This window comes from Neofelis nebulosa, chromosome 9, assembly GCF_028018385.1.
Source record: "Neofelis nebulosa isolate mNeoNeb1 chromosome 9, mNeoNeb1.pri, whole genome shotgun sequence".
Classification (NCBI taxonomy): domain Eukaryota; kingdom Metazoa; phylum Chordata; class Mammalia; order Carnivora; family Felidae; genus Neofelis; species Neofelis nebulosa.
In genome coordinates, this window is record NC_080790.1 from 110,012,535 (window position 1) to 110,082,697 (window position 70,163).

The 70,163-nt window shown below is 45.3% G+C and overlaps 1 protein-coding gene across 1 annotated transcript; it reads left to right on the plus strand.

Moving 5' to 3' along the window:
- Positions 1 to 39,810: 39,810 nt before the first annotated feature.
- Positions 39,811 to 52,482, plus strand: PROKR2 (prokineticin receptor 2). Its single transcript, XM_058684958.1, has 3 exons — positions 39,811 to 40,003; positions 42,180 to 42,762; positions 49,429 to 52,482. The coding sequence occupies exons 2-3, from the start codon at positions 42,305 to 42,307 to the stop codon at positions 50,123 to 50,125; spliced, it is 1,155 nt and encodes a 384-aa protein (XP_058540941.1). The 5' UTR covers positions 39,811 to 40,003; positions 42,180 to 42,304; the 3' UTR covers positions 50,126 to 52,482.
- Positions 52,483 to 70,163: the final 17,681 nt, after the last annotated feature.

Genomic DNA, 70,163 nt, shown 5'->3' on the forward strand with positions numbered 1-70,163 from the left:
TCTGTCATCCTCAGTGCTCGTGATTGATGACCAACAGGATGGTTGTTTTGTTTCTGATAATGAAATCTATCGGTACGTCAGGCATTCTAGGCATAAGAATGGGATGGGGCGCCTGGGTGGCTCTGTCGGGATGAGCTTCAGGATCTTGATTTCAGCTCAGGTCATGGTCTTACAGTTCGTGGGATCAAGCCCCACATCGGACTCTGTGCTGACAGCACGGTGTGTTTTCTCTGCCCAGACACTACATTCCTACGTATCTAACCTTTGCAATAAGATATTAGTTATCTATTGCTGCATAACAAATGACCCCAAAACTTAACAGCTCAACGCAGTCAACGTTTATTATCTCATACAGTTTCTGTGGGTCAGGAATCTGAGAATGGCGAGGTCACCATCCTCTGAAGGCTTGACTCAGATTGGAGGGTCCTCACTCACGTGCCTGGCAAGGTAGCGCTGGCTGCTGCAATGGGTGTTGCCACATGGGCTGCTTAAGTGTGGGGCTGCTTGAGGGTCCTCACATGACATCTGGCTTCCCCCAGAGCAAGAGATCCAAGAGAGAGCACACTGCCATATGGTCTATAATGCCTCATAAGTCATATTCTATCATTCCCACAACACCCTATTGGTTACACAGGTCAACTCTGTGTTCTGTAGTAGCAAGAGAATATACAAGGGCAGAAATACCAGGAGGGAAGATCATCAGGGAACATTTTGGAGTCTGGGGACCTCAGGAAAGTATGATTATCCCTATTTCATGGTAGAGCAAATTGAGGCACAGAAAGGTAAGTCAGTTTTCCCAAAAGCACACAGCTGATGTGTGGCAGAGCCGGGATTTGAACCGTGGTCTCCCCCTGAGTCCCACACCATGCAGAGGTGATGTTGCCTGAACTGTGATTAGGTGAAAAGGTGGGCGGGGTCGCTAGCTGTACTTCAGGACAGAATGCACGCTGTTAGTGTTTTATGTCTTATGGCCTAGCCATCCAGCCTCCACTTAAGACATGGAGTCAAGGGAAATTATCCTCTCAATTCCAGACACACAATCTGCACATTTTGGAATCCAACCTGCTGGTAAAATGAGAATCGCCCGTATCATCAAATTCCAGGCAGCCATCAGCAGTGAGTGATAATAATGTATACTTACTGTAGAGCAAGACTCTCACTGATTTACATCCACCAAATTACTAGGGTCACTTATGATGCTGTATTTTGGAAGAATAACCAGGCTTAGCATTCTCTTTCCGTACATCAATAATTTCTCCAGTTTCTTCCAACTCTAAGAATGTTCCTGATTCTTTGATTATAGGAAATTAAACTGTTTTATTAATTGCTGCTTCTTCATTTCCTCTAATATGCAAACCTATTCATTACCAAGAGAATTATTTGAGAAAATTAAAACTGAATGGTGAGGGGCGCCTGGGTGGCTCAGTTAAGAGTCTGACTCTTGGTTTTGGCTCAGGTCATGATCTCATGGTTTTGTGAGTTTGAGCCCAGCATCGGGCTCTGCACTGACACACACATGCTCTCTCTCCCTTAAAATGAAATGAAATGAAATTGAAATGAAATGAAACGAAATGAAATGAAGTGAAATGAAATGAAGTGAAATAAAATGAAATGAAAAATGAAATTTAAAAAACTGAATCGTGATAGCCAGGGAAAGGCCACTTTTAGTCATTGAAATTCAAAGCCTTATAAAATGCTCCTTGATTTTGGTGCAAATACTTCATGCAGTGGTTTGCATGCCTCCTGTTGCTTCTGTCAGCCTTTTCCCGTCTCTATTCTGGGTGCAAGAAAAACAAATATTGCTGCCATTCTGTTTATCTAGTTGAACATTTTCTCACACACATGGCAAGGATAATTAGCATTCGTAAGAAGGGTCCCAAGGCAAACAGAATCCTGAAGTATCTTCTGATTTGCCAAAGGAAAAGGAATTATGTGGCAATGTCAAGCATACTTAGTAACTGTTTAATTGGTCCGAATGCACCATTCCGAGCCAGGCAACTTAACAGGAACTTTACCACATAACGGGAAAGTTAAGGTTGTATTAATAAACAGTAAAACTGAAGGGACTTCCTCTTTCATCCCCAAGCCACTTCCTCGAAGAACAATTTACATGCTGCATTTATGATGCTTTCCATTGTGGGTTGTTTTGTTGTTGTCATTTTTGAGGGGTTTTTTTGTTGTTTTTTACTATATGCATCCTAACATTTGGCCTTCCCAACTGTGACTCCTTTAGTTAGAAAATAAATAAAGGGTAGATTTATAAGGACAACTGTCCACTGGTGTGATGAGTCAGCAGGTGAGAACAGCTGGGTCATCAACCAGTTTGATAAACATGGACATTACAATACACCGTGTGGTGAGTGGGGAAGGTGACCTTGTCCATCAGTCAAAAACATCCATGACGCGCTCACCATGCGCCAGTCCCTGCATGCACCCTACATGGATTCCGAAGGTCCGGAAGCCCAGGAGAGCTTGGTGGGGCCTCCTCCACCACCCCCATGCATTCTAGAATGCTTCAAGGCCAATGGTCTTCAACCTTTTTTATTGTAAACTAATGAAAGTTTCAAAAGCTCCGTCTCTCCCTCACCCAAACATTGGTAAGTTTACATTTAAATAATCTCATCATAACTTTTAATGGTCGAAAAACAAGGTAAATTGAAAAAATGGGTATTTAAATAAAAACGTTACCTCCCTTTGTAACCAATAACCAGCTGTTCTTTAATCCATCCAGAGCACCACTGGCATTTTTGCTCCCCTCTCCCTCGCCCCAGTCTGTCCTTGGATTAAAACACAACAAGCCTTCCTAAAAAGAGTTCACCTGTCTCTACTGAGATACCTCAAAAGAAATATCTAAACACAGGAATAAGTATTTGCTGATTCTTTTGTTTGTTTGTTTAGAGAGAGAGGGAGAGCACATAAGCAGGGGAGGTGCAGAGGGAGAAGGAGAGAGACAATCTCAAGCAAGCTCCACACCCAGAGCAGAACCTGGACAAAAAGATCAATTTCACGACCATGAGATCATGATCTGAGCCAAAAGCAAGAGGTGGACACTTTACTGACTGAGCCACCCAGGCGCCCCAAAAGGAAAACCTTTTTTTTTTTTTAATTTTTTTGATGTTTATTTATATTTGAGAGAGAGACAGAGACAGAGCACAAGTAGGGGAGGGTTAGAGACAGAAGGAGACAAAATCCAAAGCAGGCTCTAGATTCCAAGCCGTCAGCATAGAGCCCGACGTGGGGCTCAAACTCACGAGCTGTGAGATCATGATCTGAACCGAAGTCGGATGCCTGACCGACTGAGCCACGGAGGTGACCCAGAAAGAAAAGCTTTCTTAAGCAGGTTATATATTGAAAATTCAGACTACGTCAAATTCCAGAATATCTGTTCACCAAAAGACTATTCAAAGAGCAAAAAGGCAAGCCACAGAGTGGGAAAAGATATGTGTAAATTTATGTCTGTCAAAGAACTCATATCCAGAATACATAACAAACTTCTACAAATTGGTGAGGAAAAGTTGGACAGCCAAACAGAAAAGTGGGCTAAGAATTGAACAGGCACTTCACAAGGAGGGTGCCCAAGATGACCAATGCCAGGCGTTGTACTGGCGGTTTCGCCTATGCAGTTATGGACTAGCATCGATGTGAATACAGTTTCCACTTAGATAATATATTCCCAAGCTTTTTCCTGAATGTGAGTCAAGATCAATGTGTCAGAAGCACAAAGTCATGATCTCACGGTTTTGTGAGTTCAAGCCCCACGTCAGGCTCCATGCTGATAGTGCGAAGCCTGCTTGGGATTCTTTCTCTCCCTCTCTCTCTGAGCCTCTCCCACTTGTGCTGTCTCTGTCTCTCTCAAAATAAATAAACTTTTTTTTAAAGAAATCTTTGGGGCGCCTGGGTGGCTCAGTCGGTTGGACGTCCGACTTCGGCTCAGGTCACGATCTCGCAGTCCATGAGTTCGAGCCCCGCGTCGGGCTCTGGGCTGATGGCTCAGAGCCTGGAGCCTGCTTCCGATTCTGTGTCTCCCTCTCTCTCTGTCCCTCCCCCATTCATGTTCTGTCTCTCTCTGTCTCAAAAATAAATAAACGTTAAAAAAAATTTTTTTTAATTAAAAAAAATAAAAAAAAATAATGATCTCGCGGTTCTTGGGTTCGAGCCCCGCGTCGGGCTCTGTGCTGACAGCTCAGAGCCTGGAACCTGCTTCAGATTCTGTGTCTCCCTCTCTCTCTGACCCTCCCCCGTTCATGCTCTGTCTCTGTCTGTCTCAAAAATAAATAAAACGTTAAAAAAAAAAAAGAAATCTTTTCTTTTCTTTCTTTATTTTGGGTGAGGTGGGGGGGAGAAGAAAGGGCAGAGAGGGACAGGGAGAGAGAGAATCCAAAAAAGCTCTGCACTCAGTGTATTGCCTGACACAGGGCTCCCACCCACAAACTGCAAGATCACGACCTGGGCCAAAATCAAGAGTCAGATGCTTAAATGACAGAGCCACCCAGGGACCGCTTAAGAAAGCTCTTCTAATCCCAAAGATACAAAGATATCCTCCTTGTTTTCTTCTAACAACTGTATTGTTTTTCTTTTTTGCATTTAGATCAACAATCCGCCTGAAACCGAGTTCTGTGTAGGTTGAAATGGAATTTCCCGGCACCTGAGTGTGGTGGATATAAACACGTGCCTACTGCTACATACGATCGCTAGTGATAGCACTGGGGTGGGCACAGCCATTTGCTCCTTCCTTAATTCGGCAGGTACTTCAGAGCTAGAACAAGCCATAGAGGAATACTGAGTTTCTGTTTGCCAGTTTCTTAGAGGAAAAACTGAGTACTACGTGGACACAAGAGCCAGAAAAGGAAAACCTCTTTATAGCAGAACTCAGTCTCTCCCCAACTCATTGCCCCACTCTGTGAAATACCTCTTTGAAATTAATAAGAGCATTCCCCGTCGGAAGGTGATATGTGACCACCAGCAACTAGCGCAGCAAAAATGGCCAAGCCTCCACCCTAAGTTGCTTACCGGCTACCAGTCGAAACTCACAGGTGATCTTTTCATCTGGGAGCGCACCTAGTACCATACTCCCTCCTTCCTCACCGCTGCCCTGACATGGGCTGGAAGGATGCATATACCTCATGGCTCTTAAGAGAAACTATACACTTATACATACGACAAAATAAGGGAGTTGATGAAGGAGTAACAGGAGCTCTGGCTTGCGAATCAGGAGACCTCCTTTCTATTCCCACTATCCGGGCAACTCACTCAACTTCTCCGAGCTTTGGTTTTGTTGACTGTGACAGGAGGGGTTGGGATGGGTGGTCCCAAAGATCCCTTCAACACTGTAGGATTATGTGAGATTCAAAATGACACTGAAGTCAAGCATGATGAAAAATGTTTCTAACGTTGAAATTAGGCTTTCGGGGACACCCTGAAGTGTTGTGTGTTTTGATGATGACTGTTTCTCAAACCAGCAGTAAGCCTCCAATATACAATTAAAATAATAAAATCAGAGCACCACAAAGGAACTCTGAGTTCAGCTTTTCCTTTTGATGATGAAGAAACACAGACCCAGAGAAGTTATGAGCTAATTTTTGGTTGAATATGAGTCCTTTGACTCTTCATCTGGTGCTCTTAGAACTAACCCATCTGGCTTGATGAAGCTGCATTTTCCAAATGGGTAAACAGGATAATGAAAATGTCACATTTAAAGTTCTCTAACTGTGCTTTGGCATTTAATAAAAGGAAATAATGATGTAAACTATGATGTTTTCTAGATGTTTTTTTCCTTTTGTGCCCACATTATTCCTGGAATGCCAGAGAGTATTTGCTTTGCAGTCCTCTGTAGTACTTCCTAGAAGGAGTCAAGGCAAATGACTTGCTAGAAAGCTTGGGGATCCCTTTCTCCAGACCAGACTTGGAGCCCACCAAAGTGTTGGACACCCCTCCCCCAAGGTAGGATGGAAAGATTCACCTTATCATGTTTTACTGACAAATGCTTTGATGGGATGCCAAGATAATGTTAGAGAGCTTTCCTTCAGTTTTTCCTTGATGGGGGACTGTGTGCAGAAATTGACCATGTATGTTTCAGACCACAACCTATGAAACTTGAAATCAACCACAAGAAAAAATTTGGAAAGGTAACAAATACCTGGAGACTAAAGAACAACCTACTAAAGAATGAATGGGCTAACCAAGAAGTTAAAGAGGAAATTAAAAAGTACATGGAAGCCAATGAAAATGATAACACCACAGCCCAAAACCTCTGGGACACAGCAAAGGCGGTCTTAAGAGGAAAGTATACAGCAATCCAGGCCTTCCTAAAGAAGGAAGAAAGGTCTCAGATATACAACCTAACCTTACACCTCAAAGAGCTGGAAAAAGAACAGCAAATAAAACCCAAAACCAGCAGAAGACAGGAAATAATAAAGATTAGAGCAGAAATCAAAGCTATCGAAACCAAAAACACAGAACAGATCAATGAAACCAGAAGCTGGTTCTTTGAAAGAATCAACAAAATTGATAAACCACTAGCCAGTTTGATCAAAAAGAAAAAGGAAAGGATCCAAATAAATAAAATCAAGAATGAAAGAGGAGACATCACAACCAATACAGCAGAAATAAAAACAATAATAAGAGAATATTATGAGCAATTATACGCCAGTAAAATGGGCAATCTGGAAGAAATGGGCAAATTCCTAGAAACATATACACTACCAAAACTGAAACAGGAAGAAATAGAAAATTTGAACAGAACCATAACCAGTAAAGAAATCGAATTAGTAATCAAAAATCTCCCAAAAAAAACACAAGAGTCCAGGGCCATAAGGCTTTCCAGGGGAATTCTACCAGTCAAGGAAGAGTTAACACCTATATTCTTGAAGCTGTTCCAAAAAATAGAAATGGAAGGAAAACTTCCAAACCCTTTCTATGAAGCCAGCATTACCTTGATTCCAAAACCAAAGACTCCACTAAAAAGGAGAACTATAGACCAATTTCCCTGATGAACATGGATGCAAAAATCTTCAACAAGATACTAGCCAACAAGATCCAACAATACATTAAAAAAATTATTCATCACAACCAAGTGGGATTTATACCTGGGATGCAGTGCTGGTTCAATATCTGCAAAACAATCAAATTGACTCATCACATCAATAAAAACAGGACAAGAACCATATGATCCTCTCAATAGATGCAGAGAAAGCATTTGACAAAATACAGCATCTTTCTTGACAGAAACCCTCAAGAAAGCAGGGATAGAAGGATCATACCTCAAGATCATAAAAGCCATATATGAAAGACCCACTGCTAATATCATCCTCCATGGGGAAAAACTGAGAGCTTTCCCTAAGGTCAGGAACACGACAGGGATGTCCACTCTCACCACTGTTATTCGACATAGTATTGGAAGGCTTAGCCTTAGCAATCAGATAACACAAAGAAATAAAAGGCATGCAAATTGGCCAGGAGGATGTCAAACTTTCACTCTTCGCAGAAGACATGATGGTCTATATGGAAAACCCAAAAGATTCCACCAAAAAACTGCTAGAACTGATTCATGAATTCAGCAACGTTGCAGGATATAAAATCAATGCACAGAAATCGGTTGCATTCCCATACACCAACAATGAAGCAACAGAAAGAGAAATCAAGGAATTGATCCCATTTACAATTGCACCAAAAACCACAAAATACCTAGGAATAAATCTCACCAAAGAGGTGAAAAATCTACACGCTGAAAACTATAGAAAGTTTATGAAAGAAATTGAAGAAGACACAAAAAAATGGAAAAATATTCCATGCTCCTAGATAGGAAGAACAAATATTGTTAAAATGTTAATACTACCCAAAGCATTCTACATATTCAATGCAATCCCTATCAAAATAACACCAGCATTCTTCACAGAGCTAGAACAAACCATCCTAAAATCTGTATGGAACCAGAAAAGACCCCAAATAACCAAAGCAATCTTGAAAAAGAAAACCAAAGCTAGAGGCATCACACTCCCTGACTTCAAGCTGTATCACAAAGCTGTAATCATCAAGACAGTACGGTACTGGCACAAAAACACTCAGATCAATGGAACAGAATAGAGAACCCAGAAATGGAACCACAAATGTATGGCCAACTAGTCTTTGACAAAGCAGGAGAGATTATCCAATGGAATAAAGACAGTCTCTTCGGCAAGTGGTACTGGGAGAACGGGACAGCGACATGCAGAAGAATGGACCTGGACCACTTTCTTACACCATACACAAAAATAAACTCAAAATGGATGAAAGACCTAAATGTAAGACAGGAAGCCATCAAAACTGTAGAGGAAAAAGCAGGCAAAAACCTCTTTGATCTTGGCGGCAGCAACTTCTTACTCAACCCATCTCCAGAGGCAAGGGAAACAAAAGCAAAAATGAACTATTGGGACCTCGTCAAAATGAAAAGCTTCTGCACAGCAAAGGAAACAACCAGCAAAACTAAAAGGCAACCGACAGAATGGGAGAAGATATTTGCAAATGACATATCAGATAAAGGGTTAGTATCCAAAATCTATAAAGAACTTACCAAACTCAACACCCAAAAAACAATCCAGTGAAGAAATGGACAAATGACATGAATAGACACTTCTCCAAAGAAGACATCCAGATGGCCAACCAACACATGAAAAAATGCTCAACATCACTCATCATCAGGGAAATACAAATCAAAACCACAATGAGACCTCACACCTGTCAGAATGGCTAACGTTAACAATTCAGGTAACAACAGATGTTGGCGAGTATGCAGAGAAAAATCTCTTTTGCACCGCTGGTGGGAATGCAAACTGGTGCAGCCACTCTGGAAAACAGTATGGAGGTTCCTCAAAAAAATTAAAAATGGAACTACCCTGCAACCCAGCAATTGCACTACTAGGTACTCATCCAAGGGGTACAGGTGTGCTGTTTCGAAGGGGCACATAAACCCCAATGTTTATAGCAGTGCTATCGACAATAGCCAAAGTATGGAAACAGCCCAAATGTCCACTGATGGATGAATGGATAAAGAAGATGTGGTACATACACACACACACACACACACACACACACACACACACACACAAACACACATATACATAGAGTGGAGTATTACTCGGCAATCAAAAAGAATGAAATCTTGCCATTTGCAACCACGTGGATGGAACTCGAGGGTATTATGCTAAGTGAAATTAGTCCATCAGAGAAAGACAAATATCATATGACTTCACTCATATGAGGACTTCAGATACAAAACAGAGGAACATAAGGGAAAGGAAGCAAAAACCATATAAAAACAGGGAGGGGGAGAAACATAAGAGACTCTTAAATATGGAGAACAAATAGAGGGTTACTGGAGGGGTTGTGGGAGGGGGGATGGGCTAAATGGGTAAAGGGCATTAAGGAATCTACTCCTGAAATCATTGTTGCAGTATATGCTAACTAACTTAGATGTAAATTTAAAAATTAAATTAAATTAAAAAAAAAAAAGAAATTGACCATGTATGGCTCTGCATTTGCCAGAGTGAAGACAAGGGGTAATTACATTGCAGGGGACATTGATTTCTACCTAAAACAATCAAGGGAACAAATGTTATCAATTCACTGAGTAAACCCACTGCATTGGTTTCCTATTGCTTCCATAACAAATTACCACAAACTAAGTGGCTTAAAACAACATACACTTATTCTTTCTGGAGGTCAAGAGTCTGAAATGAGTCTTCTAAGGCTGAAATCCAAGTTCGAATCCAAGTTCGTTCTGGAGGCTTCAGTATGGATCCGTTTCCTTGTCCTTTCCAGCTTCTGAAGGCTTTGCTGTGGCCTTTGACTCATGGCTTCTTCCTGCACCTTCAAAGGGCATCATCGACCTCTGCTTCCCTCACCCCATCTCCTGTCTCTGACTGTGACCACCTCCCTCTACAGGGACCATTGAGATTACACTGGGGCCCACTTGGGTTATCCAGGATAATCTCCCCATCTCAAGACCTCTAACTTAATGACATCAGCAAAGTCCTTTTGCCTTGTTAAGTCCCACAGTCACGGGTTCCAAGGATCGGGATGTGGACATCTCTGGGAAGGGAGGGTATTATTCAGCCTCCCACACCCACGATATAGGCTTTATGTTTGGAAGAGAGGAAATACACCACAGAAAGCCATTACAATTACTCACATACTTTGGAAAGTTACTCCCTTCTCTCTTGGTTTCCATTTACCCATCTATACTGGGAGGTGGCCTAAAAGCTGCTTCTAGTTCCAACATTCTATGATTCTAGACCCATGCTGTCCGCCACAACAGCCACAAACTGCATGTGGCTACCGAGCCCTTGAAATGCAGTGAGGGCCACATATGGAAATGATGGTATTTTGGATATATTGCATTAAATAAGGGATATTATGAAAATTAACTCCATTGTTTCTTTTATATTTTAATATGCTACTAGAAAATTTTAAGCTACATGCATGGCACACCTTATATTTATTTATTTTTTCTTTTTTTAATGCTTATTTATTTTTGAGAGAGAGACAGAGCGCAAGCGGGGGAGGGGCAGAGAGAGAGGGAGACACAGAATCTGAAGCAGACTCCAGGCTCTGAGCTGTCAGCACAGAGCCCGATGAGGGGCTCAAACTCATGAACCGTGAGATCATGACCTGAGATGAAGTCAGGTGCTTAACCGACTGGGCCACCCAGGCCCCCCACCTTATATTTTTACTGAACTGTTGCTGACCATGTGACCCAACCTTTACAATAGGAACCTGAACTGTAATATCCTGAGAAATGACATTTAGCCCAAAGATGGCAAACGCATAGTATGGTTGACACCACTTCCCTTCCTGCTTCTGTGACAACACTCACCAGCCTTATTCTTTCCGCTGTATCAGATTTGGCCTCAGGATCCTCCTCAACACAGTGCTGTAGGTGGTCACTAGCAATTGATCAGAGTTGGCACCTGTATCATCACAGACTCATTTTTGGTGCAGCTAACAGAAAGCCCAACCCAAGGAAAAATGTCATCTCATGTTATAAGAATTCAGGTAGATCTGGCTTCAAGCACGCATAGATCAGGGCTTCCCTCTTTCTCTCAGTTCTGCCTTGTTCCAAATCAACTACATTCTCAAGTTTCACCTGGGGGTCACTGGCTACTCCAGACTCTCATCATCATGACACCAACTCCCTTCGGAGAGAGAGTCTGCTTCCCCCAAGGCTCAAACAAAAGCCCTGGGTTGGACCCTGTCGCCCCTGCTTGACCTGATTTGGGTCACATGCTCTTCTTGAACTGGTCACTGGGGCCAGGGGAATGGAATTTACCAATTACGTTAGCTTCTGGATTTGGAAGTGGAGTGAACTTTCCAGAAGACACGTGGCCTGAGAGTGAGAGAAGGGAGCCCCAAACAAAAGTTTGCAGGAGCTGTTACCACAGAAAAGGGTAGTGGATGACCATGCTGAAATCCCACTGCTGCTTCCAGACTCAGACTCCTGTTATTCATGAGATGGACTGCAATGCTGTTTGACAACTCTGGCTATTAAAAAAGTCTTCTTTACCTTAAAGAATGTGTGGGATATATATATAGACAATGGGATATTACTCTCAGCCATAAAAATGAATGAAATCTTGCCATTTGCAACAACATGAATGGAGCTAGAGGGTGCTATGCTAAGCAAAATCAGAGAAAGACAAATACCATATGATTTCACTTATAGTTAGAATTTAAGAAACAAAACAGACGAATAAAGTGGGGAAAAAGAGAGACAAACCAAGAAATAGACTAACTATAGAGAACAAACAGGTGGTTATCAGAGAGGAGGTGGCGGGGTGAAACAGGTGAAGGGGATAAAGAGCACACTTACCATGATGAGCACTGAGCAATGTGTAGAATTGTTGAACCGCCATATTGTACCCCTGAAACTAACATAACACTGTATATTAACTATACTGGAATTTAAAAACTTACTAAAATAATTTTTATTATAAGTTTTCTTTATCTTGAACCAAAAGTCACATCTCCATAACAATGACACTCATTCCTGTCTACACATGGCACAATGTGGGATATGTTTACATCCCTTGGATTTTCACTCATTAATACATTCCACAAGTACTTTCTGATTGTCTACTCCGCAAAGCTTAGGGATCCAGCAGTGAACAACGGTAGCCAGTACTTGAAGAGGTTATATTCCAGGGGCAAGAGACAGAAAAGAAACAAGCCAAGACGTAACTATGCAAGAAATGACAACCGTTGGCCATGTACCCTACTTGGATGTTCCCAATATTGTGTGGTCTTGGTATAACAGCCTTTCCAGTGCCAGCCTCCCTCTGCATCTTCCTGGGTCCCCAGTGGAGAAGGGGTCCAGCATGTGGCTTGCTTTCTTGCTCCAGGACTTGGGTCAGGGAAATATTTGGAGATACTGGCAGCCTTTGTACCATACCTTCCCTATGTTCTGAACAGGGTGCACCCCCCCTTCAGTCCTGCCCTGTTATATAAGTCCAAATCCCCTTACCATCAATACCAATTTGTTGGTTGAAACCAAGTTCCCTGACTGGTACAATGAAAATTATTTCTTACCCAAATCACCACATCTTTAGATTGTGATAGGTTAACCTCTTCAGCCTTTCCTTGAATCAGTTGATATCCTGATCACTCTCCATGTTGACCTCTGACTATTGTAATGGGCTATAACTCATAAATAGTTCCCAAGGGTACCTGGGGGACTCATTCGGTTAAGTGTCCAACTCTTGATTTTGGCTCAGGTCATGCTCACATGGTTCATGGGATCAAGCCCTGCGTCAGGCTCTGTGCTGATAGTGCAGAGGCTGCTTGGGATTCTCTCTCTGCCTCTCTCACTCTCTCTCTCTCGCTCTCTCAAAATAAATAAATAAACATTAAAAAATGCTTTTATAAATAGGCTCCATACTTTCCCTCTTTCAGTGGGGATATGGGAACGGTTGGACACAGAATTCTAGATACATTTTGACTTCTTTATTATTTGTTCTAGAACACCTTATAAAATAGATCATTTGAATTATGCAAGAAATAAGTATGTTTTTCTATTTTAATACTTTAAAAAATTGAATATTTTAATCAGATTGCACCCAGAGATTTTGTTATATGCCTATAAGAGCACACAGAAGTGAAGGAGAAGCCTTTTTGAGGACAGCAACAATTTTCAAAATTTCCCTTGTATTTTTCTGAAAGGGAATTACTATTTAAATAATTGGTTTGGCTTTACTTGTCTCCTAAAACATGTTTCATATGGTTTGAAGAAGTTTAGGCATAAAAAATAATTATTGGCTCACAGTCCTGGGAGTCGAGCAGTTCAGGCCTCTGAGGGACAAAGACTCAGAGAAGTCTCCTTGGCAGTGACACTGTGTCTCTTGAATCCATCTGCCTGGGACATTGCCCCCAGCCCAGCATGTCCCTTGGTCTTTCTTGATTAAAGCCAAGTCATCCTGCCATTCCTGGCTTCTCCGGAGCCTTTCTCTGTCACCCCAGACTAGCTTCAAAACCCCGTTTTACAGCTCTCAACACCGTGTTTTTCCACCGCTGGTGATTTTTTTAACATCTGTCCTTCAACACCGTGAGAGTAGGGACAGCATTGTTCACGGCCAAATAAATCTCCAACACCTAGCTAAATACCTGGCACATAGCTCTCAAAACCTCATGCGCTGAATTGAATTAGTAGAGAAGAGTAGAAAGAGGAAGAAAATCCACAGGATACAAAAGAAATCCAGTCTGATTACAGTCAAGGAGGCAGAACTGGAATGCCCCAGGCTTCCATTGTGAGCACAGCCCAGTTCTGAGAGCAGCTTGCTTCTCCTTCAGGCTCTTGGGGCTCACATCCCCTCCCCTCCTTCCTCACCAGGACCAGCTCTCTGCTGGGCTTTCAGGGAGTCCCTGGAGTCTGTCCCCTGACAGACGAGTTGCCAGGCTGAGTCCAGCCAAGCTCATTCACTAACCAGGTGTGTGAACTTGGGGAGGCCACCTGGCCTCTGCGGGCTTCATTTTATTTACCTGTCAAAGAAGCGAATTGCACAAAAGGATCTCGAATGTTCTTTCCATCTCAAAAGCCCAGGAATCCAATTTGGATAGGGTTTGTGGCAGGATTTTCCATTAAACCTGAATCTGGGTAATGGAAATAAAAACCAAGCCCTGCAACTCTCAAAAGGGAACATTATCGTTTCTTCAACTACCTTGTAAATTATAATGGCAGAGGGGTTGTACCTTGCCCTTTTGAGTCTGAATAAATGCTGATTATATTGGTATGTTTCTCTGTTTCTCCCTTTTTTCTGATTAGTTATCTAAAATGCAGGTTAGGCCATGCATATGTAATAAGTATTTGTGCTTTTTGGAATGAAGCTGTAATGATTTGCAAATGTCTTCATTACGAGTTTATAACATGTCCTAGCATCTTACACCATGAAATTACTTCCTCAAAAAGCTCTGCCCACGTGTTTACTAAGTGCGCTCATGGAGAACAATCACACAGAATTTTCTCTGCCACAGAATTCCAAAGGTGATTTAAGAAAGTCCCCCAGAAAAAAAAAAAAAAAAGATGGTCAAATTACTGTATCAGAAAAACAATCCGGTGAAATTGCTCATGGGTCAAAAAGATACATTGTGTTACAAAACTTAGAAACATTGCAAGATGGATTTTAGAACCCATTATAAACTTCTAATCACTTTCGAGTGTCAATACTCTGTTCCAGCTGAGGTTTGGGAAATTAATGCAACCGTGTGGGTCACTAGTGTTCCTGATCCCATGCATTGAAAACAAGAAATTGGACCCAAACCCCAAATGACAGAGTATAAAAAATACCCTGTAGGAAAAATCACATCAGGACTCAAACATTTTACAAACACCCACCAGTATTTTTTTAAAAATTTTACAGAAGTATAATAACATAGATACAAAAAACAAACAAACAAACAAACAAAACACTACACAAGGGTAAGTGTGCAGCTTGATACATTTTTTACAAAATGAACACATCAGTGTCATGAGCACTCAGAGCAAGGAACAGAACATTACTAGTTCCCCCAAAGCCCTCCTTGTGCCTCTTTGCAGACACTTCTCCCTCCAAGGGGACTTCTGAATGAGGTGGCAGAGTAAGGGACCTGAAAAAGCACATCTAAGCTAAGAACAAGATGAGTGGGGTTTAAATAGGACAGAGCAGGAGGTGGGGACAGTATCCTGGGGAGGTGGAACATGGAGTGCACAGCCTGACTTTTCACAACATACATTACTTCTGCCTGTGTTTTTATATGAATGGAATCATACAGTATGTATTCTTGCGTGTCTGGCCTCTTTCAGTCAACATTTTGTCTGTAGCTGTAAATCCTTCACTCTCGTTACTGTATCCCAGTGTGTGAATATACCTCAGTTTGTTTATCCATTCTGCGGTGGTGGGTATTTGGGTCCTTTTTAGTTTGGGATTCTCACAAAGACAGCTGTCCCACCAGTGTTTTTATCAAAGGATGAGATGTGACATCCATGGGTCATTTACCCAGTGGTTCTGAAGGTAAGAGAATGAGCAGTATGAAACCAATGAATTAGAACAGTGGTTCTCAAGCACTGATATGCACCAGCCTCTCCTAGGGCAGGGGTCTGGGGGGGGAAGGGGGCTTCCTACAGCGCAGATGGCTGGGTACCGCCTCCCCACCCCCCACCCCCCCCACCCCCCGCCCAGAGTGTCTGATTCAATAGGTCTGTGATGGGGCCTGAGAATTTGTGTTGCTAACACATTTCTGGGTGAGGCTGAAGCCTGCTGGTCCAGTGACCACACTTTGAGAACCACTGAACTAGAGATATTCACGAAGACTCTGTGGGACCAGCTATTATGGAAAACACTGGATAAAGGACACGGGCAGTCGGCCATTATCCCTAATGCTCAGACTCATTTTTAAAATCCCTCCAACTTTATACAGCTCTGACACAGAAAACCATACCAGCCCTCATGGGGGAAGATCTTTCAGGTTGCAAGAAACAGAGACGCACTCAGGTTCCCTCAGGTGATTCCAGTTTTACAAGGAGAAACGGGCAGTAAAGGAGCCCAGGAAATCTAGAAGCCACTCAGCCAGGCTTGACAAAGTTAGTGAGGACATGAACCACCTGGGGATCTTGTAAAAACACAGATCCTGAGTCAGGAGGTCAAGGGTGGGGCCCAAGGCATTCTTAACGAGCTCCCAGATGGTGCTGATGCCGCTGGTCCACAGAGGGACAAGACCGTGGAATGAGCATCCTTCATCCTTGTGGCAAGCACTGTGATCGCGGGTGATTGGTGGACAGCTCTGAGGCCCCTACAGTCAAGGGGTCTTCCAAACTCAAGATTCAACACCTTGTTTCTGCATTTCTCTGTTGCTTCACCCCTACCTCCCCAGCATTGACCTTCTTGCCCTCTGCTTCCCACTAACACATCATCTGCTTTCTCGTGTGGCTTCTCTTGCTTCACACTTGTGCTCAAAGCCTTCTGTCCACTTCTGTGCCTCTCGACAATCGGCTGATACTGTTTCTATATCTCACATTCAAGTTCCCAAGAGAGAAAATCTGATTGGGTCACAACGGTGTCTTTCCTGTGTAGGGTGCTCATGTTGGACAAAGTCGTTGCACTTCAAAAGCCAAATCATACCGACCTGTCATTCAGAGGTGCCGATCATTAGCCTCATTAGCAGAAGCTGGAGAAACATGGGCATGGGGTACAAAGAATGATGACCTTGTTGCTGGTTCCAGCCTTGGCTACACAGAATTACCTACTGGAGGCAGGGGGCAATATCCAGGCCAATGCTAACACCACGAAAATTCTACTGATCTAGAGGGGGGCCCAGCATTAGCATTGTCTATGAGCTCCTCTGGTATTCCCAGATACCAGCCAATGTTGAGAGTTGCCGAGTGTATTATGTTCCTAAGGCTGCTGTAACACAGTAACACAAACTGGTTTAAAACAACAAACACATTCTCTCCTAGTTCTGGAGGCTAGAAGTCTGAAATCAAGGTGCTGACAAGGCCGTGCTCCCAATGAAGCATCTGGCAGAGGATCCTTCCTTGCCTCTTCCAGCTTCTGGTGGTCCCAGATGTTCCCTGGCTCTGGTCCCTGCCTCTATTTTCACATGGCTGTCTACTCCGTGTGTGAGGGTGTCTGAATTTCCCTTTCTTTTAAGAACTCCTGTTATATTGGATCAGGCCCCGCCCATCTTAACTTTATTACATCTGTAAGGAATCTATTTCCAAATAAGGTTACATCCATAGGAATCAGGAGCTGGGACTTCAACATACATTGGCGGGGACAAAATCAACCCGTAACACTGACCTATATACAGCAACTTTTCAGAAGGGGTTTACAGGTTAGGTAGGCATGCTAAGAGTGATCTGAAGGGGTAGTGATTGTCACCTTGTATGACCTGTCCTTCCCACATTTCCTCCTACCCACCCAAAAGTAAAAAGCCATCTTGGAAACGAGTAGTCTCAATTTGCCCACTCAATTTTAAGAAAACCACTCATTGGGGCGCCTGGGTGGCGCAGTCGGTTAAGCGTCCGACTTCAGCCAGGTCACGATCTCGCGGTCCGTGAGTTCGAGCCCCGCGTCAGGCTCTGGGCTGATGGCTCAGAGCCTGGAGCCTGTTTCCGATTCTGTGTCTCCCTCTCTCTGGCCCTCCCCCGTTCATGCTATGTCTCTCTCTGTCCCAAAAATAAAAATAAAAAACGTTGAAAAAAAAATTAAAAAAAAAAAAAAAAGAAAACCACTCATTCTGTCCACCTCAACCTCAGCACTCAAGAAAACAGAACCCATATCCTTGGTGTCTACATTTGGAAGGTGGTTAACCTCCCCCGCCCCTAATTTATTCTCAAACCTATTTACAAAATTGCAAGGGGAGAATTTTGCTATCATGCAATTAGCATCATATATTTTGTAAGAAAATCACAACTCTTTAAAATACCAAAGGAGACCAAGCCAAAGCAAAATTTTTATGACCAGAAAAATCTGGTGTGGTGTTTTTTGTTTTTGTTTTTTTTGTGTGTATGGCCAGAAAAATCTGGCAGGTTTGTCGGGCTTATTCCATAAATGATGGGGTTTTAAAATGTTGTGGATATTATGGGTTCCTCCCATTAATATAAAGATATAAGTGTGGAGAGTTCTTCATATGGCACTGACTTTTTTCCATATTGGTATTTAAGACATTTGCAAATTTATGAAAAGTGTGAGAATGTTCCAACATTCCCCAAGGACTACATGAATAATACTTCAAAAGTAAACACAATTACTACCTCCCACTCTTAAGAGTCCTCAGTTATATAAGCAGTGGCCCAGAACTGATTCCAAAAGCCAAAGAGGGATTTGGTTTAGAGTTGGCCAGCCCACAGGACTACCCAGTTGCCACGGGAATCACATTTTCAGCACAAAGCAAGTTTTAGTTGTGGCCAAATACACACTCAAAATGTTTAATGGTCACTAAGCGACTTGGTCCTGTGTATACTGCTGTTGCCTTTCGGGAGACCTTGGAACTTGGTGGTTATCCGAGCACACCTTGCAGCCAGCCAGACCCGGACGCCTGCCCCGGCGTAGCTGCATCTGGCCCTGTGTGCTCGAGCATGTCATCTACCTCTCTCAGCCTTGGTGTCCTAGCTGAGAAATGAGAATCACACTGCCTCCCTCATGGTACTGCTTTGAACATGAACTGAACCAACAAATTAAAGAGCATAGCACACAAAAATGAACCACTGGGACCTCATCAAGATGAAAAGCTTCTGCACTACAAAGGAAACAATCAACAAAACTAAAAGGCAACCGACAGAATGGGAGAAGATATTTGCAAATGACATATATCCAAAAGGTATAAAGAACTTGCCAAACTCAACACCCAAAAAAACAAATAATCCAGTGAAGAAATGGGCAAAAGACATGAATAGACACTTCTCCAAAGAAGACATCCAGATGGCTAACAGACACATGAAAAAATGCTCAACATCACTCATCATCAGGGAAATACAAATCAAAACCACAATGAGGTACCACCTCATACCTGTCAGAGTGGCTAAAATTAACTCAGGCAACAGATGCTGGTGAGGATGTGGAGAAAGGGAATCCTCTTGCACTGTTGGTGGGAATGCAAACTGTTGCAGCCGCTCTGGAAAACAGGGTGGAGGTTCCTCAAAAAATTAAAAATAGAACTACCCTACGACCCAGCAATAGCACTACTAGGAATTTATCCAAAGGATACAGGAGTGCTGATGCACCCTGATGCACAGGGGCACTTGCACCCCGATGTTTATAGCAGTGCTTTCAACAATAGCCAAATCATGGAAAGAGCCTAAATGTCCATCAATTGATGAGTGAATAAAGAAGATGTGGTTTGTATATACAATGGAATACTACTTGACAATGAGAAAGAATGAAATCATGCCATTTGCAGCAACGTGGGTGGAACTGGAAGGTATTACGTTAAGTGAAATAAATCTGGCAGAGAAAGACAGATATTATATGTTTTCACTCAGATGTGGATCTTGAGAAACTTAACAGAAGACAATGGGGGAAGGGAAGGGGAAAAAATAGTTAGAAACATAGAGGGAGGGAGACAAACCATAAGAGACTCTTACATACAGAGAACAAACTGAGGGTTGATGGGGGAGGTGGGGGAGAGGGGAAAATGGGTGATGGGCAGTGAGGAGGGCACCTGTTGGGATGAGCACTGGGTGTTGTATGTAAGCGATGAGCCACGGGAATCTACCCCCCAAACCAAGAGCACACTATATACACTGTATGTTAGCCAACTTGACAATAAATTATATTTTTAAATAAATAAATACATACATGCATACATACATAAATACATTCATAAATAGCTTAGCACAGGGGTGCCCAGGTAGCTCAGTCAGTTAAGCATCCAACTTCAGCTCAGGTCATGATCTTGCGGTTCGTGGGTTTGAGCCCCGCATCGGGCTCTGTGCTGACAGCTCAGAGCCCGGAGCCTGCTTCGGATTCTGTATGTGTCTCTCTCTGCCCCTCTCCAGCTCTCTCTCTCTCTCTCTCGAAAATAAATAAACATTTAAAAATATATAAAATAAAGAGCTTAGCACAGTGGCTGTCACACAATAGAGACTCAGTAAATACTAGCTATTAGTGGCTCATTATTTCTGAGATCCCAGTCACCATTTGCTCATGGCATTTATATCTGCATATGTGCAGTGTGTTCTCCAAGAGGAATGCCCCAGTTTCCCCATCCTATCCCAACCCGGACCAGGGTTCTATTTTCCTTCTCTGTCGTGACCTTGCAACATTTTTCATGTATCGCAATCAATCAACCAACATGTCATGAATTACCTGTCCTGCATTGAACTAGGACCTCGAGAAACACAAAGTAACAGAAGACACCTGGCGTCAGGGGGGTTATTATTTTGTGTGATCGGAGACCTGGGTATATCCAGTTGGGGACCAAAATATGTTTCATGGGCTCCTGGGTGACTCCGTCTGTCGTTTAAGCATCCAACTTTGGCTCAGGTCGTGATCTCATGGTTTGTGAGATCAAGCCCTACATGGGGCTCACTGCTATCAGTGCACAGCCGGCTTCAGATCCTCTGTCCCCCCTCTCTCTCTGCTCCTCCCCCTCCCCTCAAAAATAAACTTCAAAAGAAGTTTCATGGAAGAGGATTTATTTCAGTTGAGCCTTGGAGGAAAGGGGGTGTGGGTTTGGCAGGAAGTGCATTCCAGACAGAGGGAACAGCATGAGAAAAAGCCCAGGTCACAGAAAGCAGAAAACAACATAAACTGAAAGAAAGTAGAAGGAAGATAATAAAAGCCAGAAAAAAGTGGTGCAAAAGTATTACCAAAGAGAAAATGGCTGAGAATCTCTCAGCATTGAAGGCATGAGTCAACAGATTAAAATATTCTGATGAGCACTCAATAAAATCAGTCTAGCTTCTGGTTGTCTTCTTTCATTTGAAATTCGTACACACACACTTTAAAACCAGAGGATAGGGGCGCCTGGGTGGCTCAGTCGGTTAAGCGTCCGACTTCAGCTCAGGTCACGATCTCACGGTCCGTGAGTTCGAGCCCTGCGTCGGGCTCTGGGCTGATGGCTCAGAGCCTGGAGCCTGCTTCCGATTCTGTGTCTCCCTCTCTCTCTGTCCCTCCCCCATTCATGCTCTGTCTCTCTCTGTCTCAAAAATAAATAAACGTTTAAAAAAATTTTTTAAATAAAAAAAAATTTAAAAAAATAAAACCAGAGGATGCCTTGGCGGTGAATGTCTCCGCTCGTGTGTCTGTGAAGGACAAAGAATGAGCTGGCCGTGACAATTACTGTGTACAGCTGTTGAACACTGACACTTTGAAGGCACTTGCAGCCCCAAGCCACTCCCAGGGCTTGGTGCAAATAAACGTGAAAAAGAGTAAAGATAAAACCCAGAGTGGAAAAGAGCAGGTTAGCTCCCAAGGACCGAGAATCAGATTGACTCGGGTTTGTCCTCAGCACCTCGGCCGCAGAAGTCACCGCAGTGATAAAGGTCCTCAGAGGACTGAAGGGAAATAATGGAAACAAATTGAAGCGTTGTACAAATGGCTCGATTCTGGAGCACTTGGTCATTTGCCAATTCTTGATGATTTCCTTGTCTTGTCAGAGAAAGAAATCAATAGCATACTATTATTTGTATTTTTAAAACCACATCCAAGGGTTACAGTAGGATATGAAGAACACTCTGGAACTGAATCCAGCCAAAGAGCGGATATGAATCCAGTCACATCTCCCTCCCAGGTGGAAACACTCGACTCTCCAGCCTCTGAATGTGGCGCTCTTGTTGACTTTGCGTCCAACAAAGTGCTGAGTGTGGTCTTCTGGGAGAACCCTCCATAATTTCTGTCTCTTTGCAATCCACATACACGGATTCGTTTGAGAGAGCGGCCAGATACTGGCTACCATTGCCAGGCTGTGTTGTGAGTTAGGAGTCTCTAATTTTAGAAAGACTAAGAAAAGAAACTGGAGGAACATGATGGCACAACTCTTCTATCCTTGAACTTTGATAACAGCACAGAAAATGACATCTCACGGATACAAAACAATTATTTTCACTTCTTTAAAAGATCCATATGCTTCAGTTGTATTATTTTCAGATTGCATTGAATCGTTTCTTCTTAATTTACCTATTATCAGTGATCAGTGATCCTTTAGAGTAATGACATCCAATGAATCATTCACAAGTGACAAAAATGAAAAAACACCTGTCTTCGAGATAAAGCCTAAACTCCCAATGTACCAGGAGGGGAGACTGCCTGTGGTCTGTCCCTTGGCTGCCTCTTCAGGATTATCTGCTTCCTGCCCTACCCTCCAGCCTTGCCAGGTGGCATGGTTTCCAGAATGCTGCCCCCTATCTCCACACCCTATGGCCATCAGCGTGGATTGTCCTTCCTTCTCCTACCCATTTCCTTCCCTCCCCTAGGCTACCAAATTATTATCCAAAACCAGTGCAGAGTCACCTCTCCTACCTAGTTTGGCTAACAGGCAACACCTGATGATTTTCTTTTCGGAGACATCAATAGCATACTATTATTTGTGTCTTAAAACCACATAGAATACAATAGAATATGAAGAACATTCTAGAACTAAATTCAGAACTGGGTTCTGTCAGCTCTGGGCTGCTGGGTTGGGCAGTGGACATAAGTGGGCAGCAGCAGCCCAGCTTTGGAAAGTCCCTATGAGACCCTAGAATGTGTGCAGAGGTATAATAGACCTCTGGGGGTTCACAGGCACGAGCGGGTCTGCCCTTGGAAGGAACCATAGGAGAGAGAAGACTTTTAATCCTAAATTTCAGGTCTTTCTTGCTTAGAAACAATTTTTAAAAGCAATGCATGCCTGGTCCACATGGGGTTCTTGAGCCTGGAGTCTACCCAAAGTAGAACCAGCCAGTGTCACAGAACAATATCTGCTTCCTGTTTCCCAGCTGAGTCTAAGATGAGTGGTTTGGGAAAGAAGGGGTTGACAAGTGATGATGACAGTTCCCATGTTCCCTGTGGCTTCCTGGGGGAAGGCACCTGGCACCAAAGAGGAGTGACACCAAGACATTCCCCAAAAGGGCAGTTGAAGGAAGAGCTGGGTACCTTCTGTGGCAAAACTGATTTCAAAGCCAAAGTGAGCTCTCAGACCTGGTGGTCTGCACACAGCAGAAAAGTCCCGCCTCTAAGCAGAAAGACATCCCTGGGAAGGAAGGGGGCAAGTTTACTGGGCTCTTCCTACCCCAACCTCCTGAGAGGCTTATGTCCCGAGACTCCTTGTCGAGTAGTATGAGATCATCTCTGTGAGTTTTGTTCTTGTTCTTGTTCTTGTTTTTGTTTTTTCCTAAATGCAAGTTCAGAAAACCCAGGCCATGATAGAGGATCAAAGTTCACCATTTCAGTTCTAGGGTAAATATCCAAAACATTTTCTCCAATTTTTTTTTTCTTGAAACTTTAAACCTACAAGAATTTGAAAGAATAGAACAAGTAACCATCCACATACCCTTTGCCCAGAATCACTGATTGTTATTTTGTCATACTTGCTTGTTTTTTACTGAAACTGACTGAAAGTGAATTGCAGACATCATGACAGTCAAGCAGAGATCTTTAACTATGTGTCTTCTAAGAGCGTGTGCTCTCCCACACCGTCACAATACCATAGCTCGCCTTAGAAAGCTAATGTCAATTTAATACTATAGAATACACAGTCCATATGCAAATTTTCCCAGATCTTCCCCCCAAATATCCTTATGGCTCCTTTTTCAACCCAGGATTCCTTCTGGGATCACCTACTGCATTTGCTTTTCATGTCTCTTGAGTCTTCTTTCTTCTAGAACAGTTCTGCTGCGATTTGTCTTCAAGCTGTGGACATTTGTGAACTGTCCAAACCTGTTATTTTGCACAATGCGCCTCAGCTGTACTTTTGTGGCTTTTTTTCCACGTAACAAGATTCAGCTTAGGCATCTGGGGCAGGAATACCCAGTGCATCAGTGCATCACATCGTGTCACATGGTGGGGGGTGTTAGGTTTGACCCCTTGGCTAAAGGGATCACGCTCTAGATAACTCTGTTGTAAAGCTACATTTCCTCCTGTGTAAATAACAGGTAATCTGAGGGCTGGTACTTCAAGGCTGAAGTCTGGAAGGAGGAGAGTATGACTCAAGGTGGAGCGAAAACAATGATCCCGTCACGGCTCTGTGAAGGAAGAAAATTAATGCAAAGAACTTTGGGGAGGAAAATTAAAGCTCCCTTTCTGTACACTTCCCTTTCTCTTTCTCTCTCTCTCTCTTCCTCTCTCTCTCTCTCTCTCTCTGCCTTCCTCCCCCCTCTTTCCCTCCAAGGATCCTTGGAAATGTTGGGAAGAGGAATAATGGAAAACCCCTGGTTTATGGGATGAGGGTTTGAGCCATTCTGCTTTCAAGTTAAAGGACAAGTTCACCCAGAATGCTGGAAGAATTGGTGACCTGGTGGCACTGAGCGGGCAGGCACCCTGGTGGATTATTGGCAGTAATGAACCTGATTTGCTCACGGCCTCCTGTATCCAGGCCCTTTGGCAGTGCCCTCTCATGCAGGCTCTGACCTTTGCCATGTGACTTGCTTTGACCAATGGGACAACGGCAAACAATGCAAGCAGAGAATGGAAAAGTGCCTGCTCACACCCTGGGACCTGCCCTCTTGCTGCTCTTGGAGCCTTGAGACTACTGTGTGAGTGAGGCCAGGCTAGCCTGCTGGAGGGTGCGAGACCACATGGTCCAGTCACTCCTGTGACCCCTGCTGTAGCTGGAAAACCAGCAGATGTATGAATGAAGCCATCCAAGGCCACCCAGCCCATATCCCACTCACCAACTGACCTCAGATACATGAACCAGCCCAGATGAGATCAGTCAAGTCTGGCCCACATCAGCAGAACTGCCCAGCTGACCCAGAGATTCATGAGAAGTAATGAATATTCTTCTTTTGGGCCACTAGATTTGGGGAGAGTTTGTTATGCAGCAAAAACTAGATGATACACTTGGGAACAACTCTCTAATTCACAAACTGTTTCAAGAGATAAACTGTTACTTATTTTTAAAAATTCAGATCCCTTTTCCCAGATTATAACCTTTATCAAAACAAAATTAACACTGAATCCTTATCAGGATTCTCAAAAACAAGACAAAACAAGGCAAAACAAAACAAAACAAAAAAACAAACCTCATATGGTTCCAGCAAAGTCTAAATCCAATTGAATTCAAAATCCATATCTGGTGAATTTCCAAACACATACTTATTTTGGTACAAATAGACATACATATGCATTTGAAGAATACATTGGAACATTCTAAATGTTCTTTAGTTGGGTTGTTAACAGAAGCACACTGTTCAGTAGAAACTCCAAGCCTCAATGAAAGCCAATGAATCCAACCTCAAGGAGTAAATCTGTTGAAAAATGTTTAAAGTAGTAAGAAAATCCCATAGATTGCTCAGGCTTTGCTACATATTAGAATCATCTGGAGAAGCTTTTAAAAAATCCCACTACTCAGGCCTTACTCCAGACCAGCTAAGTCAGAATCCCTGGGAATAAGCCCCAGTATCTTTATTATTATTTTTTTTACAGATCCTCAGGTTATTCCAGTGTACAGCCAAGCCTGAGAAACACAGTCACCAATGTGCCTGCTTATTAAGTGTATCAACAGACGCAAGTCATCCGTAGTCTCGGTAATTGAGACACGAGAATACAGCCCATGAGCTACTCACCAATACACATTCCCCAACACCCTTTACAAAAGCATCAGAAGGCATGTTCATTCATCTCCAATTTCTACTCCTGCCAATTTAATATTCAGGGAGGGCAATGCAAAATGAGTGATCTGATGACCAAATTTCACAATTATCCAATAAAGCTTAATTAAATTTCTTCCTTTCTACAGTGTCTTCTGAACTCTGGTCAATTACCAAAACACCCCAGAAGGTGTCCAACTATTTGATTAGAGGATTAAGTAATGTAATAATGTTCTCAACAGCCTGCTCCAGTCTGAGGATTCCCTATTCTGTCCCTGCCTGCCTGCCTGGCAGAAAACACTTTTAAATCTATTTTAAAAATTATTCTTGGCTTGCCCTTCTGAGTTCCTTGGCCTCTACATCCTAACAATTTTATGGCTCAACCACGGGACTCCTAAACCGTGTGCACTAAAAGTCATTGCATCTACGCTGTGAATTTCCCATTGGGTCTTTTGTTGCTCAGCGGTTTTGTCCACGTTTTACAACCTGGCCTCCTCCAAGTCCTCTGAAGCTTTTTTTAGCCAACGGTCTCTAAAATGAGCCAAACTGTTGTGCCCCCTAAACCTTTAAAACCTTCCAAGACACCACCGAAGAGTTGGTTGCCTAAGTCATGTCATGCCTATAGCATAAGACATGTTGTATAATCCAATATTTTCTGGACAAGAAGAAAATACAGCAGGATGATGGGGTTAGAAAACCTTGAGAGACTTCACAAACTCTGGACAGGGCTAATTCAACCAACTATGTCCCAGCGGGTAATCTGACCATCAGCATCTCCTGCCATGATTGACCCACCTAGCCCAGAGTCGGTATTGAAATACTTTGAATCGAATCAAGTCAGGGTCACTCTTGGCATAAAATAGGCAGTAGAATCTGAAGCAGAACACCTAGGAACAGTCCCAAGTCTTAAAAATATTCTAAGGTCAATCATAAATATGTTGATCTCTGTCTACAAGACAAGAAAATGCTTTGTCACTTCACAAAGGCTAACAGAATGACATTTTGAAATGTGCGCTTAGCTGTATCGGGTCCAAAGGGATGGTGAGGAGCTGGGAATGAGCCATCAGTGGCAGTTGGGGTCAAATAAAATTTGGTAATTCCATGTCACCAGAAGGACAAGGAAGTGAAAATCCTGAGAGAAGGATGGCCCATCAGGAGACCCTGCTGTGTAGAGAGAAAAGGGGACCAGGGGACTCCAGACACTACCTATAGTTTCCTCGGACAGGAGAGAGGAGAGAGTGGGGAGAAAAAACAGATACAGAAGAGACCAGCGGCTTTCCTGAAATACAGATGGGGTTTTATGGCTACTTTGGGAACAAGGTTGACAATTACTAACAGATTTCACAAAACCATGAGCCAGTTTATAGAGGTGGGTTCAAACAGAGTTCAAAAAGGAAAAATCTGATTGCTTTCTCTGAGCCAGGTCTCCTGGCTCCATAGGGGCTGGAGAAGGACTCCAGACCCCATTCATCCTCACTCCCCCTCCGGATAGACACAATCCCTTTCCAGCCCAGGTGCTTCTAAGTTTCTAGAATGAAAACCTCCTTAAGGAGAACTTATATTCTTTCCTTTAATCTGTTTTCAGTGGTAATTCTCAAAATTATCTTATATTTCACTCAGTTATTTGATGGAACAAATTGAGCCTAGGTGATCTCTATTTTCTTAGCTCTATATATTAACACATTCATCAACTTCAATTTAATCATGTCCTCCATACTTACAAAAGTTACAGTTTTTTCACAGAATATGCCAGCACAAAGTACCTCCAGCTCCACTGTAACATGATCTGCCTGAAAGAAGTAGGATGGAAAGTGCTAGAGCTGTTTTTGTGCCTGGGGTGGGGGTAGAGGAAGGAGGGCTCTCTCTCCACCCACATGTGATTATGCCTGACTTCATCCCAGCCACAGCTGATCAGACCAAAAGCGGACAAGGATTCCCATGTACTATTGTCTGGGTTGTGCACTGTGCAAGGAACGGGGTGGTTGGGTGCAAATGAAGCCTGATTGTGTGCCCTGGCTCAGGGCTACATCTGCCTGGAAAAATGATGCCTTTCCCAAATAACACAAATGTACCCCGTGGGCTAGTGGCCAGCTGGGCAGATGCCTGACCCAAGCTGGGCCACCTAAATTCTCTGTCTCTCCTAGGCATGTGGGATTCCTGGGCTTTAAAACTGAGAGGTCAGACAGAGCAGGGTCTGGGACAGAGAGAGAGAAGAACAGAGCAAACACACAGAGAGGAGAAAATGCAGAAAACCAAGCAAAACCCTCAGAGCGCGGAGACACAAGCCACTGTGATGCCTCTCCAGCTGCGATTCTGGCCCCTGAGAGCTCTGAGCAGGCGTCCCTTACTCAGCATCTGCAATCCAGGTAATCGAGAAGCAAGAAGCATATGATGTACTCTCTCCTCCAGATTCCCCTCCTTGACATGGGCTGGTTCAAGTGCATTTCTGGTGGTTGCAACCAGTGATGCATGACTAAGGCAAAGGCCTGGTGAAAACCCATGCCCTGGGTGCTTGAGATGGATCATCTGAGTCCTATGCTCAGTCAGAATGACTTTCCCTAATGTTTCTACTGATGGGGCCCCCTGACGTAAGGAAGGTTCACCAATGTCTTTAGCTTTCTCCTAGGGCAGACTTTTCACTGACTGGTTAACCATTTGACCACGTGGTTCTTAACCAATTGTTTGGCTATTAGAAAACATTTGTGCCAAACTATCTGATTGGTTTCATTCATTCCCCAGTTAGCTTTTCAAAAACATTGAAAATACCAAAAAGAATATTGTCATTTATGTCATACCAAATATCTGGATAACTTTTTGCTTTGGTTTTGTATACATATTCGTTGTCAGACAAGTAACCCGTGTCTTCTGTGCATCAATTTAAAAATAAAGACAGGGGCACCTGGGTGGCTCAGCCAGTTAAGCATCCAACTTCGGCTCAGGTCATGATCTCTCGGTTTATGAGTTCAAGCCCCGCGTCGGGCTCTGTGCTGACAGCTCAGAGCCTGGAGCCTGCTTTGGATTCTGTGTCTCCCTCTCTCTCTGCCCCTCCCCCATTTGCACTCTGTCTCTCTCTCTCAAAAATTAAAAAATAAACATTAAAAATTTTTTTAAAAAAATAATAAAGACAAAGTAAAAATTTATTCATAAGTTTACCACCTAGAAACAATCACCGCGAGCGTGTTGCAATTTCTGTTTCAGAGATTTTTTTTTTCACATGTATGAGGCATTTGGATCATAACCAGCTTTCTGTTACAAAGCACTGCCTTGTTGGAGGGTGAGCCCGGACTGATGTGACATTTTCATTAGTAATAGTTTTTAAAGTAAAGCTGAAAGAGCTTAGGGGGAAAATTGTAACTGGACTCATCTATCTGAGCAGCCATCAGGCATGGTGAAGGGACTGCTTTGGCATTTGGGGTAGATGCAAAGATGATGGACTTTAGTCCAAATCACAGAAACGGAAAGTAGAAAAAAGGCGATTGCCAAGGGCCGGGGGGAGGGAGGAGGAATTGGTATTTAATAGGTAGAGAGTTTCAGTTTTACAAGATGGAAAAGTCGGAGAGATCTGTTGCACAAGGTAAACATACTTAACATCACTGAACTGTATGCTCAAAACTGGTTAAAATGGTAAACTTAATATGTTTTTCGCTACAAAAAAAGATGCACACATTAAAAATGATAGACTATTATTTACTAGGTCTTAGGCTTTTGTCTAAACCAGCCCAAACGCAAAATGACCTCCGCGCTGCCCGCAAAGAAAAAGTGACAAATAATACTTGTCTCACCAAGAACTTTCTACTTTCAGAAAAAGTAGCAACAATCATGAATTCAAGGCATAACAGAGAAGCTAGACTCTAGCTCTGGGATACTCAAAGCCACCAGCCCGGCCTCAGGAAGGTCACAGGCCTGGGCCAGCCTCAGAAGGTGCGGGGAAGTGACCGGGAAGATGGTTGACTTCAGAACTCCCTGCAAATCAATATGGAGTGGCGGAGATTGAATTAGCCGGGCTTGAATGTTACAGGAAGGTTGCAGTCTGAACTCTATACCTCTGCGGAGTACAAAGCGAAGGGCATCCTATGGGGTTGGATGCACCAAGGGGAAAGCCATAAATATCAAGGAGGGTCTTTGCCATTAAAAAAAAAAAGGCAGGAGCAGAGGCGGGGGTGGATAGGGAACGAGGAGAGAGCGTGGGCACCTCCGGGCCTTCAGACACAGACAATGTCAGCAGTGGGCTCACGCCTTCTCTTACGTTCCAAGATAAGTATAAACATGAGCATTTACAATATCACATGTCAGCTGTCTCTTGTCTGGTTTTTCCCCTCTTTCTCTCACCCCAACCTCATCTCCAGTTGCCTCCCGGGGTGTGGGGGGTCTCAGTTGGGAGGCTAGGTGTCCCCAAATACAGACTTGTGTGTCTGTGGGGGGACTCTTAGCTTCTACGCCCACTTTTGCCTTGGGGAAGCCCTGTGGCCTCTGCTGGTCCTACCCACACCCTAATCCTCACCGTTTCATTTTTTTTTTTTTAATGTTTTTATTTAGAGTTGAGAGACAGAGAGAGAGAATGCACATGCAAAGCAGGGGAAGGGCAGAGAGAGAGGGAGAGACAAGATCCAAACCAGGCTCTGTGCTGATGGCAGAGATCTCACGAACCGTGAGATCATGACCTGCGCCGAAATCAAGAGTCGGATGCCTAACCGACTGAGCCGCCCAGGTGCCCCTCCTCTCACTATTTCTTATCAAGAGCCCCTTGTGGGGCTGGGACAGCACTGAGTGGAGGAGAGAGTGCAGCTATCCTAAGATGGGGCTGAAAGCAGGCATGCAGTTCCTCCTAGCACAGCCCCCACCCCCGTCTCCCACCTACCATTCCCTCAAAGTCAGGAGTACTGTTCCATGCCCTTGGATGCCTTTGTTCAGAGCCATCTTTTATCTCTTCTGCTGAGAATGTCTGGGATGGGAGCAGAAAGATTTGGGAGCTATAGTCTTCTTTATTCTCGGCCTATGCCAAAGTGATAGCAACGTGAAAAATGTGCCACCAGCTGGACCGCGTGGACTCCTGAGCCTGGGAGCCCGCCCTGCCGCACTCCCACCACACACCTCGTAGCTCTCATCCCTATGGAAGCATCTCTGAACTTAAATGCCAATTGCTTTCTATTTAAAAAGAGACCCCCGTGCATGATTCAAACCACTCATGGCGTAGTTTCTCAAAATCTACCTCCCATTCCCTGAACAAGCTGTACCTTCATATAAACTGATACCTCTCCCCTTTCCCAGCTCTGCCCCAGCTCAGCTGTGCTCCCAGCTGCACGTAAAGCCTTACAATGGCTGGCAAAGTGTGTTACGGAGAGCTGTACTCAAAAATGCGTGTTGATTTGTCCCTGGTCTTCACTTTCTGTTCCTGGCTTCTGTGTGGTTTTTTAAGTGGCATTTCCAACTAGTGGAGGTTCGAAAACGTCCACTCTGGAATAAACAGAGGGGAAAAGCTCAAAATTGATTTTTTTTTTATTTAAGAAAAAAAAGGTATTCGCACAATCTTAGCTGATACAAGAGATTACAAGCAAGAAAGCAAAATGCAGTGGTGCCTGGGTGGCTCAGTTGGTTAAGTGTCTGACTTTTTTTTTTTTTTAGCAAGAGCAGGGGAGGGGCAGACAGAGAGGGAGACAGAGGATCTAAAGTGGGCCCTGTACTGACAGTGGAGAGCCTGATGTGGTGCTTGAACTCCCGAACTGTGAGCTCGTGACCTGAGCTGAAGTCAGACGCTTAACCAAGCAAGCCACCCAGGTGCCCCTAAGCATCCAACTCCTGATTTCAGATCATGATCTCATGGTTTGTGAGTTAGAGGCCCACGTTGGGCTCTGAGCTGACAGTGAGGAGCCTACTTGAGATTCTCTCTCTCTCTCTCTCTCTCTCTGCCCCTCCCCCACTCACAATCTCTATCTCAAAATAAATATATAAATAATAATTTAAAAAAAGAAAGCAAAATGCCATTCTGCTGAGAAGATGCTCGGCTGTTTTGCATCAGATTTCATTAAGGTCCACTTCCTATAGCCAATGATTTCCATCATTTTTTTTTTTTTATGGGAACCCTGGTAAAGAATAAATACTTGAAAAAAAAAAAAAACAACACAGGAAAATCCTATTGTTATGTGGAATGAAAATCTACCAGCATGGAGTCTCGTCATGTATATTTTGAGAAAGGTCATGACACACACTCCAATTTGAGAGCTGCCTTCAAGGTCAGCCCAGCGTCGGTTGGGATGCTCATAGTTCCTGGAGTCAAGCATGGGTCTGGGGATCTCGTTCATTCTTCTCTGCCTTGCTCAGTTCTTGCTTCCATGCCGTGCTCCCCCTGAGGCAGGCAGGGTTGTCCAGAGCAAGAGTACATGTGATGAATCCTGACTTCCACCTGTCTCCCTTGCACCATGGAAACCACAGTTCTCAAGTTGGCGCCATGGAAAGAGTCTGGAATTTGGAGGGGCACCTGGGTGGCTCGGTCGGTTGAGCCTCCGACTTCGGCTCAGGTCATGATCTCACGGTTCATGAGTTCAAGCCCCGTGTTGGGCTCTGTGCTGACAGCTCGGAGCCTGGAGCCTGCTTCGGATTTGGCGTCTCCCTCTCTCTCTGCCTCCCCCCCCTAACTCATGCTTTCTCTCTCTCTCTCTCTCAAAAATAAATAAACATTAAAAAAAAAAAAAAAAAGAGTCTGGAATTTGGAGCCTGGTTTGAATCAGAACTCCATCACCTACTAGCTGTGTGACCTCTGGAACTTAATCTCTCTGTGTCTATTCTCTCCTGCATGAAAAGACCTGAATCTGATAGGGTTCCTTGATAGCAAGTGACAGTATCCAAGTCTGGGTGGGTAAATTAAGCCAAAAAAAGGGTAATTATTGAGGCGATGGGCTAGCTCAGAGAATCAGAGCAGCCGCTGAAGGGGCAAGGCGGGCAGTCCTGGGATCCAGTGGAGCGAAAATTGGTGGATTGTGTTGTTTGGCCCCATTTCTTCACTCCTCGCTGCATACGTGCCCTTTGCCATTTAACTTCCCCGGGCCCTCCCAAAGTAGGTAGGGTGACCAGCTCAGATCTGTGACTCTGGATTCAGCCATGTGACTTGCTTCAGCCAATGGGATGTCAGCTGAGGATGATTAAACACCCTCCCCCCCCCCCCCCCCCCCCAAGGAGAGGCTTGAAACGGTTTAATCGGTTGGGACTTGCTTCTTCCTTACTTCTGCCATCACCATGAGAAGGACACAGTCAGAAGAACCTGCTGGAGGATGAGAGACAACAACTGGGCCCACCAATAATTACAAACATGCAATGCAACATGTTTGCAGTACAAACATGCAATGCAACGCCCATGTGGCAAACGTTCTGAGTGTTACACACACACCCCGTCAGTATTTCAGTACATGCTTTCCAACTGACAGCAATGGCCTCTCTTCGCTGGAGGCCTCTCTGACTGCAAGATTCTGCTCTGCCCATCAGCCCTGCGGACTGAACGGACTGGGGAATCAACACCCCCTCTGGAACAGTTCTCAGCGGACAGCTGCGAGCTCCCTCACCCCCCCTGCTGGTAGAACTCTGGGGTGCGTGTTCCACGCTGGATCCCAGCGCTGTCCCCAGCGGAATTAAGTTCCGTTTGCCCACAGCAGTAACTTGCGTGGCTTCACACCGTTTTGTTGGCTGCTGTCCCTTCCCTGAGCCACTCTTCTACTCCCCTAACATCAATTCTTGGGATCACCTCCCCAGAAAACTCTGCCCTCAAATCATTATCTCAGGATCTGCTTTTAGAGGAACCCAAACTCAGCTAGACTACTTTCACCTTGGGGCGTGAACCAAGGTCACATTCTTCTTAATATTCAAGTTAAATAACTCAGAGACTTAAGTCACCCATAATGAAAATGGCTCTCCCCCCTCCTCTGACTCCTCCTATAGTGAGCCCAACCATCCCCAGAGTAGGTGTGGTTGGCATTTGAATGTATATAATGAACTCCAGTTAATAGGGATCACTTCTAAGGGGCTAGATTGTGGAGAGGGGACAGAGAAGGCATTTACCTTTTGACTTTCTACATTATGTGAATTTGTTTCACATGTTTGCACCCAAACCCTGCCTTGGCTGACATACCTGAGGAAGGAATTTATGTCCTTTTCTGAGCTCGGGGAGAGACAGCATGCAAGCACCTGAGGCTTTACTTGCAGGGAGAAGCCAAGGAAAAACAAAAATCAACCTCCAAGTATCTCCTTATAAAGCTAAACTGTTTCCAAACCCAACCCAATCTGGCTCTTGGTTTGAAAGCCTTCAGTCTTTCTCATAAGGTACACTGTAGTCCTCTTTTTTTAATGTTTATTTAGTTTTGAGAGAGAGAGAGAGAGAGAGAAAGTGGGAAAGAGATAGAGAGACAGGGAGACAGAGGATGTCAAGCAGGCTCCACACTGACAGCAGAGAGCCCAATGTGGGGCTCGAACCACAATCCTCAAGATTATGACCTGAGCCGAAGTCGGAGGCTTAATCAACTGAACCACACAGGTGCCCTGTAGCCCTCTTATTCTACTGTCCTTGCAGAGAACAATGGCATTCCCACCAAGGGGACAACATTAACCAACCCTTCTTCTACTGAGTCCATTGCTGACCTGTTTCTTGCAAGCACTTTGCTCACTCAACTCACCCTTTCCCTAACACTGACTCCTCCTGAGGGCTCTGGAAATATTTCTGAAACAGTTCTAAAAGCAATCACAAATTTCTAACCAAAAATCTAGCTTCCATGTAAATTACCATGTTTTTGTGTCTTTCTCCATAGGTAGGGAGCGTGCTGGTGGGCACAGAGCCTGGTGCCTTATCTCCCTCCCAACTATCGTCTTCCTGGCACTTCCCTGGAAGCAGATGGAAACCAGAGAGAGAAAAATACACTAGCTGGGTCAGGTGAGTCAACCAGTATGTCTTACGGAGCCACTCCTTCCAGAATGCTGTGAAAACCGAGTAGATTGAATGAAAGGTAGAAGCCCCTCGAACCATTAATTATGTCCCACCTTTCCCAACAATAACCCATAGACCTTAATTACACTTACTTAATTGTGGTTCATGGGTTTGAGCCCCACGTCGGGCTCTGTGCTGACAGTGCAGAGCGTGCTTGGGATTCTCTCCCTCTCCCTCTGTCTCTGTCTCTGCTCCTCCCCCACTTGTGTTTTTTTATCTTTCTCTTTCTCTCCCTCAAAATAAATAAGTAAACTGTAAAAAAATATAAGGGTGCCTGGGTGGCTCAGTCGGTTAAGCGTCCGACTTCAGCTCAGGTCATGATCTCACACTCCGTGAGTTCGAGCCCCACGTTGGGCTCTGTGCTGACAGCTCAGAGCCTGGAGCCTGCTTCAGATTCTGTGTCTCCCCCTCTCTCTGCCCCTCCCCTGCTCATGCTCTCTCTCTCTCTGTCTCAAAAGTAAATAAAAACATTTAAAAAAATTTTTTTAATTATAAAAGTTTACCTAAAAATGTGTCTACTGTTGATCACAAGGGCACCTTCATAAATGGATTATTAATGACTAGATGAGATACACACAGAGACACAGAAAAATAAACTGAGGTAACTTTCTTGGGGACAGTGTCCCTCCCTATCATACTTTGGATGACAAGAGGGCACCCTGCATTCAGAACTGAGGTCAAGTGTGAGAGACCGACATTGCTGAGAAATCCTGCTTTTGATTATTGCCTTCTTATGACTTCAACAGATATTTGCTTCTTTTTTTTTTTTAATTGTTTTTAATGTTTATTTAGTTTTGAGAAAGAGACAGAGTGTGAGCAGGGAAGAGGTAGAGAGAGGGGAGGGGGAGACACAGAATCCGAAGCAGGCTCCAGGCTCTGAGCTGTCAGCACAGAGCCTGACACGGGGCTTGAACTCACAAACTGCACGATCATGACCTGAGCTGAAGTCAGTCACTCAACCGACTGAGCCACCCGGGCGCCCGAACAGATATTTGCTTCTTGATTCAGGTACAGTCCGAGGCACTCACTTCTACCAAAGACTGCTTACCTGGAAAGTGCAAAATGGTGAGACCCTTTATGGGCTTCAATGTAACAATATCTACCCAAATTACAAATGCTTCTATGCTTTCACCAGTACCACTTTTAGGAATTTATTATCCAATTTATTATCATTTGCACATATACAAAAAGATGTCACATACAAAGTTATTTGCCAAAGCACTGCTAATTTTATATTATAGCATTCTTGTATAGCACAATATCAGCCAAAAATTGGGAAATAATCCACTTTGCAATTTAACAGGTATAGTTAGAAAATATTAAACCAGTGTGTCTAGAAACAGGGGGAAAACGGAGGGGGACGGGGTGAGAGGGATGCTTCTCATGCATTTTGTATATGTTTTGATTTTTTAATCATATGAATTTGTATTGATTCAAGAAAATTATATGATTACGTGGTATTTCATCAAAGACATTTTTATCACATATTAAGCAAGTGTAGAGAGTTCAGGTTGTTTCCAGTTCTTTGTTATACTAAACAATGTTGCGATCAACATCTTTGTAGTGAAATCTTTAACTGCTCCATTTATTATTTACACAGGAAAAACTAATAAAAATATAATTTCTGCATTAAAGAATGTTAAAACTTCAAGGCTTCTTATACATATTAACAAATCAAGCTCCTGAAAATCCATACCCATTTTTTAAAATAGACGTTATTCTCTTGAGCAGATTTAGGTTTGCAGCAAAACTTAGCCAAAGGTACAGAGATTTCGCATATAACCCCTGCTCCCACACTCGCAGAGCCTCCCCCATTACCAACATCCCACACGAGGGTGGTACATTTGTTATAATCGATGGACCTACACTGACACGTTATTATCACCCAAAAGTCCGTAGCTTACATTAGAGTTCACTCTGCTGTTGTATATTCCATGGGTTTGAACAAATGTCGATTGTCCCGTCTCCGCCATCATAGTATCATATAGAGTAGTTTCACTGCCCTAAAAATCCCCCATGTCCCAACTGTTTGTCCTTCTCTTGCCTAACCTCTGAAACCACTGACCCTTTTACTGTCTCCATAGTTTTGCCTTCTCCAGGATGTCGTATAGTTGGAACCACACGGTATGTAGCCTTTTCAGATTGGTTTCTTCCACTTAGTAATATGCACTTACAGTTCTTCTGTGTCTTCTCACGGCTTGATAAAGAGCTCATTTGGTTTTGGCACTGAAAATTCTGTTATCTGGATGTACTCCAGTTTAGTGATCCATTCAGCTACTGAAGGACATCAAGGTTGCTTCCAAATTTTGGTGATTGTGAATAAAACTGCTACACATGCCCGTGTGCAGGTTTTTGTGGAGACATAAGTTTTAAAATACCAAGGAATGTGATTGCTGTATCTTATGGTAAGGATGTGTTTGGCTTTGTAAAACAAAACAAAACAAAAACAAAACAAAGAAAAAAAAACCAACCAGCAAACCTCCAAAGTGGCCGTACCATTTTGCGTTTCCACCACAAATAGATCAGAATTCCTGTTGTTCCACATCCTCACCAGCATTTGGTGTTGTCAGTGTTCCAGCCATTGGCTATTCTAGTAAATATGTAGTGGTATCTCACTGCTGTTTTAATTTGCATTTCCCTGATGATATATGATATGGAGCATCTTTTCATGTGCTTATTTGTCTGCTATATCTCTTGTCATGAGGTGTCAGTGAGGGTCTTTGGCCAATTTTTTAATTGGTTTGTTTGTTTTCTTACTGATGAGTTTTAGGAGTTCTTTGTGTATTTGGGGGTAAAAGTCCTTCATCAGATACGTCTTTTACCCATATTATCTCCCAGTCTGTGGTTTGTCTTTTCATTTCTCTTGACAGTGTCTCTTGCAGAGCAGACATTTATAATTTTAATGAAGTCCAGCTTATTAATTCTTTCTTTTATGGATCTTGCCTTTGTTGTTGTATCTAAAAAGCCATCACGAAATCCAAGGTCATCTAGATTTTCTCCTATGTTATCTTCTAGGCATTTTATAGTTTTTCATTGTACAGTTGAGTCTGTGATCCCTTTTGAGTTAATTTGTGTGACAGCTACAAGGTCTGTGTCTAGATTGATTTTTTCACATGGGGATGTCTAATTGTTCCAGCACCATTTGTTGAAAAGACTGTCTTTTCTCCACTGTACTGCCTTCCCTCCTTTGTCAAAAATCAAAAGACTATATTTATGTGGATCTATTTCTGGGCTCTCTGCTCCCTTCCACTGATCCATTTGTCTATTCTTTCACCGATACCACACTGTCTTGATTACTGTAGCTTTATAGTAAGTCTTGAAGTCAGGTAGTGTTGGTCCTCCAATTGTGTTATTCTCCAATATTATGTGAGCTATTCTGAATCTTCATACAAATTTTTGTTTTGTTTTGTTAATTTTTATTTTTTTTTTTTAGAGAGACAGCGTGCATACAAGTGGGGAAGGGGCCAAAGGGAGAGAGTGAGAGAGAGAATCTTTTTTTTTTTAATGTTTATTTATTTTTAAGAGAGAGAGACAGAGTGCGAGCTGGGGAGGGGCAGAGAGAGAGAGGGAGACAGAATCTGAAGCAGGCTCCAGGCTTAGCACTGTTGGCACAGAGTCCGACACGGGGCTCGATCCCATGAAAGGTGAGATCATGACCTGAGCTGAAATCAAGAGTCATATCCTTAACTGACTGAGCCACCCAGGTGCCCTGATATCAACAAACATTCTAAAGTTTACATGAAAGGGCACCTGGGTGGCTCAGTCAGTCATGATCTCACCTTTCATGGGATGGAGCCCTGAGTCAGGTTCTGTGCTGACAATGCTGAGCCTGCTTGGGATTCTCTCTCTCCCTCTTTCTTTCCTCTATCCTACTCGTGCTCTCTCTCTCTCTCTCTCTCAAAATAAATAAAAAACTTAAAAAAAGAAAAAAAATGTTGATATCTACAAAATAACTTGCTGGATTTTGATTGTTTTTTTTTTTAATCTGTAGATCAAATTGGGGAAAACTGACATCTTGACCATATTGAATCTTCCTATCCGTGGATAAGGTAATATCTCTCCATTTATTTAGATTTCTGTCATATAGATCTTGTACATATTTTGTTAGGATTTATACCTAAGTATTTTCCTTTGGGGGCTGCTAGTGTAAATAGTATTGTATTTTCAATTTCAAGTGCCACTTGTTCATTGCTGATATATAGGAAAGCATTTGCCTTTTTTGTATTAACCTTGTATCTTGAAACTTTGCTATAATCACTTATTCTGGAAAGTTTTTGTTTGTTTGTTTGTTTGTTTGTTGTCAATTCCTTCTGATTTTCTACAAAGACATCATGCCATCTGCAACATAGACCATTTTACTTCTTCCTTCCCAATCCGTATAAGGAATCTTCCCAATCTGCATAAAGAAAACCTAGGAACAGAGTGGTAATGGAAATTGCCTACAATCAGAACCTGGAGGAAGCAAGGTGCAGGGCTCCAGAAACATGGCTCCAGACAGACTGGTGGAGGCCCAAGTGGGATAATCTCTGAAACGCCAAGGAATCTGGCAGTGATGGGTATCGCAAGGCTTTGATGAGGACTTCAGGGTAGGAGATTTGAGCAGGGCAATCTGCCCGGGATTCCCAGCTTCCTCCCCGAGAGCCTCCATCTCCATCACCACCCACCCACCACTATGCACCTCCAAGTCTCCCCGGCACCAGCCCCCCCGGGCACGATGGAATGTACCCCAGCGTCCTCCTAAATGAGCCGCCGTGTAGCGGGAGCGGACGCTGGTGGGGGCTCCTGCCAAAGACCGGACAGCCGGCTCCTGCATGGGCGACCCCAGAGAGGCCCCTCGGCGGGGCACTAAGGGCTCGGAATCCGCACCACCTAACCCCTGCTACTGAGGTCTCATTCACACTTCGGTGCGAAGACGCAGAAGCCTCTTGGAGCGGGCCAACCCGGCGGACTGGGGATCCTTGCCAACGCAGCCAGAACTCCGCGCGCCCGGCGCCCTGGGCACACCAGGTGCAGGAGCCGAAGGCCCACCCGGTGCCTCGGCGCGGGGGCAGGCTGGGGACCCCGGGGCGGAGTCGAGCGCGGGGCGGGGCGGGGCGCACCGGGCAGGGTCCGAGGCGCCTTGCCGAGCTGCAGGGGCGGAGCGCCAACTCCAGCGGGAAGACAGAGACCGCGACGCGCGGGGGAAGCGCGCTGGAGCGAGGAAGAAAGGACACCCTGGAACGCAGCGCCACTGCACGAGGAAGTCGCGGTCCCCCAGGACTGAACCCGGCGGCCAGAGCAGCGGAGCGCGCCGGGAGGAGGCGCCCAGGCAGGTAGGTGCTGAGCTCTGCGCGGTCCGGGGGCTCCCTTGGTGCGGTGGGGGCGTCATCCGGGCTGGGGGCGCCGACGCCCACTCCTTTCTCCGGGGGATTCGGGTTGCTTTGCCTCCCGTGTTTCTCGGGAGGCTCCCGGGCTGACTCCAAGTGGAGGAGTTCGTGCCGGGAGAGTCCACCACCCGCCAAGACCGGGCAGGGGACCCGGCGACGGGAAGCCGGGACTGGGGCGCGCGGGCGGCTGGGCTGGCGGGCGAGCGCCAAACTGCAGGGGAGGGCTTGGGCAGGGGGCACCTCGTTGAAAGGGAAGCTGAAGAGGGAAGCATCTCCCCGGGTAATTCCCGCTCACCGGGTCCAGCCCTTACCCCCGGTTTTCTTCTGGCCCGGAGGCCTCGCACGCTTCGCCTTTGGAGCCCGAATCTCCGACTCGATTCCCGCCCTTGCTGGGCGGCGCCTACGGGACCGCGCGGCCGCGCCGGGGCGGGTAAGTGAGGGAGGGGAGAGGGCGCCCGAAGCGGGTTGGTCTGGGGCAGGGGGGTGCGTCCCCCGAAAAATGGGACCGAGACCTGCGCCACCCGGGCTCACGTCCCCTCCTCGCGGAGCGTGGCAGCCGAGAGGACGCGACTCCCGCTTCTCGGTCTCGGGTCAGGCACTGTCTGCGGGGACCCGGGCTTCGCGGGAGAAGGCGAGGCGACCCGGACGGAGGACGCTCCCGGCTGCGGACGCCGTTGGCACTTGAACGTCGTCTGGCGGAGGAGGTTTTCGCCTCGGGTACGCAGCAGTCGCACGCGCTGCAGGTTCGAGCGGCCCTGCCACCCTGCGACGGCCGTCCCTGCTGCTTCAGTTCCTGTCCCTCGCTCTCCCCCTCCTCTGACGGGGCCCGGCCAAACCCGCTCTCCAGTTTGGTCCATTCTTGCTATCAGCATCCCGGGGCGCCCACACTTGGAGTCGTTTCCAGTTGTGTTAAGCCTGGAGAGGCAGGACACAGCTTGATGGCTGGGGTCTTCTTTCTGCTGGTGTTGGGATCTCGAGTTTCTTGTTTTTGTTTTGTTTTGTTTTTTCCCAAGGCCCTCCGATGCGTTGAACCCGGTGGTGCCCCATCTCCTAAGGGCTCAGTACTTCAGAGACTTTATTTTCCTTTGCCGTGGGGATCTTGAGGCACTGAAAACATAAAGGATTCGGGACAGTTTCAGCCCTCAGGCCCTCCTGGGTCCTCCCTGATATCCCCTTCCCCTTACTCCTGCCACCCCTTGGGGGCCGTTTTCAGTTAAGCCGGGTCTTGGAGCAGCCACCACCACTTTCAGAGGACAGGGACCTTGGTGACAAGATGTGGTGCTTCCCAGTCAGGGTTGATTCTGGGGGAGAATTGGGGGGTGGGGGGAGCTGTCCAAGGAGACAGGGAGATGATCACAAAAGTGGGAGCAGGGAGGGGAAGCAGACAAAGCGTTTCTTGTTAGATCTGGTTCCCAAAGCACAGAGGAGCAGCAGCAGAATTCTCTCCCTTCACCAGCAGAATCCTGGGCGGATCCTCATTCCTGCATCCCACAGACTCCTGTCCAGCCTCCACTGTCCAGGCCCAGTCTAGGCAGTGGGGATTTGGTTTCTAGGAAGATCAGTGCTCAGACAGCATAAATCACTGGCCCAGGATGACTCAGCCTGTTCATGTGAAAATGGATTTGGTGATGTCCATGTCCAAGGTTTGGCCAGGACATAGGGGCCAGTGCCCTGCTTTGGAGAAAAGACCTTGCCGTGTGTCCCGATCCTCCGGCTTCATTGTCCTTGACCAAAAGGTGACACGGCATGGTAGCTGCTGTGGAAGCCTGGGCCAACCGCCTGGAACAAGCTTGTTAAACTTTTTGAAGACTTTGTGGGAGTTGATGGTGGGAAGGGGAGAGTGACTGGGCAGTCAGACTGGTCCCGGCTCCTGAGAAAAAGACAGACATGCAGGCTCTTCGTGGGTGTCTCTGGAGAATCTAGGTCATCCTATGCCCAGTACCTTCTGAAAGCCAATGGAGGATTTCCCAGTTTCCAGACCTCATGTCCTCTCTCCCCCAAAGTCTGGGTAATTCTGTCTCAGGGTAGTCACTGGGTCTGGTTGGCTTCCACTTGGGGAGCTCTGGGAGAATATTACCAGGTATTTTCCTGCATGTTGCCCACTGACTGTGTCTCCTTCCAGGGTCCAGGATGGCGTGGTGACTCTCCTCAAGGATGTGGGCGGGGTGCTAGGCTCGGCGACTCACGACAGCAGAAGGTCTGGATCCCCAGCTCAGAATTCTCACCACTCCACCTGCAGTCTCCACCATGGCAGCCCAGAATGGAAACACTACTTTCGCACCCAACTTCAGCCCGGCTCAAGACCATACCTCCTCCCTCCCGTTCAACTTCAGTTATGGTGATTACGACCTCCCTCTGGACGAGGACGAGGACATGACCAAGACTCGGACCTTCTTTGCCGCCAAGATCGTCATCGGTGTGGCACTGGCGGGCATCATGCTGGTTTGCGGCGTCGGCAACTTTGTCTTTATTGCTGCCCTCGCCCGCTGTAAGAAGCTGCGCAACCTGACCAACCTGCTCATCGCTAACCTGGCCGTCTCTGACTTCCTGGTGGCCGTCATCTGCTGCCCCTTCGAGATGGACTACTACGTGGTGCGCCAGCTCTCCTGGGAGCACGGCCACACGCTCTGCGCCTCTGTCAACTACCTGCGTACAGTCTCACTCTACGTCTCCACCAACGCCCTGCTGGCCATCGCTATCGACAGGTGAGGGTGCCGGGCCGGGGTAAGGATGGGGGCTGGGCCAGGCAGCCCCTTTCCTCACTTCAGCCCCGACAGGTTGGCGCCACTGCCGATTCGGAGGCTGGCTCATCTATTCGAGGCAAGAGGAGACCTGGTTTCCTCACTTGGGGCTCACATTCCCCCCCCAGACGTGGGCGAGAGGGAGGCTCCTGAGCCCCCCCAGCTCTGGGCCGTGCCTGCAGATACCACGTCTGCCACAGAGTGGGTGCAGGCATGTCACGTGAGCGCGAGCAGCCACAAACACGACTGAACGCAAAAGCAGAAAGTTTAGGCCACGTGAGACTTCACCAGGGCACCTTCCGGTCAGGGTCACGCGTACCAAGTTTGTCCTGTAGCCAGTACCCAAGTCAAGACGTGGAACATTTATTTGCATCACCTAGAAAACTCCCTTGTCCCCCTTACCAGTCAGTTCGCACCCCACACAACCATGGCTCTGATCTCACTCATCGTCGTTTGATTTTGTCTGTTCTTTAACTTCATAAAAACAGAATCGTACGGTAATGTACCCTTGTTTCTCGTGCCTTTGTTGTAGAGCTGATTTTAAAATAAGATAACCGCCTATTTGTAGAAAAGAGGGAAGGACATCCTTGCCTTTGTTTCCTTGCGTACATCCATGGGCTCATTTGCATACATTTGCATGAGATGTTCTGGAAGTCCTTGCTCTCTTATAAATTTATAAAATCTACAAAATTTCTAGTAGCAGCTTGTGACAAATCTTACACGTGTTTTATTTATGCAAACAGCTATAGAGCTATAAGCCAGTATCAGGTCACCGCTGGCTCTGTTTGAGGGGGGCAGCTGGTAAAACATCCTCTTGGTCCACAGTGTGCTGAAACTCATTTTTAAATTTTTTTTATTATTTTCTTAAATGTTATTTAAAAATTTTTTTTATTGTTCATTTTTTTTTTTTTTTTTGAGAGAGAGAGAGGGTGCGAGCAAGGGAGGGGCAGAAAGAGAGGGAGATACAGAATCCGAAGCAGGTTCCAGGCTCTGAGCTGTCAGCACAGAGCCTGACACGGCCTCGAACCCACAAACTGCGAGATCATGACCTGAGCTGAAGTCAGACGCTTAACTGACTGAGCCACCCAGAGGCCCCTAAATTCATTTTGATGATGTGTTTTTTAAACATCTTTTTTCCCTTCTGTCTCCTTTGAACTCTTCAGTTTTTTCCTTGCTCTCAGTGCTATTTAGGTTTGTCATCCCTTTTAATGAGGCAGTTCATTATTTTTCATAATGAAATACACGTAGAGGTCTAAGAGGCATCTTCTTTTTAAAACATAATTCCTGCAGGATAAACAACTCTGTTATTACAGCTCTCCAACCCTAAAACCAGTGTTTGTAAGATGTAACTGTCCAGCAACTGCACAAAATCCCCGAGGGCAAATGATACAAAGTCAGATTCCTAGCCCCCACCCCCCAGCCCTACTAAATGAGAATCCCTTGGGCTAGGTCCCAGGAATCTGCATTTTTATCCAATTCCCTGAGTGATTCTGATGCTCACTCAGGTGAGAGTTATCCCTGTCCTCATCCCCTTTGACCTGTGGAAACCTTTGTCTTTATAACGTTGGGGGTTTGGGCGACGTAGGAGTCTCTTAGGAAGCAGCCATCCAGTCGTAATACAAAGAGTGGTTCCTTTTTCACCCTGAACCAGCTCTGCCGTCAGCTTCCCAGCTCCATCCACAGCTCTGCCATTCCGCCCATCACCCAGGCAGCAAATGTTACCATCATTCTTTTTTTTTTTTTTTTTAGGTTTTTATTTGAATTCCAGTTAGTTAACATACAGCGTAATATTAGTTTCAGGTCTACAGTATAGTGACTCAACACTTCCTCACAGCGCCAGTGCTCATCGTGACAAGTGCACCCCTTAATCCCCATCACCTGTTCCGCCCATCCCCCCCCACCTCCCCAGTTTGTTCTCCATTGTTAAGAGTGTATTTCTCTGTTTCTCTCTCTCTTTTCCCACTTTGCTCATTTGTTTTGTTTCTTAAATGCCACATATGAGCGAAATCATATGGTATTTGTCCTCCTGACTTATTTTGCTTAGCATTACGCTCTCTAGCTCCATCCACGCCATTGCAAATGGCAGGATTTCATTTTTTTTTTTAATGTTTACTTATTTTGAGAGAGAGAAAGAGAGAGAGAGCCGGGGAGGGGTAGAGAGCGAGGGAGAGAGAGACACTGCCAAGCAGGCTCTGCGCTGTCAGTGTAGAGCCCCATGCGGGGCCCCATCTCACAAACTGTGACATCATGACCTCAGCTGAAATCAAGAATCTGACACTTAACCCACTAAGCCAACAGGCACCCAAGATTGCATTCTTTTTGATAGTTAAGTAATGTTCCATTATATATATATGTATATATATAATCACATATGTATATATATAATATAATCACATATATATGTATATATATAATATAATCACATATATATATCTATATATCACATCTTCTTTATCCATTCATCAATAAATGGACACTTGGGCTGTTTCCATAATTTGGTTATTTATTATAAATAATGCTGTAATAAACATAGGGGTGGGTACATATATCCCTTTGAGTTAATGTTTTTGTATGCTTTGGATTTGCTGGATCATAGGGTAGTTCTATTTTTAACTTTCTGAGGAGCCTCCATACTGTTTTCCACAGTGGCTGCACCAGTTTGCATTCCCACCAATAGTGCAGGAGGTTTCCTTTTTTTCTCCACATCTTCGCCAATGCCTGTTGTTTCTTGTATTTTTTTATTTTAGCCATTCTGACAGGCGTGAGGTGCTATCTCATTGTGGTTTTGATTTGTATTTCCCTGATGATGAGTGATGTTGAGCATCTCTTCATGTGTCTGTTGACCATCTGGATGTCTTCTTTGGAGAAGTACCTGGTCATGTCTTCTGCCCATTTTTAAGTTGGATTATTTGCTTTGGGAGTGTTGAGTTGTAGAAGTTCTTTATATATTTTGGATACTAGCCCTTTATTGCATATGTCATTTGCAAATATCTTTTCCCGTTGTGTAGGCTGCCTTTTAGTTTTGTTGTTGTTGTTCTTGTTTTTAGAGAGGGAGTATGAGCAGGGGAGAGGGGCAGAGGAACAGAGAGAGAGAGAGAGAGAGAGAATGAGAATCTTAAGCAGGCTCCATGCTCAGTGAGGAGCCCAACTCAGGGCTCAGTCCCATGACCCTGGGATCATGACCTGAGCTGAAATCAAGAGTCAGACACTCAACCGCTCAACTGACTGAGCGACACAGGCACCCTGCCTTTTAGTTTGGTTGATTGTTTCCTTGACTGTGCAGAAGCTTTTTATTTTGATGCAGTCTCAATAGTTTATTTTTTGCTTTTGTTTCCCTTGCCTCAGGAGACATATCTAGAAAAAAAAGTTGCTACAGAGGATGTCAGAGAAATTACTGCCTGTGCTCTCTTCTAGGATTTTTATAATTTCAGGTCTCACATGTAGGTCTTTAATCCATTTTGAATTCACTTTTGTGTGTGATACAAGAAAGTCGTCCAGTTTCTTTCTTTCCCACGCTGTCTTCCACTGGAATGCAGGAAGCAGAGCCTGAAATGCCAAGGTGAGGGCTGCTAGGGAAATGGTGGTCCAGTAGCCAAGAGGACTCTGGAAACAGAACTAACTCAGGATTTCATCTCTCTCTCTCTCTCTCTCTCTCTTTCTCTCTCTCTCTCCTTCCCTCTCAACCCCCCTCCAATATAGTTCCAGCAAGAAAAGTATCTTGATAACCAATGCCAGAGAGAATTTCTACATTCCTGCTTCTTCTGTCGTGGACTCTTAAATTCTAATATTTTCGAATCCAGTAACAACTTCCTCGTTACAAAAGAGATTCCAAAATTCAGAGTTGTCATCAAATAAATCAAAAAGGAGGGGCGCCTGGGTGGCACAGTCGGTTAAGCTCTGACTTTTGCTCAGGTCATGATTTCGCGGTCCGTGAGTTCAAGCCCCACATCAGGCTCTGTGCTGGCAGCTCGGAGCCTAGAGCCTGCTTCAGATTCTGCGTCTCCTCTCTCTGCCCCTCCCCTGCTCGTACTCTCTCTCTCTCTCCCTAAAAATTAAATAAACATTAAAAAAAAAGAATTAAAAAAAAAAGAAAGAAAGAAAGGCAAAAACACTGGCCTAGGAGTGACCCAGAACATCTGAGTCCCAAGCTGGATAAATCCATTATGCTCCTGGGACTTAGTTTCTTCATCTGTGAAACAGAAATAATAATAACTTGACTGACAACCTCTCCAGCTTTTGTCAGGTTCCGAGAAGGTAAACCTACATAAAGCATGTTGGAAGCTATAGTATTTTGTTAAAACTGATCTTTCCCCATGACTTGTCCATTGGCAAGAGGGACAGCCACAAGGTCTTTGTTACCATCTGTCTGCGTGGATGCATGTTTCCTGAGATCAGCACCCTCCTAGGATCTCTATGAGCTGAAATAACATCTCTCCCAGGTCCTCTGCACATAAATCTCACCCTTCTTCTGGCAGTGGCATTCAGAAATGGCAGTAGATAGCCCTTCTGATATTTCCACATAGAACAGGCATGTGTTACCAAGGAGTAAGGTGCACAGGGAAGCCTGTGTCTCTCTCACTGGCCTGTGTCAGGGTTTGTAGGTTTCCCTCATTGACTATGAAGTGGCCCCTGTGCTCACAGAGAAAAGCCCTACTGTCCAGTATCAGTGTCATCACTTTGGGAGTGAGAGTTTGGCTGTCCATCTTTCTTATCATTTTGCCTTATTTTTCAATTGGTTTTGAACCTGAGTGCTGTTTATTAGGCTGTTATATTGGAAAACCTGAAACTCCCTGTGCTGCTTTGACATCCTCGAGCCCCACAGGGCCCCCAGGGTTCCTAGCCATGAGGCCCTCTGTCCTTGCCAGGTATAGCCCTCTACCCAGCAGGAAAGGTTCTTGACCTGCTAGTCTTGTCTCGGCTGGACCAGCTGCACCCTCAGTCCTCAACCTGATGCGTGTCACCTCCCTATCAGGTGGCAAAATTATTCAAACAAGCCGATCACATCCTCTCATGGGAGCCCAGGGTCACTTAATCCTCTTGTCGCTACAAAGCCTGCTGCCCACCACCCCTGCTGGCTCATTCTGTTCCTGTGTGCCACTCTTATGTGGCCCCACATGCTTGGCAGTGTCCCTCTCTCTGGGCGGTGAGTGTAGGTGACTAGTTAACTCCTCTAGGGCTCATCCGTCCACTGCCGGGTGTTGTGTGTTCACTCACCTCGTTCTCCATAGGGCAGGGGAATCCTGCCTTCATCAGCGGGTGAATAGGAGGTGGTCAGAATCTCACAAGCTCCATGAAGCGTTCCCGGACTACATCGCTAACATAATGACCATGTCTTCCTTCAAGTCGCTCTTGACCTGTCACTTGGTTATTCTAGTTTCTGTGTGGAAGAAAAGCTCCCGGAGGTCAAGGACTGTGTCTTCTACTCTGTCTCCATTTACACAGGTTGGGCCCACAGCAGGACCAGCAACCTGCTGTGGATTTACCAGGTTGTAGCAGATGCTACTGATATGCTCCTCTCAGACCCCTTTGCTCCTGTCACGTCTGCCCCTGTCCACTCCCACCTGTCAACACCCACGTTTCTTTGTCCGAAGGCCTCCTCTGGCTCCCCCAACAACGACTTAGGAGAGTTGGTGTATAAATACCCCTGCTCCCTCCCACTCCTGGGGGAACTACACCTGCTCCAAGAGTTCCTCGGCAAGAACGAGCACCAGTGAAACCTTGCTCAATAGTGCAACCTGTAGTGACCCCACGAAGGGCTCCAACCTCTCCCAGGCAGGGTCGCTCACTGGAACGAGCAGGATAAAGCTCTAACGTTGTGTGCCGCTTTGTGGTGTCGAGGCAACTTCACACACCTCATCTGAGCTTGAGACAACCCAGGAGGTGGGTGTTAAAGCTCTGTATCAGGAGCCGGGATCCTGGTCCCTGCACCGAGTGAGGTTGGGCAAGTCATTTACTTCTCACATTAGACTCCTTAAATTCCACCCTAAACCCACCCTTACGCTCCTGCTCTGTAATGCAGGATGGTCCCTGGGGGGGAGGGGAGAGGAAAGCCCTAGTGCACTGCCCTGAAAAGGCCCCTATCTCTCTCTGAGCTCCAGAGCCCTTTTTTCACCTCAAAACCATGAGGTATTTGGAATAAAGAGTTTTGAAAGTATTAAGTTCTTGGGCAGAATGGCAAGACTGAAAACCAAGGTGGTGTCAATGGGACTAATAATAATAACAAGAACGCCACATATATTTATTGAACACCTACTACAATGCAAAGCATTTGACAAACATTATCATGTTTAATATTTACAGCAGCCCCACAAGGTAGGTTGTCATTTTATCCCATGTTGCATTTGAGGAAATAAATCTCAGAAGGGCTGAGTGATTCCCTCCAGACCCCAAAGCCACTAAGGGGGAAGAGCTGGGATTTATTCCACCTGTTTGCCCAAAACCTGTGCTGTTTCCACTAAACCACTGCACTACTCCAAATAATGTTGCTAAAATAAGATGAAGTCTGGTGAAGCTGGATAATTACATGGGAACTCACTGTGCCATCCTGTTTTTGTGCCTGTTTGGGCTTAGATCGAGACTAATGTTTCCAAGCACATATCATTATTACTGATGGCTTTCCTCCCCCGCCAGATATCTCGCCATCGTCCACCCCTTGAAACCACGGATGAATTATCAAACGGCCTCCTTCCTGATTGCTTTGGTCTGGGTGGTGTCCATTCTCATTGCCATCCCATCGGCCTACTTCACAACAGAGACGGTCCTGTTCATCGTCAAAAGCCAGGAGAAGATCTTCTGCGGCCAGATCTGGCCGGTGGACCAGCAGCTCTACTACAAGTCCTACTTCCTGTTCATCTTCGGCGTGGAGTTCGTGGGCCCCGTGCTCACCATGACCCTGTGCTACGCCAGGGTGTCCCGCGAGCTGTGGTTCAAGGCCGTCCCGGGCTTCCAGACAGAGCAGATCCGGAAGCGGCTGCGCTGCCGCAGGAAGACGGTGCTGGTGCTCATGTGCGTCCTCACGGCCTACGTGCTGTGCTGGGCGCCCTTCTACGGCTTCAGCATCGTGCGCGACTTCTTCCCCGCCGTGTTCGTCAAGGAGAAGCACTACCTCACTGCCTTCTACGTGGTCGAGTGCATCGCCATGAGCAACAGCATGATCAACACCGTGTGCTTCGTGACGGTCAAGAACAACACCGTGAAGTACTTCAAGAAGATGCTGCTGCTCCACTGGCGGCCCTCCTATCACGGGAGCAAGTCCAGCGCCGACCTGGAGCTCAAAACCAGCGGCATGCCGGCCACCGAAGAGGTGGACTGTATCAGGCTCAAGTGACCGCCTGGTGCTCTGAGGTGGAAAACCCGAAAGCCAGCACTCCGAGCACAGTCCACCAGTAACCAAGTTCACACAGGCTGCCTGGGAAAAGGGCAACTGTGTTCCATCTCGCTGCCCTCAAGGAGCGGATGCTTCTGAGTCATGGTGGGTGGTGAGACTCAACGCAGCTGACGTGGACTGGACAGCTCCTGTGTGCCGGCCACACCAATGAGATTGGACAAGACGACAGGAGCTGGCATTTACCAGTTACTGTGTGCAAAAATTAAATAAGAAAAAATGTCAGAAGCTATTGGTGTCACCAAGCGATGGCCAGTCAGAAGCCTCACATGGTTATTGGCACTCACTCTCCATCTACCTACCCTCATTCTCTATCTCATCAGTTTGCAGGAAAGTCAAAAGGCTATAGAATAAGCCACTTAGACGTGATGGAAATGTAAGGATAAGTTCGTCAGAGTGTGGGGTTTACAGCCTCTTGGGAAGAAGGTTCATGCCATCACGTTGAACTTTCCCACTCAGCTCCCATTACCTCCCTAAGGATATTCTTCAGGATTCTGGCTGTGAGAAAAGAATTTTTCTCATAACCAGGCCATTGGTTAGCTACAGTGGTGTGATTTCAAAGTAAAGGACCAAAAAAAATCTCTTTTCCACTGATGCTTGAAAGCTCATCATTCTTTTGGGTGAAGACATACAGTCTTGAAATGACACATCCTGTCCTTGATACATTAGTGTAAAGGATTCAGAGGCTGTAATGTCAGGGAGGAAGGGGACAGAGAAAGGGGTGGAGCTTGCCACTGGCAATGAGCATAATCTATGTTGCTCTTTTACTAAGGTGTGGATCACTTTTCTAGGACAAATCGTCTTTTGAGAACAAAGTGATCTCTGCTTGGAACGGAAAGGCCTGGGTTCACGTCTTTAAGATTCATGTGACCTGGATGCTTACTCTCTCGGTTTCTTGGTTTTGCTTCAATGAAATAAGGGTGATGAAAATACCTGTACTGTCTACTTTACAGGAGTATTGGGGGAGCCTGCTGACGCCATAGTTTGTGAAAGTGCTTTGTACTATACTAGTGACAAGAATGGCTAAGTGATATTCAACAGTTTGGATAAGAGAATCCCCATTCACTGTGACTTAATGTGAAGAAACACTCCCGCTTTTTCATTCCTGTTCTTTGGACCAGGGACTCCTGAACTCTTCACAGTGCAGCCCATCTACACTGGGGTAAAAAAAAAAAAAGGAACGCCTGTCCTGGGTTGTAATGAGGAAGATTTAACTTCAGAACTTCAATGACTGCCCGCCGCCCCCCACCTCTTCAGAAGCATTGATGGTCTTCCCTGCATGTTGTCAAGGAGCTTGCCCCAGGGCTGCATAATGTTTGCATTAGTATACATTGGTGATGATTGTGTATATATGTCCTCAATTCTTCCTTGTTCATTTTGAAGCAGAGACTACAAATGGTACCCGGTTTGGGACTGACCCATCCACATTTGGACAACTCCGACTTTTCTGTAGAGAAAGGGTTAATGAGTTGTCTGCTTGTTTATCTTTGAAGTAAGTGTTGGTTTGCCCAACAGTGAAGTTTCAAACAACGTTTTCTTCCATCACCACCCAGCAGACTCACCTTCAGCCCAATCACTGTACCCTCAGAAAATGCAGGCTCACTTTAACATTAGCTTAAGCCAAATGGTTTGTAAGTTCTAAGTTTACAAAATATACACAATGCGATTTAAAGCAAGCAGCAAAGTATTTGGGGTTATCTGCATTTTTACAAATAGAATAATAACTATGCTTTTATTTATTACCCCCATCCAGACCCTTCTCCTAATTAGAAGATTCTTTAAGAGTAGACTGTGCACCAGTTGTGTGTGTCAAAAGAATTCAGCCCTTTTTTCCTTTTTACCTGAAATGGACCATCCTCTTTTCATTGAAATTTAACCGAAATAACTTTGTAAATATCAGTGTGTTTGTGATTTTTTTCCAGGGAATGAGTGTTATGTTATCCAATTAAATAATTAATATATGGAATCTTAACCACAATGTTCAAGTGTTTCCCCATATATATAAGTATATTTAGATATAAACAAAGTAATAGCCACCTAAACAGTTCAATCATGAAACTGAGAAGAAATTTGTTCAAGGCATATTTAGAACAGTGGCAGCTCAAACCAGCATCCAGCCTCATGTAGGTTACATCCCTCAAGCTTACAGCCCAGGAGTGTTTTCATGCATGCAGAAACGATTTTGTGCCCGTGTTACCCCTTTGTTTAAAAGTCATCTTGTTTGTGTAATGAAAACCGCTGTTTGCATGGAGACTGTCCATTCATCTAACTGGTGTTAAGGTAATAAAAAATTAATTGCACTTGTGTTCACCCTTTTCTTCTCAAGACTAATTAATGAGGGGCGCCTGGGTGGCTCAGTCGGTTAAGCATCCGACTCTTGATTTCAGCTCAGGTTAAGAGCTCAGGGTCGTCAGATCAAGCCCCGAGCCTGCTTAAAGATTCTCTCTCTCCCTCTGCCCCTCTCCACCACTCATGCTCTCTCTCTCTAAAATAAAAAAAGACTAATGATAAGCTTAAGATACTTTTAATGCACTTAGATATGTAAATGTCTATATATACTATTGTGTATTGAAATTTTAATCTCATTTGACAAAACAGATCCATTTCCTTGGCCAGAACAAGAGAAAATATGGCTTTGTGATGAAGCTATTATTAGAGATTTTTCTTTCAGCATCCAATATCTAAATAAGTTGATTCTCAAATTGAAGAAATCAAAAGATGGCTTCAAGCGCTCAGGCATAAAAACCAATTCCAGACTTATGAGGGAGAATGTGACATGTGGGAGGTGATTAGAAAACTTTAAGAGTTCTGTTTCTAGGGGGAAATGATGGGTTTGAAACATATCTCCTCAATTTAACCATTCTCTCTCCCTTAGGCTCAGAAACACACACACACACACACACACACACACACACATCTATAGGGCACTAGAGCAAGAAATGACCTTTCAAGAGCATATGATTCAACTTACTCCTTTCTTAGGTGAGGAGATCTGAACACCAGATGAAAAAATGATTTGCTTAAGGATGCACAGCTAACACTTGGAGCCAAAACATTGCCCCAAGGTCTAACTCTGATCCAGTGAACTGCCCTGAGCCACTGTATTCTGGAGAAGAATCTTCCAAAAAAGATAACCTCCTCTAGGAATGCTTCAAGGGCCATTTAAACTGGTTTCTGACCTACTGGGAGAAGTTGCACAAAAGACACCTTCCCTCCCTCTGACAAGCAAAGAGTGCATCCCATCCATGTGACTTCATAATCCAGACTCCAAGATTCCAGAGAAACCAAAAAGCATCATGCCAGGGCCCCTCTAGTGCTCCTATGTTTCTTTCTCCCATGAGAAACATGCCCTCACTGGGGGAGGTCTGAACACATTGACCTGAATGTACATGGAGCTATTTGGAAGTGACACTAGAGCATATGGGAAAGCAGATTGTGAGGAGAGGTGACATTGACCCAAAGGACAGCAGGTAGTGGGAAAGGGGGTTTGTTCATATTCAAAGACAAAGCGAGTCTGGGGCCACCCAAGACACAGTATGCAATCCTCAACCAAGTCACTATCAGCTGACCCCAAGCAGTGGTCATTCTTCATGCTTCCCAAGAACCAAATGCCTTCTGGTCACCAGGTCAGCCTCCCTCCTGAGGCATACCAACCAGGCGCACATTGTCCCCTGGGGTTTCTTGCCCAGCTTACTCCTGTGTTCAGAGAGCTCCAAATAAGGGACAGTTTTTCCAAGAGATTAAACCTGTGTGAGAAAAAAAAAAATGTGTCTGGCACTTTCTTCAGATATAACCAACTCGTGGGAGGCAAGAGATTTATTGGAACTTAGAATGAAGAAGTAATCGCTGGACAGGGAAACAAGCAGGAAGGAGGTTTGCCTCCCAGAAGCAGGAAGGTCAGCCCTTGGAACAGAAGGCCGTGTAGGCACAAGGTCCTTGCATCCTTTTGCTGACTCTTATAGTGAATTTCCGCAGATGAGTGTCACAGGCTGAAATGAAAGAGGTAATTCCTGGAAGCTTGGTTAAGTGTTGTTTAATGTTATTTAATGGTAATCCCAGCTCTGGCTCCAACACAATCTTTTGACTGAACCTGGCTTCAGGGATGGTCCACTGTGTGTAAAAAAAGGGCCTTCCACCCACTCATCCAGTCTCTATGATGCTGCGGAGGAACAGAGCTGATGGAGGTGCAAGCCTGGGTCCCAAGGTGACTCTTGAGATGATATACAAAATGGAGACACTGTAAACACAAAAGTGGAAGGAATTCAGAAGACAGTTTCCTTCCAGCCATGGGATCAGACAAGGTTCGGGGTGGTGGGGTAGTCAGGCAGAGCCCTGGACGATGGTGGGGAGAAGGCATCCCAGGCAAAGGGGACAGAATGACCAAAGATGTAGAAGAGGGGAAATGAGACGGAATACACATGGAATGATGAATTGTTTGATTTGCACAAAGCACGCAGATTGTCTAAAGGGAGAACAGACTCAGGCAGCAGGCTGAAGAGCAGGATGAAGAAAGCGGCCAGGGAGTGGCCAGGATGGACTGAAAGAGCCTGGGAAGCACAATCATACAGAATCAGGTTCAGACAGTAATTCCTGCTTAACCATGTACATTGGGAAGATACCTTACCCCTTAGCTGGGCCTTAGTTCCTCGTGTATTAAATGGGAGTAGTGATAGTACATACATCATAGGATTATACGTGGTATAACTATATATCTTAGAAAAATGCCTAGTACATCATAAGCAGTCAAAAAATATTATCTGTTATGTTTATAATGACTAATTATAGAAACAGAATTTCTTCTAGAGGAATCCAAAACATTGTGTCATGTATAATGGATATAATGTTTGGGGATTATCAAATCAGAGTATTTTTATTTTCTGTGATTTCAAGTCTGTAGTTATCTTGGACTCCCACCCATACCAGGCCAGCTCAAATCACAGGAGCTTTTCCATAATGTTGAGAATGCCCTTTCCACCATTAAGCCTGAGCCAGGAAGTTTAATGACTCTCAGGAAGGAGACTATGATGTAGGGGAAGTCTTTCCCATAGAGGAAGAAAAAAACAAGGACCACTCCTTCCAGTCCCTATGATGTTGGGAAAGAAAGAAAAAAGAATTAATTGAACACAGAGGCATTTGTCCTTGCTTTTTCCTTTATGGGCTAAATCTAGGTGGTGGCGGTAGGGATGCACTAGAACCATCTAAGTTATGGGAATGCCTAAGATCAAGAAGCAGGGACACACCAATGAAATGCTTCCCCAAGTTCACTCTTCCTCAAGCTCCTCTAAGAGGAGTCATGCATGTCACCCAGGGAGATTGTGGACCAGCAGCGGAAGGGGCCACCGTCTTGGTTCCCAGGTTCTGTGACACAATCTTGACATGTGGAAGCGTGCTTAAACCTCTCTGTCATCTCACTTCACCATTTAAAGATGGCTAAATCCCCCCACCCTTGCCCCATCTGGAAGTCCTTGATGTAGGAGTGAGATCAGTGGGCAAAGTGAAATGTGAGTTGTTACTGGGGCTCCCTTGTGAATAGCTGTTGGGAAAACAAGGCACCTAACCTCACCCAGGAGTAGTTCAAAAAATAAGTTCTTTCTCCTTGGAGAAAGAGAAGAGAGAGGGAGGGAAGGAGGGAAAAACCAGAAGAGAGAACACATAGTCCCATGCCTTTCCAGCCTGATTCAATAGCCACGCACTAGAAAATGTGAGGGATGAAGAGGTGCTTACGAAACATGCAGATGGGGAGATTTGGAAGGAAGAGCTCATCCTTGGCTGTTCTGTGGGACCTGGAATGTCAAAAGCCTTGAACTGCCTTCTGGAGCCCCAAGGGCATTCTCATAGAGGGAGAGAAACACCAGAGAAAGTACTGCCAAGGAGAGAGGGACGGACCCTGGGTGAGGCAAATGCTTTGGGTGGACAATGGAATTTCTAAAAAAGTGAGTGGGAGTCCCAAGATGAGAATAAGAGAGGAGTTGGTGCTCCCTTTTAAAGTAAGAACAAGATGAAAAATGTCTGTTTTCCACTGATTATTGCGGAACTTATTTTTTTAATTTTTTTAAGTGTTTATTCATTTATGAGAGAGAGAAAACAGAGCATGAGCAGAAGAGGAGCAGAGAGAGAGGGAGACAGAGAATCCGAAGCAGGCTTCAGGCTCTGAGCGGTCAGCACAGGCCCTGATGCGGGGCTCGAACTCACTGACCGTGAGATCATGACCTGAGCCGAAGTCGGACACTCAACCGACTGAGCCACCCAGGGGACCCATTGCAGAACTTATTTTTAAAGCCTATTTAAGTAAGCAAAATATAAATACAAGAAGCAAATAAAATTAAAATGAAATATTAGAGTAATTTTGGACAAGAGTTTTTAAATAATAATACTATAAAATTACATGTCATTAAATTTTGAATGTAACAAATTGTAAAATAATGCCTTGAAAAAATGTAAATGTGAAGTCAAAGAATAAATGGAAGATGTAATTTGACTACTACCCAATAGAAATAGTAGTAATAAAAAATATACCCCTAAAATTAAAAAAAAAAAAAATCTGCTTCCATCCCTTCCATTCAACCTGTAGTAGAAGTCAGCACAATAAGACAAGAAAAAACACGTATGCATTATAAAAGGCCATTGCCCTTGTTTGCAGGTAATATACTGTCTTCACAGAAAAACCAAAAAAATCTAATAAAAACACATAGAACTAATAAAAGTGCACAACGAGGTAGTTGGTTACAAGATTCAGAAACAAAAATCAATACTAAACTTGATAAGTTTATTCCAAAATTCAAGCCAAATCACCTTTTTGAAGGGACTTATTTTACCAGAGACCAGTATTTAGTACAAAGCTATAGTCGTGAAAACATTGAGGTGTTGGGGCGCCTGGGTGCCTCAGTCGGTTGAGCGTCCGACTTCAGCTCAGGTCATGATCTCACGGTCCATGGGTTCGAGCCCTGCATCGGGCTCTGTGCTGACAGCTCAGAGCCTGGAGCCTGCTTCAGATTCTGTGTCTCCCTCTCTCTCTGACCCTCCCCTGTTCGTGCTCTGTCTCTCTCTGTCTCAAAAATAAATAAACGTTAAAAATTAAAAAAAAAAAACAACATTGAGGTGTTCAGGGGCATGATAGATAAACAGCCCAATGAAGTAGAAGATAAAGCCCCAGATACAGATGCATGTATATCCGGAAGTTTGCAAAACATCAAATTGTCTCCAAAATGTGCAAATCAAGACTCAAGAACTAATTTAATCTGTTACAGAGACATAAAGTGAGATTTGACACACTTGACTTTTTTTTACTGAAACTTTACACCTCCAGTCTACTCCTATACTCAGTTGTGGAGGTGCTGAAGGAGATAAGGGCACAGAACAGAAAAGGGAAATGTATTCTGCACCCCCCTTCAGGCCCGTGTGAATGCCTGGGAGAATGGTGTCCAGGCCTTCCTGGGTCACCTGCAGCAAAGTGAGAACAGGTGGGAATGAAGCCATGATGCTCAGCTTACTTCCAGGTAGATTCCTCATGAAGGACTGAAGAGCAACTCCCCTACATGAGGCCAGGAGGCTGGGAAGCTTGTCCATGGATGACTCTACCCAAGTCTAGTCAGTATCATGTATTACCAACAGAATTCCTCTACCATACATAACACACCAGCAACTCACTTCCTAAACAGACTGTGATCTCCCTTCCTGGCACTGGAGAGAGTTGCCCACTTTTATAACAATGCTTTCCTTCCCCCCCTAACAGCACTAAAGGGAAAGACAAAGCTACATAATCATGAGCTATGATTCTGCCACCAGACATTTATCACCATGTAAAACAGAAAGTGTGGGCTTCTGTTTTATGTGTCCTTTCCTACCTGTCCTTTCCTGCCTGTCTCATCCCTACTCAGACTCCTCTAAGACCATGAGAGTAACCCTTAACTTCCCCCACTTTCATCCTTATTACCTACGCCAGTTTCTCTGGTGGAATGGGCTCATGATTCTCAGCCTGTTGCCTGGTTCTGGGCTTATGCCCAGCTCTGGGTTTCCCATCCCATTGGGACTGAGCCTTATTGGACGCAGAAGGATTTCCCAGAGTGAACTAAGTCCCCAGTCTCCACTCCCCAAGATCCCTGCCTCTTTCCCCCCACAAGCACCAGCACAGGCCAGGAACAATAACCTATAATTAAGAACCATGTGACCCACTTTGTTCAGTTCCTGGGTCCTGTCTCACATGCCCCAAGTTTATTCCACCTCCTCCCCTCTAACCTGCATCACTGCTGCCTCAGAAAATCAATCCCACACAAATTGGGACACTTGGTGCCTTTACTCTTTCTCCAAGGGGCCAGTCAGATGGTTCAAAGGAAAAGAAGATTTTAATGGAGGGGCTATTTATAAAAAAGAATCCAGCTGGCATGTGAACCCCAAAAACTGCCACCCCTAGGGTCAGTCTCCAAGCATAAAGCAGAGCAGAGCAGAAAATGAATCTAGGGTGGACAAACAGCACAAGCATCCTTCCTGTCATGGTAGGTCCTTCATTTCCCCTGTGACCATGAGAGTTTCAGCTCTATCATGTGGGCTCTTCTGGTCTCTAGAGAGGGGAGTTTCTCCGACTCCTTCATGAGGTGTCCACCTGGTATTTGCCAAGGCGTTACGGCTCCCACGATGCTACTCCAACTACTCAGCTATGAGTGAGGCCATCTCTTTGACTTCCCAGGAGTGGCACCACGGATCTCTGGTACCTCTCCGATGCCAGGAGCTACTGCAAATTTACAGACAGATGACAGGGAGGGCATGGCTCCCACCAGAGAGCTCCCAGGGGAAAAGCAGGCAGGTGGGACAGAAGCAAAAGCAAGGAAGAACACAGGACTTCAAAGCTCAAGCCAGGATCCTTTGGTCCGATCCCTTGGGTCATTTGAGGGTGACAGTCCCTTCTCTCCTGCCAGGGGCTGCCCAAAAAGCAGCAGAGTAACGCAGGCAGCCTGACAGGAAGGGCTATGGACCATGTAGCAATGCCCTTTCCAAGTTCACACCCTCTGCTCTGTCCAGACCAGGCACAGATTCCCAGCCCCCACTCATACACAGTTGTCCTTTTCTGACTTAGTGTGCATTTTCTTGCATCTCGTATTCCCAGCTCCTTCCTCTCCTTTCTTTCTAGGTTTATTTATGTCATCCCATCACTTTGTGTTGTCACCTAGTCCCAGTTCCATGTTCTTTGCCAGCTTTTAGTGACTTTAAAAAAAATCTGGTTGCCATAACAACACTTGCAAATTCACGGGCTGGCTGCATTATTTAGCAGTTGGTATGTCCCACCTCAGACGACATCCTGGTAAAACAGAGGGTGTGGGCTTCTGTTTTATGTTAACATTGAGACTCAGGGAGGAGAACCAACACTCTCGCCACTGGCTGGCAGGCACATACACTAGCTCATTTGACTCTTCAACTACCCTGTTAGGTACAAACCAATATTAGTCCCATTTTATAGATGAGGAAACTAAGGGTCAGAGAGGTTGAGCAACTTGTCCCAGGTCATGCTGCTAGTGAGGGTCAGAAGTAGGACAGGAGCCCCAATCTGTTCAGCTCTAAGACACATGTTCTTAACCAGTAAATTAAGTCTTCTCTATAAATCACTTCAAAGACCTTGAAGTGATGACACAAACATGAGAGGTTGTGATACAGACCCCCCCAGGAGCCCCTGCTCCTAGCAGCTTCCTCCTGCCCTAAATGAGAATTCTGCTTCTGGTCCATGGCTGGTTAAGGCTGATGCTCCCCTGGTTCCCCTTCTTCCTGAGAACCTGGAGAGTTAACTAGAATATCCTCCTGGGGTTCAAACACTGGTTGTCTAGCCCCCTGTAATCAGATCAGAATCTGACCCTGAGACTGGAGTTCAGGTGTAAGTGGTCCATTACAAAATAAGTTCCCTAATGAATCAGATGATTAATTAATTAAGGAGAACTCAGTAAGAAAATGAGGGAAGCAGTATATGAAAGGAGAAGAAACCAAGGAGGGGAGCGTTTCTGGTGGGGCCCCAGGCTCAGCCAGATCCCAAAGGGAGATCTGGAGCATACAGTACACCTTGGGCTTTGTCTACCTTGAGGAGCTGAGCTCTGTACTTCCACACTTGTCCTTGGTTATGAAGGGAGGAGTTGGGGGGAGGGACATGGAACTCCCAGGCCCCTCTAGCTCTTGTCCCCGCCCAAGATGATTTTCCGAATGGCACAGGTACCAGCATTCACAGCCATGGAAACTGGAGCTACACAGGGAGAGCTGGGCAGAAGGACCTCAGGGGACCTGGGTGGTACAACGACAGGGTCGATGACACACACCAGCTCCCCTCCTAAAACCAAGAGCCAGCACTGTTCTACTCCAGAGCGACAGCCAGCTCCGCCCTCCTGATGCCATAGCCCCATCTTCCAGGTGGTTCTGAGAATGTGCTGGTTGGATTTCCAGCCCTAGCATGAGCTTTGTCCAACCCCACTCAGTTAATTTTCTATCTTGCTGAATGTCCACGGTGCAAAAGTGAGGGAAAAGAGCAGCCTTTTGAAGGGAGGCACTTTTCTCTCCATTTACTGCTTTCGTTTCTCTGGCTTACCCACAGATTCTGTATACATCCGCCCCTGGTCTTTACCTTATGTTTCAGAACCAGACTGAATGGATGAATAGCCAGGGCTGTCAAAAGCGGCCTCCCAAATGGGGCTACACGAGCCGTAGGTAGCTCTGGTGGGAACTGGACTCCTGTCGTTGGACCTTTTCAAGCTCAACTCAACAGTCTGCCATTGTGTCTTTGTTCCCTTTTATTCCCGGAACAGAGAAAGGAACTTTCGTTTTCTCCAGGGAGTGAGGAGAGATGAAGGTGAGGTCATTCAGACAGAGTAAATGGAGACAGAAATGGGGCAGGACCTCTCACTGCTCCTCACCCCCCCACCGTATCTGCCAGTATTGGAGTTGCTTCCACACTACAAAATTGAAAAAGCATGGCTGTTAGCACTTAACAAGCCATTTCCTGCATTACCTAGGGCAGTCTGGGATCTCTCATTCATCCCTCAGCACACACGCACATGCACACACACACACACACACACACACAGCTCTGGCTGGGGGCAGAGTGGACAAATGACCAAATGCTCCTGTCCTGATTGTACTCGGAAGCTAAATCCATGTGTGATGCATGAGTGGTCCATAGAACCCTCAGCCCTCTTGTTTTCTAAATAGGGAAATCGGGTCCAGAAAGGCACCCTGTCCTATGCAAAGTCACAGAACCTGTTGGGGACAGACCATGATCTAGAACCCAGGTCTCCTGGTTCCCAGTGCAAGATGTTCACACTGGGCCAACCCTACTCCTTTCCCTCCATGGGAGCTAGCTGTGGAGAGTCAAGAGCAGAGTCCAGCTGGGCCCAGCCTGCCATGGCTTACTTCAAGGTGAGAATATTTGTAGGGGAAGAGGCTCTTGAAAAGTGAGAAATGAGTCCTTTGGTCTTTCTTGTGGCAGAGAGAGCCCTTCCCAGGTAGGACTGCCAGATTCACAAATTAAAATACAGGGCATCCAGGTAAATTTGAATTTGAGATAAGAATGAATCATGTTTTGGAAAAAGTATGTTCAAATATTGCAACTCTGTCTACTCCCAAGGTTCAGATGGGGTGGGGGGCAGGAACACCATAACTGGGCGCCTGGGTGGCGCAGTCGGTTAAGCTTCCGACTTCAGCCAGGTCACGATCTCGCGGTCCGTGAGTTCGAGCCCCGCATCAGGCTCTGGGCTGATGGCTCGGAGCCTGGAGCCTGTTTCTGATTCTGTGTCTCCCTCTCTCTTTGACCCTCCCCCGTTCATGCTCTGTCTCTCTCTGTCCCAAAAAAATAAAAAAATAAAAAAGTTGAAAAAAAAAATTAAAAAAAAAAAAAAAAAGGAACACCATAACTGCCACCGAGCCTTCCTTGTTTCCTGGGGTTGGGGGGTGGAGGGTGGGCAGCTCAGGCCCTCAGGGCTCTGACTACAGCAAATTCAATCGGTCCTGTTTTCTAGGTTCAGTTCTGGTCGGAAGTCAACAGAGACTAGGAGGCAACTAGAAAAGTTAGAAAATACAGATTCCGGGGGCGCCTGGGTGGCTCAGTTGGTTAAGCATCTGACTTCAGCTCAGGTCATGATCTCACAGTTTGCCAAGTTCAAGTCCTGCATCAGGCTCTCTGTTGTCAGAGTGGAGCCTGCTTCGGATCATCTGTCCCCCTCTCTCTGCTCCTGCCCCAAAAATAAATTTCTTAAAAAAAGAAAATACAGATTCCAAAACACCCCAAACTACCTGTTTGATTTTCTGAATTCTTCTGAGAGTGAGAAATAGACGTATCATGCCACTCTAAGGGATGTCACTCTAAGAAAGATGCTGAACAGATGACCCTGAAATTAAGCAGAGGCTCTTCACATACTTATTTTCCTTTAAACATATTTTTAAATGTTTATTTATTTTTAAGAGAGAGAGAGAGAAAGAGCACGAGCAGGGGAGGGGCAGACAGAGAGGGAGACACAGAATCTGAAGCAGGCTCCAGGCTCTGATCTGTCAGCACAGAGCTTGACGTGGTACTCGAACTCATGAACTGCAAGATTATGACCTGAGCCACAGTCAGATGCTTAACGGACTGAGTCATCCAGGCACCCCAACCTCACATATTTCTTGAATAAGTGAGTGAATAAATAAATGAATGAGCAAACAAGGGCCAGAGAAGGGTGTCAGGAAGGCCGACATCTGAGAGACAACACTCTAATCTTGAATTGACACCCCTTCTTCTCTCCCAACTCAGGCTTGAGCTATCTATCTTTCAGGGCTCAGTGGGCTCCCCTACTCCTCTAAGAGCAAGAAGCTCCTGGATATCAGGGGTCTGGCTCACTCATCCAAGACCCGCATGGCCTATCTCAATGGTAGGCACAAAGTATGAAGCCAATTAAAAGTTGAATGAATGAATGAATGAATGAATGGCAGATCTGACCACAAGGACCTCACGAGTCCAAGACACTAGCAGGATTTGGAGTGCACAATGATAGGAATCCATTATCACCAATTCTGAATCCATTCATCTATTCAATATTAAATATCCTGAGCTTGTTGAGGTGTAAGCAGGAAATAGCTTCATTTATCCATTTTCCTTCAAAATTGCTCAGTCCCTACCCTTAGAAAACGTCCCAGGCTACTTGACCACTTTCAGCAATAAGAACAGCCTCATTTTGATACTGACTCATTGCGTAGCTATTGAAAGCCAAGTCCAGTCCATTCCAAGTCAAAACTCCAGTCTTGTGTACAATTCCAAGCACCAATTCTCCTTCTGGCTCATTTATAAACTGTGGCTCAAGACCCTGTAATGAGGAAGGGCGCTGTCAGCTGTCCTTCCCTTCCTCCACTTCCTTCCTCCAATGAAACAAAGCAGAAGAAGGGGGGATTAGAGAAAATGGACTTTGCTAGTGCTGTTTGTGGTTGTGCCTTGACTGTAAGGTTCTTCTGTATGTGGAAGGCTCTCAGCCTTGCTCCTGGTGGGGTACCCTGGGGAATCCTTTGCAAATATCTTTACACAAGCCTCCATGCCGTATCATTCGCTGATGTGGGCAATGACAATGTACTCTCTGAATAACCTGCATGCCTCCTCCTTTCTGATTCTTGCCCAACCAGTTCATCCCCAAATTTCTTCCTGCTGGAATCCCTTCACCTCTTGGGCAAGATCCCATCAAGTTTGCTTACACCTGGTGACAGTCTATCACCCATCCTTGCTTCTCTAAATGAAGTGTGCTATCTGCCTACTGATGCCTTCACTCCTAGCTCTGTCATCCATCAATGCCAATGAACATTTCACCTTTAGCGTGACCTGGTAAGTCACGGACACCAAAATGTTTCACATAAATCCCCTAGTTCCAGGTTTGCCCACGAACTCTCACCTCTTTCCTTTCCCATAGCTACACCAAGGTGGATACAGGATTCTGTACCCCAGCAGACCACCAGCAAGGAAGAGGCCAGGTGGGAGAGGGTGAAACAACCATGGAAAGTAGAGAGAAGACACCACAGCAGCTCCCACTAGACTGGGCTCTCTTTTCCCCGTGACTCCCCCATAATAATTTCAAATAGAAAGTTTTCATAAACACTAGAGGTAGGAAGGTGTTGATGGTCACTGAATTTATTCTAATATTTTCTAGTAAGTCTAGCATAGGTATGTCTAGTGTCTTTGTAATGTAGGTAAATACATCTTGCATCGTTCATTCTAGTACCTCTCTTTGGGAAGTGAGGGTGACTTTCATCTACTATCCTCACCTTCAGGGATTCACCAAAATTCCATGACTTCAGGAAAAGTCCTTTTATTCATTCATTCATTCATTCATTCATTCACTCATCCACCTGTTTATTAATTCAACACATTGTTAGAGTCCAGTATTGAGTGTGGCAGAGGGAGACTTGACATAGGAACCTAGATGGAAGATCTCAATGGGAGAGGGCATCTGGTTCCAAGACCACACCAGACCATCAGTAATCGTGGGCTTCAAAAGCAAAAATGAAACAACACAGTATAATCAGTGGCCACATTAATATACGTGAAGTCTGATTTGGGGGACATACCAACCAGCCTTCCCTCTGAACTCACACACTGAGTATTGGGTTCCATTTGGAACACCACGTTTCCATGAAGGATGTTGACACACTAGACTTGGCTGCCAGAAGTTGCTGCACAGGATGGTGAAGGTCTGACGGCTGTACTCTAGGAAGAGGGGGTAGGTGAGCTCACCCCCAAAAAAGGGAAGCCAAAGGGAGAAGTGAAAACAGTAGCTGCCTTCAATATTTGAGTAGTAACCAGGCATGAGGGGAGTAAGCTCAAAGAGTAGAACTACAAACAATGACAGAAGTTCTCCTGGAATACAGATTTGAGTTGCGTATATTAAACCACTTGCCAATATTCAGAATCACCTAATTATTTGCCCAGTCTGCCAGTGAAGGTATAAACCAAGATCTGATGGACCATCTGTCAGGGAGTTTCTCTCCTGCAATGGTCTTCAGACAGCATTTGTAGAACATGTTAAGATACGGATTCCTGGACCCAGCTCCAAGCTTGAAACCAAAACCTCTAGAGGTGTCTGTTTCGACCAGCTCCACAGGTGATTCTGAAGGGCCAGCTGAGGACTGAGAACGAGTGCTCTGCGGGGTGGGGAGCCACATTATGGCCACCGCCAATGCCCAGCTTGGACAGTTTTAGGAAATACTCGATAAGTAAGTCAGAGTGTTCTAACTTAAAATGAGGGACTGGTGTGCCTGGCTGGTTCAGTTGATAGAGCTTACAACTCTTGATTTCGTGGTTGTGAGTTCAAGCCTTGTGTTTGGCATGAAGCTTGCTTTAAGAAGAAATTTGGGGTGCCTGCGTGGCTCAGTTGGTTAAGCACACAACTTTTGATTTCAGCTCAGGTCATTATCTCACGGTTTGTGGGATCAAACCCCATGTCGGGCTCTGGGCTGACAGCACAAAACCTGCTTGGGATTCTCTCTCTCCCTCTCTCTCTGCCTCTATGCACCCCCCCCCCAATAAATAAGTAAACTTTTTTAAAACTGTTAGATTTCTTTTAAAAATTAAATTAAAATAATAAAGGACTGAATACACCAATTATCTCCTAACCTTCCCCAAATCCTACCTGAAAAGTAACAAAAATGCTTCTTAAAAGGCATAAACCACACAAATAAAGACAGCGGGAAAGGAAATGACATACCACATTTGGAAGCTGGGCAGCAGTAGGATGTGTGATAACTGAGTTAGTAGACTTGAGAAAGTAGAATCCACAGTGAATAGTGGGAAAATCCAAGATGTAATCCACTTTGCTCAGCAGAACCCACAAAAGCTTCAGGCATTATCAGGGGCAGGGTTAAGGGCAATGCTGAACACAGAATGAGGTTGAGCATCTAGTCACAAAGCAAATAGACACCCAGATTCTCCTTGGTACCACCCAAAAACTAAAGGATTTTTTTCCCCAGGGAGAACAAAATGGAAACACCAGGCACGACAGAGGGCAGTAAGTACCATACTGAAAACAAAAACACTGGCAAACATATGTGTACATTCTAACTTTACACCCCAACCCTCTTTCTCCACTTATCCCCTGAATTCTGACAACCAGGGTCACATTCCGAGAACTGGGCAGAGAAGTTTTCTTCTCTGGAAATCAGCCTAGCCCAAAGAGGAAAGACCTAAAGATACTGACGTGACGTTTCCCTAACAAAATGGCCCAGTCAGATCACTCTACGGTGAGACCCAAAGATCGACAAGCATCACCCACGAGCACAGACTTCTCATCATTCTCAACGACATGCACTTCAAGGTGAGAAGACAGCCAAACATCTGAGGAAAGCCATGGAGAGGGACAAAACCAACAATTAGAATATATATATTATATTATATGTTATGTATTATATTATACATAATATATTAAAATATATTCTTTTATGTATGCAATAGAAGTTAAATATATAATATTCTCTATATACATCTATAGCAACATAATATATAATGTCTATGGCAATTCCATTCCTCCTACACGTGTGCACTGGGAGGCATAAATAGAATATTCAAAGCAAAATTGTTTCTAATTTAAAAAGGGGAGGAGGCCAGATACAACCTAAACGTCCATTGGCAGGAGAATGGATCAATAAATTGTGGTTATATTCATAAAGTGGAATACAATATGGCAAAGGTTTTCATTTTGTTGTTATATTTATATTTTGGAATCTACAGCAGGAAAATGATTGGAGCTCAGCTATACATGTCACTGGGCAGATCTCAAAATCAATAGTGACCGAAACAAGTAAGTCACAGAGGGACACATATTTCACCATCTGCAAAACTCCCGATGAATTCCTCTGCCTGGAAGAAATGTAACTTTTCTTTTCTTCTTAATTTGTTTTTAATGTTTCATCTATTTTTGAGGGAGAGAGACAGAAAGAGCGAGCAAGCAAGCAGGAGAGGGGCAGAGAGAGAGGGAGACACGGCATCTGAAGCAGGCTCCAGGCTCTGAGCTGTCAACGCAGAGCCCGACACGGGGCTTGAACCCGCAAACCGGCAAGATCATGACCTGAGCCGAAGTCGGACGCTCAACCGATGGAGCCACCCCGGTGCCCCAGAAGTGTAACTTTTCAAGTCTGACTCTGCACTTCATGTTGCCATCTGAGGTGGCTTTGGGAAATCTCTCACCACCGACTTCCAGGGCTTCAGCCCATTCGGCCACTAAAGGGAAGAGGTTAGAGAGGGAAGCTCTTAGGCTTAGCTTCTTAAATGAGTACCTGGAGACTGTACACGACAGGGTTCAGCTCTGTTCCCAAACACAAATCGGGGGTCTAATCCAGAATTCTACTCTTAGGGTGTTTATTTGTACCGAGTCTTTAATGATGTTAACAGGGCCCCACCCTGGCATGGCCTTTAGATACTGAAAGGCAGGGGACAATAATTCCCCCCACCTTTCCATCCATTGTACCTGTGGCCTGTGCCTGGCCCAGACAGCTGTACCTCCCACCCTCACTGCCCCGGACGTGGCTGTGATGCCACATAAGCACTGCCTCATCCCCACCCCTGCCAGCCCCCCAGGAACCCAGATGCACACATTGGGAGAAACATGGGGTGGGTGGTAGGGGTGAGGAGAGCGCATCCTGAATTGATGGAGGTGAAACCTGAAATGACCAAAAATCTTCAAATAACTACATTTGCCTGAAAGTGACTGGATGAAGTTTTATGTATTCAGATGGACAGTGCCGCAGTCTTGCTTTGGCCTTCTCCAGACGCAGACCCGGGGGCCAAGATCTAAGTGTCAGTGGCTTAGGTAGGGGTGGTCTCAGAAAAATACTGGTAGGGGAGAGGGGAAGTGAGACAGCGAAGGGAAGGAGGCCCACAAAGAATGTGTGGCTGAGCAGATTACCGCTGTGGGCAACTGGGGCTCAGCCAGAGAGACATCCGGGGGCCCGCGTACAGCTTCTCTTGGAGTTCTCGCCCGCTGTCGATGGGAACGAGGAAGCTGGTGAAGTCCGCACTCAGGCCAGCCCCTTGGTTCTTCCAGCCCGCGCTGTGCAGCAGGACTGCCAGAGAACACCCCCAGGGGAAAGGTGCAGCAGGAAGCCGTGGGGTTAGCCTGCACGGGAACAGGGAATCCTGAGGCGGACGTGGGGGCCATCGACAGAGTCTGCTACAGAGGCTCGAGACAACGGAGTTCATTTTTAGAAAACAAAGGAAATGTCAGTGTTGCCCTTTGGAGTTCCGTGGCCTTGAAATACGGTTTCGGGGCCCCATGAAAAATCAACAGACAATGCAGAGTCCCATAGATCTCCAGAGTGGTACATTTGTTACAGTTGATGAACCCGTCTGGACACGTCAGTGCCGCCCAAAGTGCATGGTCTGCATGAGGGTTGGCTCCTGCTGTTGTATATATTCTGTCTTTAGATAAACGTGTAATGATGTGTATCCACCACGACAGCATGGTTTCACTGCCCTGAAAATCCTCTGTGTTCTTTTTATTCATCCCCCCCTTCCCTCCAGCCCCTGGCAACTACGATCCTCTTGCCATCTCCATAATTTTGCCTTTTCCAGGACGTCACGTAGTTGGAATCCTACAAAAGGTAGTCTTTTCAGATTGGCTCCTTTCCCTCGGTAATACGCATTTAGTGTTCCCCTACGTCTTTTCGTGGCTTGATAACCCGTTTCAATAATAATCCGTTGTCTGGGTAGACCACAGCTGAGCCACTTATCTGCTACAGGACCCCTTGGTTGCTTCCACGTTTGGGCAATGAATCAATGAATAGACCTGCTGTGAACGCCCACGTGCCGATTTTTGTATGGACTTAAGTTTTCAACTCCTTAACGCCAAGGAAGGAGCACGGTGGCTGGACTGTGTGGTTAGAGTGTGCTCAGTTTCGGAGGAGACAACCACGCTGTCTTCCAAAGCGGCCACGCACACCATTTTACATGCCCGCCAGCAAAGAAATGAGAGTTCCTGTCACTGCACACCTTTGCCAGCACGTCCTGTTGTCGGTGTTTTGGACTTGGGCCATTCTAATAGTTGTGAAGTTGTATCTCAATTAATTTCATGATAATTTTAAATGTAATCATTAATGTCATTTAAGATTTAAAAAGGTTTTTTTTTTTTTTTTTTGAGAGAGAGAGAGAAAGAGACACAGTGGGGAAAGGCAGAGAGAAGGGAGACAGATCTGAAGCGGGCTCTGTGCTGACGGCAGAAAGCTTGACGTGGGCTCGAACTCACGAACAGAGACATCACGACTGAGCTGAAGTCAGAAGCTTCAGTGACTTAGCCACCCAGGCGCCCCTGTAATTTAACATTTTTAAAAATGTTTCCTGACATTAAATGTCTCCTCCATAAAGGGAGGAGAGAGTTGGCCTCTGTTCTTGAGCCTCTGCATCAGAATGAAATGTAAGAAAGGCACATTAAGCCTGAGGGAGGATGGGAAGGGGCAGGAAGGGTAGCCTCCTTGAAGAACAGCTGGTTCCACCTTCTGGCCTCATTCCTCCTCTTCCTCTCTTCTGTCTTCCCTCCTCCGACTGCCACTCAGAGGCTAACATTTATAGAACAGTTGCCATACATCAGACTCAACAGATGTGAAGTATCCCGATTATATTCTTATCCCAGAACATTCCAAAACAGTTGATAACAGCTTTAAATAGAAATTTAGTGTATTTTAAGTGGCTCCATAAGGAGACAGTGAAACCGATGCCATGGGGAGAAAGTGCCGGGTAGACAATTTATTTATTTATTTATTTATTTATTTATTTTTAAACTGTTTATTTATTTTTGAGAGAGAGAGACAGAGTGCAAGCGGGAGAGGGGCAGAGAGAGAGGGAGACACAGAACCCGAAGCAGGCTCCAGGCTCCGAGCTGTCAGCACAGAGCCCGATGCAGGGCTTGAACCCACGGACCGCGAGATCGTGACCTGAGCCGAAGTCGGATGCTTAACTCACTGAGCCACCCAGCACCCCATTGGGTAGACAATTTAGCAACATGATTCCATTCCA

Coding starts and splice junctions, on each gene's coding strand:
- PROKR2 (XM_058684958.1), top strand. CDS start 42,305: ATGGCAGCCCAGAATGGAAACACTACTTTCGCACCCAACTTCAGCCCG. Junction 42,763..49,428: donor CTGGCCATCGCTATCGACAG/GTGAGGGTGCCG, acceptor CTCCCCCGCCAG/ATATCTCGCCATCGTCCACC.